At 43.5% G+C, this 72,089-nt stretch overlaps 3 protein-coding genes across 3 annotated transcripts; all 3 read left to right on the forward strand.

Annotated features, from left to right (window-relative positions):
• The first annotated feature begins 16,755 nt into the window (after positions 1-16,755).
• Positions 16,756-19,499, forward strand: LOC125516846 (proteasome subunit beta type-3). The gene is made up of 7 exons (XM_048682143.2): positions 16,756-16,920; positions 17,042-17,223; positions 17,344-17,451; positions 17,937-18,026; positions 18,630-18,714; positions 18,852-18,946; positions 19,288-19,499. The coding sequence occupies exons 1-7, from the start codon at positions 16,915-16,917 to the stop codon at positions 19,334-19,336; spliced, it is 615 nt and encodes a 204-aa protein (XP_048538100.1). The 5' UTR covers positions 16,756-16,914; the 3' UTR covers positions 19,337-19,499.
• Positions 19,500-19,678: 179 nt separating this feature from the next.
• On the forward strand, positions 19,679-20,874 carry LOC147964458 (zinc finger protein 2-like). Its single transcript, XM_087527006.1, has one exon. It carries the CDS (start codon positions 20,218-20,220, stop codon positions 20,773-20,775), a length of 558 nt encoding a protein of 185 aa, XP_087383132.1. The 5' UTR covers positions 19,679-20,217; the 3' UTR covers positions 20,776-20,874.
• Positions 20,875-26,281: 5,407 nt separating this feature from the next.
• LOC125515469 (chlorophyllase-1-like) lies at positions 26,282-28,192 on the forward strand. The gene is made up of 2 exons (XM_048680938.2): positions 26,282-26,866; positions 27,037-28,192. The coding sequence occupies exons 1-2, from the start codon at positions 26,591-26,593 to the stop codon at positions 27,706-27,708; spliced, it is 948 nt and encodes a 315-aa protein (XP_048536895.1). The 5' UTR covers positions 26,282-26,590; the 3' UTR covers positions 27,709-28,192.
• The last annotated feature ends 43,897 nt before the right edge of the window (positions 28,193-72,089 follow it).

A 72,089-nucleotide genomic window follows, 5' to 3' on the forward strand; every position in this document is an offset into this window, starting at 1 on the left:
TTGTGGGCGATATAAGTCATACTTCTTACCAGCATGTCATACTTTGGTTCGGCGGTATTGTTGGATGAAGTGGCCCAGACCGACATTACACGTACGCTTACGCGAGACTGGTTCTACCGCCGTGCTTTGCACACAAGTGGCTGGCGGGTGTCAGTTTCTCCAATTTTAGTTGAACCGAGTGTGGCTACGCCCGGTCCTTGCGAAGGTTAAAATAGCACCAACTTGACAAACTATCGTTGTGGTTTTGATGCGTAGGTAAGATTGGTTCTTGCTTAAGCCCGTAGCAGCCACGTAAAACTTGCAACAAACAAAGTAGAGGACGTCTAACTTGTTTTTGCAGGGCATGTTGTGATGTGATATGGTCAAGGCATGATGCTAAATTTTATTGTATGAGATGATCATGTTTTGTAACCAAGTTATCGGCAACTGGCAGGAGCCATATGGTTGTCGCTTTATTGTATGCAATGCAATCGCCCTGTAATGCTTTACTTTATCACTAAGCGGTAGCGATAGTCGTAGAAACATAAGATTGGCGAGACGACAACGATGCTACGATGGAGATCAAGGTGTCGCGCCGGTGACGATGGTGATCATGATGGTGCTTCGGAGATGGAGATCACAAGCACAAGATGATGATGGCCATATCATATCACTTATATTGATTGCATGTGATGTTTATCTTTTATGCATCTTATCTTGCTTTGATTGACGGTAGCATTATAAGATGATCTCTCACTAAATTTCAAGATAAAAAGTGTTCTCCCTGAGTATGCACCGTTGCCAAAGTTCGTCGTGCCCATACACCACGTGATGATCGGGTGTGATAAGCTCTACGTCCATCTACAACGGGTGCAAGCCAGTTTTGCACACGCAGAATACTCAGGTTAAACTTGACGAGCCTAGCATATGCAGATATGGCCTCAGAACACTGAGACCGAAAGGTCGAGCGTGAATCATATAGTAGATATGATCAACATAGCGATGTTCACCATTGAAAACTACTCCATTTCACGTGATGATCGGTTATGGTTTAGTTGATTTGGATCACGTGATCACTTAGATGATTGGAGGGATGTCTATCTAAGTGGGAGTTCTTAAGTAATATGATTAATTGAACTTAAATTTATCATGAACTTAGTCCTGGTAGTATTTTGCAAATTATGTTGTAGATCAATAGCTCGCGTTGTTGTTTCCCTGTGTTTATTTTGATATGTTCCTAGTGAAAATTGTGTTGAAAGATGTTAGTAGCAATGATGCGGATTGGATCCATGATCCGAGGTTTATCCTCATTGCTGCACAGAAGAATTATGTCCTTGATGCACCGCTAGGTGACAGACCTATTGCAGGAGCAGATGCAGACGTTATGAACGTTTGGCTAGCTCAATATGATGACTACTTGATAGTTTAGTGCACCATGCTTAATGGCTTAGAATCGGGACTTCAAAGATGTTTTGAACGTCATGGACCATATGAGATGTTCCAGGAGTTGAAGTTAATATTTCAAGCAAATACCCGAGTTGAGAGATATGAAGTCTCCAACAAGTTCTATAGCTAAAAGATGGAGGAGAATCGCTCAACTAGTGAGCATGTGCTCAGATTGTCTGGGTACTACAATCGCTTGAATCAAGTGGGAGTTAATCTTCCAGATAAGATAGTGATTGACAGAATTCTCTAGTCACCATCACAAAGTTAGTAGAACTTCGTGATGAACTATAATATGCAAGGGATAACGGAAACAACTCCCAAGCTCTTCGTGATGCTGAAATCAACGAAGGTAGAAATCAAGAAAATATCAAGTGTTGATGGTTGACAAGACCACTAGTTTCAAGAAAAGGGCAAAGGGAAGAAGGGGAACTTCAAGAAGAACGACAAGCAAGTTGCTGCTCAAGTGAAGAAGCCCAAGTCTGATCCTAAGCCTGAGACTAAGTGCTTCTACTACAAAGGGACTGGTCACTGGAAGTGGAACTGCCCCAAGTATTTGGCGGATAAGAAGGATGGCAAGGTAAACAAAGGTATATTGGATATACGTGTTATTGATGTGTACTCTACTAGTGTTTATAGCAACCCCTCGGCATTTGATACTGGTTCAGTTGCTAAAAGTAGTAACTCAAAATGGGAGTTGCAGAATAAACAGAAACTAGTAAAGGGTGAGATGACGATGTGTGTTGGAAGTAGTTCCAAGATTGATATGATCATCATCGCACACTCCCTATACTTTCGGGATTAGTGTTGAAACTAAATAAGTGTTATTTGGTGTTTGCATTGAGCATGAATATGATTTGATCATGTTTATTGCAATACGGTTATTCATTAAAATCAGAGAATAATTGTTGTTCTGTTTACATGAATAAAACCTTCGATGGTCATACACCCAATGAAAATAGTTCGTTGGATCTCGATCGTAGTGTTACACATATTCATAATATTGAAGCCAAAAGATGCAAAGTTAATAATGATAGTGCAACTTATTTGTGGCACTACCGTTTAGGTCATATCGGTGTAAAGCGCATGAAGAAACTCCATACTGATGGATTTTTGGAACCACTTGATTATGAATCACTTGGTACTTGCGAACCATGCCTCATGGGCGAGATGACTAAGACTCCGTTCTCCGGAACAATGGAGCGAGCAACAAACTTGATTGGAAATAATACATACTGATGTATGCAGTCCAATGAGTGTTGAGGCTCGCGGCGGGTATCGTTATTGTCTGACCTTCACAGATGATTTGAGCAGATATGAGTATATCTACTTGATGAAACATAAGTCTCAAACATTTGAAAAGTTCAAATAATTTCAGGGTGAAGTGGAAAATCATCGTGACAAGAAAATAAGGTTTCTACGATCTGATCGCGGAGACAAATATTTGAGTTACGAGTTTGGTCTTCAATTAAAACAATGTGGAATAGTTTCACAAACTCATGCCACCTGGAACACCACAGCATAATGGTGTGTCCGATCGTCATAACCGTACTTTATTGGATATAGTGCAATCTATGATGTCTCTTACCGATCTACCACTATCGTTTTGGGGTTATGCATTAGAGACAGCTGCATTCACGTTTAAAAGGCCACCATCTAAGTCCGTTGAGATGACACAATCTGAACTATAGTTTGGCAAGAAACCAAAGTTGTCGTTTCTTAAAGTTTGGGATTGTGATGCTTATATGAGAAAGTTTCATCCTGATAAGCTCAAACCCAAATCGGAGAAATATGTCTTCATAGGATACCCAAACGAAATTGTTGGGTACACCTTCTATCACAGATCCGAAGGCAAATTCGTTGCTAAGAATGGATCCTTTCTAGAGAAGGAGTTTCTCTCGAAAGAAGTGAGTGGGAGGAAAGTAGAACTTGATAAGGTAATTATACCTTCTCCCTTATTGGAAAGTAGTTCATCATAAAAATCTGTTCTTGTGATTACTACACCAATTAGTGAGGAAGCTAATGATGATGATCATGTAACTTAAGATCAAGTTACTACCGTATCTCGTAGGTAAACCAGAGTGAGATCCGCACCAGAGTAGTACGGTAATCCTGTTCGGGAAGTCATGTTACTAGACCATGACGAACTTGCGAACTATGAGGAAGCGATGATGAGCCCAGATTCCGCGAAATGGTTTGAGGCCATGAAATCTGAGATATGATCCATGTATGAGAACAAAGTAAAGGAAATATGCCCTAGAGGCAATAATAAAGTTATTATTTTATTTCCTTATATCATGATAAATGTTTATTATTCATGCTAGAATTGTATTAACCGGAAACATAATACTTGTGTGAATACATAGACAAACTAAACGTCACTAGTATTCCTCTACTTGACTAGCTCGTTAATCAAAGATGGTTATGTTTCCTAACCATAGACAAAGAGTTGTTATTTGATTAACGGGATCACATCATTAGGAGAATGATGTGATTGACTTGACCCATTCCGTTAGCTTAACACTCGATCGTTTAGTATGTTGCTATTGCTTTCTTCATGACTTATACATGTTCCTATGACTATGAGATTATGCAACTCCCGTTTACCGGAGGAACACTTTATGTGCTACCAAACGTCACAACGTAACTGGGTGATTATAAAGGAGCTCTACAGGTGTCTCCAAAGGTACATGTTGGGTTGGCGTATTTCGAGATTAGGATTTGTCACTCCGATTGTCGAAGAGGTATCTCTAGGCCCTCTCGGTAATGCACATCACATAAGCCTTGCAAGCATTGCAACTAATGAGTTAGTTACAAGATGATGTATTACGAAACGAGTAAAGAGACTTGCCGGTAATGAGATTGAACTAGGTATTGAGATACCGACGATCGAATCTCGGGCAAGTAACATACCGATGACAAAGGGAACAACGTATGTTGTTATGCGGTCTGACTGATAAAGATCTTTGTAGAATATGTGGGAACCAATATGAGCATCCAGGTTCCGCTATTGGTTATTGATCGGAGACGTGTCTCGGTCATGTCTACATTGTTCTCGAACCTATAGGGTCCGCACGCTTAAGGTTTTGATGACAGTTATATTATGAGTTTATGCATTTTGATGTACGAAGTTTGTTCGAAGTCCCGGATGTGATCATGGACATGACGAGGAGTCTCGAAATGGTCGAGACATAAAGATTGATATATTGGAAGCCTATATTTGGATATCGAAAGTGTTCCGAGTGAAATCGGGATTTTACCGGAGTACCGGGAGGTTACCGGATTCCCCCGGGAGGTATATGGGCCTTAGTGGGCTTTAGTGGAAGAGAGGAGAGGTGGCCAGGGCTGGGCCGTGCGTCCCTCCCCCCTAGTCCGAATAGGACAAGGAGAGGGGGGCGGCGCCCCCCCCCCTTCCTTCTCTCTCTCCTCTTTCCCCCTCCCGAATCCTATTCCAACTAGGAAAGGGGGGGGAATCCTACTCCCGGTGGGAGTAGGACTCCTCCTGGCGCGCCCTCCTCCTGGCCGGCCGCACCTCCCCCTGCTCCTTTATATACCGGGGCAGGGGGCACCCCTAGACACACAAGTAGATCCACGTGATCATATTCTTAGCCGTGTGCGGTGCCCCCTTCCACCATAATCCTCGATAATATTGTAGCGGTGCTTAGGCGAAGCCCTGCGACGGTAGTACATCAAGATCGTCACCACGCCGTCGTGCTGACAGAACTCTTCCCCGACACTTTGCTGGATCAGAGTCCGGGGATCGTCATCGAGCTGAACGTGTGCTAGAACTCGGAGGTGCCGTAGTTTCGGTGCTTGATCGGTCGGGCCGTGAAAACGTACGACTACATCAACCGCGTTGTGCTAACGCTTCCGCTGTCAATCTACAAGGGTACGTAGATCACACTCTCCCCTCTCGTTGCTATGCATCACCATGATCTTGCGTGTGCGTAGGAAAATTTTGAAATTACTACGTTCCCCAACAGTGGCATCCGAGCCTAGGTTTTATGCGTTGATGTTGTGCACGAGTAGAACACAAATGAGTTGTGGGCGATATAAGTCATACTGCTTACCAGCATGTCATACTTTGGTTCGGCGGTATTGTTGGACGAAGTGGCCCGGACCGACATTACGCGTACGCTTACGCGAGACCGGTTCTCCCGACGTGCTTTGCACAAAGGTGGCCAGCGGGTGACAGTTTCTTCAACTTTAGTTGAACCGAGTGTGGCTACGCCCGGTCCTTGCGAGGTTAAAACAGCACCAACTTGACAAACTATCATTGTGGTTTTGATGCGTAGGTAAGATTGGTTCTTGCTTAAGCCCGTAGCAGCCACATAAAACTTGCAACAACAAAGTAGAGGACGTCTAACTTGTTTTTGCAGGGCATGTTGTGATGTGATATGGTCAAGAAATGATGCTAAATTTTATTGTATGAGATGATCATGTTTTGTAACCGAGTTATCAGCAACTGGCAGGAGCCATATGGTTGTCGCTTTATTGTATGCAATGCAATTGCGCTGTAATGCTTTACTTTATCACTAAGCGGTAGCGATAGTCGTGGAAGCATAAAATTGGCGAGACGACAACGATGCTACCATGGAGATCAAGGTGTCGCACTGGTGACAATGGTGATCACGACGGTGCTTCGAAGATGGAGATCACAAGCACAAGATGATGATGGCCATATCATATCACTTATATTGATTGCATGTGATGTTTATCTTTTATGCATCTTATCTTGCTTTGATTGACGGTAGCATTATAAGATGATCTCTCACTAATTATCAAGAAGTGTTCTCCCTGAGTATGCACCGTTGCGAAAGTTCTTCGTGCTGAGACACCACGTGATGATCGGGTGTGATAGGCTCTACATTCAAATACAACGGGTGCAAAACAGTTGCACACGCGGAATACTCAGGTTATACTTGACGAGCCAAGCATATACAGATATGGCCTCGGAACACGGAGACCGAAAGGTCGAGCGTGAATCATATAGTAGATATGATCAACATAGTGATGTTCACCATTGAAACTACTCCATCTCACGTGATGATCGGACATGGTTTAGTTGATTTGGATCACGTGATCACTTAGAAGATTAGAGGGATGTCTTTCTAAGTGGGAGTTCTTAAGTAATATGATTAATTGAACTTTAAATTTATCATGAACTTAGTCCTAGTAGTATTTTGCAAATTATGTTGTAGATCAATAGCTCGCGTTGTTGCTTCTTTGTGTTTATTTTGATATGTTCCTAGAGAAAATTGTGTTGAAAGATGTTAGTAGCAATGATGCGGATTGGATCCGTGATCTGAGGTTTATCCTCATTGCTGCACAGAAGAATTATGTCCTTGATGCACCGCTAGGTGACAGACCTATTGCAGGAGCAGATGCAGACGTTATGAACGTTTGGCTAGCTCAATATGATGACTACTTGATAGTTTAGTGCACCATGCTTAATGGCTTAGAATCGGGAATTCAAAGACGTTTTGAACGTCATGGACCATATGAGATGTTCCAGGAGTTGAAGTTAATATTTCAAGCAAATACCCGAGTTGAGAGATATGAAGTCTCCAACAAGTTCTATAGCTAAAAGATGGAGGAGAATTGCTCAACTAGTGAGCATGTGCTCAGATTGTCTGGGTACTACAATCGCTTGAATCAAGTGGGAGTTAATCTTCCAGATAAGATAGTGATTGACAGAATTCTCTAGTCACCATCACCAAATTAGTAGAACTTCGTGATGAACTATAATATGCAAGGGATAACGGAAACGATTCCCAAGCTCTTCGTAATGCTGAAATTGACGAAGGTAGAAATCGAGAAAAACATCAAGTGTTGATGGTAGAAAAGACCACTAGTTTCAAGAAAAGGGCAGAGGGAAGAAGGGGAACTTCAAGAAGAACAACAAGCAAGTTGCTGCTCAAGTGAAGAAGCCCAAGTCTGGTCCTAAGCCTGAGACTAAGTGCTTCTACTGCAAAGGGACTGGTCACTGGAAGCGGAACTACCCCAAGTGATTGGCGGATAAGAAGGATGGCAAAGTGAACATAAGTATATTTGATATACATGTTATTGATGTGTACTTTACTAGTGTTTATAGCAACCCCTCAGTATGTGATACTAGTTCAGTTGCTAAGATTAGTAACTTGAAACGGGAGTTGCAGAATAAACAGAGACTAGTTAAGGGTGAAGTGACGATGTGTGTTGGAAGTGGTTCCAAGATTGATATGATCATCATCGCACACTCCCTATAATTTCGGGATTAGTGTTGAACCTAAATAAGTGTTATTTGGTGTTTGCGTTGAGCATGAATATGATTTGATCATGTTTATACGGTTATTCATTTAAGTAAGAGAATAAATTGTTGTTCTGTTTACATGAATAAAACCTTATATGGTTACACACCCAATGAAAATAGTTCGTTGGATCTCGATCGTAGTGATACACATAATCATAATATTGAAACCAAAAGATGCAAAATTAGTAATGATAGTGCAACTTATTTGTGGCACTGCCGTTTAGGTCATATTGGTGTAAAGCGCATGAAGAAACTCCATGCTGATGGGCTTTTGGAATCACTTGATTATGAATCAGTTGATGCTTGCGAACCATGCCTCATGGGCAAGATGACTAAGACTGTTCTCCGGAACAATGGGGCGAGCAACTGACTTATTGGAAATAATACATACTGATGTATGCGATCCGATGACTGTTAAGGCTCGCGGCGGGTATCGTTATTTTCTGACCTTCACAGATGATTTGAGCAGATATGGGTATATCAACTTAATGAAACACAAGTCTGAAACAGTTGAAAAGTTCAAAGAATTTCAGAGTGAAGTGGAGAATCATCGTAATAAAAATAAAAGTTTCTATGATATGATCGCAGAAGTAAAATATTTGAGTTACGAGTTTGGCCTTCAGTTAAAAACAATGTGAAATAGTTTCACTACTCACGCCACCTGGAACACCAAAGCATAATGATGTGTCCGAACGTCATAACCGTACTTTATTAGATATGATGCGACCTATGATATCTCTTACCGATCTACCACTATCGTTTTGGGGTTATGCATTAGAGACAGCTGCATTCACATTAAATTGGGCACCATCTAAATCCGTTGAGACGACACCGTATGAACTATGGTTTGGCAAGAAACCTAAGCTGTCGTTTCTTAAAGTTTGAGGTTGCAATGCTTATGTGAAAATGTTTCAACCTGATAAGCTCAAACCCAAATCGGAGAAGTGCGTCTTCATAGGATACCCAAAAGAAATTGTTGGGTACACCTTCTATCACAGATCCGAAGGCAAGATATTCTTTGCTGAGAATGGATCCTTTCTAGAGAAGAAGTTTCTCTCGAAAGAAGTGAGTGTGAGGAAAGTAGAACTTGATGAGGTAACTGTACCTGCTCCCTTATTGGAAAGCAGTTCATCACAAAAATCTGTTCCTGTGACTACTAGACCGATTAGTGAGGAAGCTAATGATGATGATTATGTAACTTCAGATCAAGTTACTACCGAACCTCGTAGGTAAACCAGAGTGAGATCCGCACCAGAGTGGTACGGTAATCCAGTTCTGGAGGTCATGTTACTTGACCATGACGAGCCTACGAATTACGAGGAAGTGATGATGAGCCCAGATTCCGCGAAATGGCTTGAGGCCATGAAATCTGAGATGAGATCCATGTATGAGAACAAAGTATGGATTTTGATTGACTTGCCCAATGATCGGCGAGCCATTGAGATTAAATGGATCTTCAAGAGGAAGACGGACGCTGATAGTAGTGTTACTATCTACAAAGCTAGAATTGTCGCAAAAAGGTTTTCGACAAGTTCAAGGTGTTGACTACGATGAGAGTTTCTCACTCGTATCTATGCTTAAGTCTGTCCGAATCATGTTAGCAATTGCCGCATTTTATGAAATCCAGCAAATGGATGTCAAAACTGCATTCCTGAATAGATTTCTGGAAGAAGAGTTGTATATAATGCAGTCGAAAGGTTTTGTCGATCCAAAAGGAGCTAACAAAGTGTGCAAGCTCCAGCGATCCATTTATGGACTGGTGCAAGCCTCTCGGAGTTGGAATAAACGCTTTGATAGTATGATCAAAGCATATAGTTTTATACAGACTTGCGGTGAAGCCTGTATTTACAAGAAAGTGAGTGGGAGCACTACAGCATTTCTGATAAGTATATGTGAATGACATATTGTTGATCGGAAATAATGTAGAATTATTCTGCAAAGCATAAAGGAGTATTTTGAAAGAAGTTTTTCAAAGAAAGACCTCGGTGAAGCTGCTTACATATTAAGCATCAAGATCTATAGAGATAGATCAAGACGCTTGATAAGTTTTTTCAATGAGTACATACCTTGACAATATTTTGAAGTAGTTCAAAAATGGAACAGTCAAAGAAAGAGTTCTTGGCTGTGTTACAAGGTGTGAAATTGAGTAAGACTCAAAGCCCAACCACGGCAGAAGATAGAAAGAGAATGAAAGTCATTCCCTATGCCTCAGCCATAGGTTCTATAAAGTATGCCATGCTGTGTACCAGATCTATTGTATACCCTACACTGTGTTAAGCAAGGGAGTACAATAGTGATCTAAGAGTAGATTACTGGACAGCGGTCAAAATTATCCTTAGTGGAATAAGGAAATATTTCTCAATTATGGAGGTGACAAAAGGTTCGTCGTAAAAAGTTACGTCGATGCAAGTTTTGACACAGATCTGGATGACTCTAAGTCTCGATCTAGATACATATTGAAAGTGGGAGCAATTAGCTAGAGTAGCTCCGTGCAGAGCATTGTTGACATAGAAAATTGCAAAATACTTACGAATCTGAATGTGGCAGACCCGTTGACTAAAATTCTCTCACAAGCAAAACATGATCACACCTCAGTACTCTTTGGGTGTTAATCACATAGCAATGTGAACTAGATTATTGACTCTAGTAAACCCTTTGGGTGTTGGTCACATGTCGATGTGAACTATGGGTGTTGATCGCACGGTGATGTGAACTATTGATGTTAAATCACATGGCGATGAGAACTAGATTATTGATTCTAGTGCAAGTGGGAGACTGAAGGAAATATGCCCTAGAGGCAATAATAAAGTTATTATTTTATTTCCTTATATCATGATAAATGTTTATTATTCATGCTAGAATTGTATTAATCGGAAACATAATACTTGTGTGAATACATAGACAAACTAAATGTCACTAGTATGCCTCTACTTGACTAGCTCGTTAATCAAAGATGGTTATGTTTCCTAACCATAGACAAAGAGTTGTTATTTGATTAACGGGATCACATCATTAGGAGAATGATGTGATTGACTTGACCCATTCCGTTAGCTTAGCACTCGATCGTTTAGTATGTTGCTATTGCTTTCTTCATGACTTATACATGTTCCTATGACTATGAGATTATGCAACTCCCGTTTACCGGAGGAACAGTTTGTGTGCTACCAAACGTCACAACGTAACTGGGTGATTATAAAGGAGCTCTATAGGTGTCTCCAAAGGTACATGTTGGGTTGGCATATTTCGAGATTAGGATTTGTCACTCCGATTGTCGGAGAGGTATCTCTGGGCCCTCTCGGTAATGCACATCACATAAGCCTTGCAAGCATTGCAACTAATGAGTTAGTTGCGAGATAATGTATTACGAAACGAGTAAAGAGACTTGCCGGTAACGAGATTGAACTAGGTATTGAGATACCGACGATCGAATCTCGGGCAAGTAACATACCGATGACAAAGGGAACAACGTATGTTGTTATGCGGTCTGACCGATAAAGATCTTCGTAGAATATGTGGGAACCAATATGAGCATCCAGGTTCCGCTATTGGTTATTGATCGGAGACGTGTCTCGGTCATGTCTACATTGTTCTCGAACCCGTAGGGTCCGCACGCTTAAGGTTTTGATGACAGTTATATTATGAGTTTATGCATTTTGATGTAACGAAGTTTGTTCGGAATCCCGGATGTGATCACGGACATGACGAGGAGTCTCGAAATGGTCGAGACATAAATATTGATATATTGGAAGCCTATATTTGGATATCGGAAGTGTTCCGAGTGAAATCGGGATTTTACCGGAGTACCGGGAGGTTACCGGAACCCCCCGGGAGGTATATGGGCCTTAGTGGGCTTTAGTGGAGGAGAGGAGAGGTGGCCAGGGCTGGGCCGCGCGCCCCTCCCCCTAGTCCGAATAGGACAAGGAGAGGGGGGCGCCGCCCCCCCTTCCTTCTCTCTCTCCTCTTTCCCCCTCCCGAATCCTATTCCAACTAGGAAAGGGGGGAATCCTACTCCCGGTGCGAGTAGGACTCCTCTTGGCGTGCCCTCCTCCTGTCCGGCCGCACCTCCCCCTGCTCCTTTATATACGGGGGCAGGGGGCACCCCTAGACACACAAGTTGATCCACGTGATCATATTCTTAGCCGTGTGCGGTGCCCCCTTCCACCATAATCCTCGATAATATTGTAGCGGTGCTTAGGCGAAGCCGTGCCACGGTAGTACATCAAGATCGTCACCACGCCGTCGTGCTTACGGAACTCTTCCCCGACACTTTGCTGGATCAGAGTCCGGGGATCGTCATCGAGCTGAACGTGTGCTAGAACTCGGAGGTGCCGTAGTTTCGGTGCTTGATCGGTCGGGCCGTGAAGACGTACGACTACATCAACCGCGTTGTGCTAACGCTTCCGCTGTTGATCTACAAGGGTACATAGATCACACTCTCCCCTCTCGTTGCTATGCATCACCATGATCTTGCGTGTGCGTAGGAAAATTTTGAAATTACTACGTTCCCTAACACAAAGTATGGACTTTGATGGATTTGCCCGATGATCGGTAAGCCATAGAAAATAAATGGATCTTCAAGAGGAAGACGGACGCTGATAGTAGTGTTACTATCTACAAAGCTAGACTTGTCGAAAAAGGTTTTTGACAAAGTTCAAGGTGTTGACTACGATGAAATTTTCTCACTCATAGCGATGCTTAAGTCTGTCCAAATCATGTTAGCAATTGCCGCATTTTATGAAATCTGGCAAATGGATAAACAAAACTACATTCCTTAATGGATTTAAAGAAGAGTTGTATATGATGCAACCAGAAGATTTTGTCAATCCTAAAGGTGCTAACAAAATATGCAAGCTCCAGCGATCCATCTATGGACTGGTGCAAGCATCTCGGAGTTGGAATATACACTTTGATAAGTTGATCAAAGCATATAGTTTTATACAGACTTGCGGTGAAGCCTGTATTTACAAGAAAGTAAGTGGGAGCATACAACATTTCTGATAAGTATATGTGTATGACATATTGTTGATCGGAAATAATGTAGAATTATTCTGCGAAGCATAAAGGAGTGTTTGAAAGGATTTTGTCAAAGAAAACCTCGGCGAAGCTGCTTACATATTGAGCATCAAGATCTATAGAGATAGATCAAGACGCTTGATAAGTTTTTTTTCAATGAGTACATACCTTGACAAGATTTTGAAGTAGTTCAAAATGGAACAGTCAAAGAAAGAATTCTTGCCTGTGTTACAAGGTGTGAAATTGAGTAAGACTCAAAGCCCGACCACGACAGAAAATAGAATGAGAATGAAAGTCATTCCCTATGCCTTGGCCATAGGTTCTATAAAGTATGCCATGCTGTGTACCAGACCTATTGTATACCCTACACTAACTTTGGCAAGGGAGTACAATAGTGATCTAGGAGTAGATCATTGGACAACGGGCAAAAATTATCGTTAGTGGAATAAGGATATGTTTCTCGATTATGGAGGTGACAAAAGGTTCGTCGTAAAAGGGTTACGTCGATACAAGTTTTGGCACTGATCCGGATGACTCTTAGTCTTCATCTGGATACATATTGAAAGTGGGAGCAATTAGCTAAAGTAGCTCCGTGCAAAGCATTGTAGACATAGAAAATTGCAAAATATTTACGGATCTGAATATGGCAGACCCGTTGACTAAACTTCTCTCACAGGCAAAACATGATCACACCTTAGTACTCTTTGGGTATTAATCACATAGCAACGTGAACTAGATTACTGACTCTAGTAAACCCTTTGGGTGTTGGTCACATATCGATGTGAACTATGGGTGTTAACCACATAAAGATGTGAACTATTGATGTTAGATCACATGGCGATGTGAACTAGATTATTGACTCTAGTGCAAGTGGGAGACTGAAGGAAATATGCCCTAGAGGCAATAATAAAGTTATTATTTATTTCCTTATATCATGATAAATGTTTATTATTCATGCTAGAATTGTATTAACCGGAAACATAATACATGTGTGAATACATAGACAAACAGAGTGTCACTAGTATGCCTCTACTTGACTAGCTCGTTAATCAAAGATGGTTATGTTTCCTAACCATGGACAAAGAGTTGTTATTTGATTAACGGGATCACATCATTAGGTGAATGATCTGATTGACATGACCCATTCCATTAGCTTAGCACCCGATCGTTTAGTATGTTGCTATTGCTTTCTTCATGACTTATACATGTTCCTATGACTATGAGATTATGCAACTCCCGTTTGCCGGAGGAACACTTTGTGTGCTACCAAACATCACAACGTAACTGGGTGATTATAAAGGTGCTCTACAGGTGTCTCCAAAGGTACATGTTGGGTTGGCGTATTTCGAGATTAGGATTTGTCACTCCGATTGTCGGAGAGGTATCTCTGGGCCCTCTCGGTAATGCACATCACATAAGCCTTGCAAGCATTGCAACTAATGAGTTAGTTGTGAGATGATGTATTACGGAACGAGTAAAGAGACTTGCCGGTAACGAGATTGAACTAGGTATTGAGATACCGACGATCGAATCTCGGGCAAGTAACATACCGATGACAAAGGGAACAACGTATGTTGTTATGCGGTCTGACCGATAAAGATCTTCGTAGAATATGTAGGAACCAATATGAGCATCCAGGTTCCGCTATTGGTTATTGACCGGAGACGTGTCTCGGTCATGTCTACATTGTTCTCGAACCGTAGGGTCCGCACGCTTAACGTTACGATGACAGTTTCATTATGAGTTTATGTATTTTGATGTACCGAAGGTTGTTCGGAGTCCCGGATATGATCATGGACATGACGAGAAGTCTCGAAATGGTCGAGACATAAATATCGATATATTGGAAGCCTATATTTGGATATCGGAATCGTTCCGGGTGAAATCGGGATTTTACCGGAGTACCGGGGGGTTACCGGAACCCCCCTGGGGGTTATTGGGCCTACATGGGCCCTAAGGGAGAATAGGAAAGGAGGCAAGAGGTGGCCGCGCGCCCCTCCCCTCCCTAGTCCGAATAGGACAAGGAGAGGGGGGCGGCGCCCCCCCCTTTCCTTTCCCTCTTCCTCCTCTTTCCCACTTCTCCTTCTCCAACTAGGAAAGAAGGGAGTCCTACTCCCGGTGGGAGTAGGACTCCCCCTTGGCGCGCCCTCCTTGGCCGGCCGCCCCCTCCCCTTGGCTCCTTTATATACGGGGGCAGGGGGCACCCTAGAACACACAAGTTGATCTGCGTGATCGTTCCTTAGCCGTGTGCGGTGCCCCCCTCCATCATATTCCACCTCGGTCATATTGTAGCGGTGCTTAGGCGAAGCCCTGCGACGGTTGAACATCAAGATCGTCACCACGCCGTCGTGCTGACGGAACTCCTCCCCGAAGCTTTGCTGGATCGGAGCCCGGGGAGCGTCATCGAGCTGAACGTGTGCCAAGAACTCGGAGGTGCCGGAGTAACGGTGCTTGGATCGGTTGGACCGGGAAGACGTACGACTACTTCCTCTACGTTGTGTCAACGCTTCCGCTTCGATCTACGAGGGTACGTAGACAACACTTTCCCCCCTCGTTGCTATGCATCACCATGATCTTGCGTGTGTGTAGGAATTTTTTTGAAATTACTACGTTTCCCAACACTTGTATAAGTGAATGGAGGGAGTATATGTCAAAAACATTTGTCTACTACACGTTTAACCTTTTTCCAATACAAATTTATCAAATTTTTTAATACATGGCAACATTTTTATACACATTTTCATCATTTTTCAAATGCTTAATAAACATTTTTCAAATACAAAATTATTTTTAATACATGTTCAACATTTTTCTATGAACACTTTTAAACATTTTCAAATTGTTGATTAATACTTTTCAAATACAAGATTAACATTTTTTAACACATATTCAACATTTTTTCTATACAGATTTAACATTTGTCAAGTACCTATTCAATATTTTTTCAAAGGGAAAACTTTGTTTTTGCCACTCTAGTTTTTGCCCACTTTGCTTATGCCATTCTAGAATTTGACACATCACTTTTGCCACTCTCAGCTTTTGACAATTATCACAATTGCCATTCTATGGCAAAAGCAATAATTTTTCATTTCACTTTTGCCACTCTTAGATTTTGACAATGTATCATAATTGCCACTCTGAAAATTTTGCTTTTGCCATGGAATGACAATTCTAATAATTGTCAGAAGCTGAGAGTGGCAAAGTGACATGTCAAATTCTAGAGTGGCATAAGCAAAGTAGGCAAAAGCTAGAGTGGCAAAAACAAATTTCCCCTTTTTCAAAAGCTTGATTAACATTTATATATATATATATATATGATAAAAAAATTCATCATTTTTACATACATGGTCAACATTGTTTCTATACACATTTGAAAATTTTAAAATGCTTGATTAAAATTTTGAAATACTCGTTCAACATTTTAAAAGATGCTTTATTAACATTTTTATACATTATCATACAATTCAACATTTTTTAATATGTGGTCAACATTTTTCTATACATATTTAACATTTTCTAAGTATTTGATTAACATTTTTCAAACACTTGTTAAACATTTTTTTAAAAATGCTTGATTAACATTTTGAAATACTTACTCAAATTGTTTCATACACATTTTTTTGTATTCATTTTTGATACATAATAAACATTTTCTCTATACACACTTAAAATTTTTCAAATGCTTGGTCAACATTTTAAAAATATTTTATCTAGATCGATATTTGTAATATATTTATTTAGAATATTTGGAATTGTAAATTTTTTTTAAAAAGGAAAGCAAAAAACAAAAATAAAATAGTAAAAAATAAACAAAACAAAAAACGAGGTTGAATGTTCCCGAGTGTCTGGCCGGCCCAACTCGTGCCACGCTTGAGCGAGACTTGTCCTGGTCTCGCATGAAGCGAGACATATCAGCGCCCTTTCTAAGCAAACCATCTAGGCCTCTATATATCCCCCTCAAAAAAATAAAAAATATAGGCCTCTATATACCAAGTCTGGGCCGTAAATTAACTGCCTCGGACTCGCTCCGAGACTCTTGACTGACTACTGGGCCACTGCGCGAGACCCAATTACAGAGGACTCGCCGCTTTTCTTTTCGTCGCCGGATACACAACCGAAGCCGCCGCGCTCCGCCGCCTCCTCTCGCTCCGCCTCCGCCTCCGCCGTCTGTTGCATCCCTGCCGGCCATGTCGGTGAGTGCCCTCCGCAACCGTACCCTCCGACCTCCCTGCTTCCATCCCCATCACGCAAAACCCTAGCTCCTTTACCCGCTTCCCCCGTCTGATCCGCGCTGCCTCGTCCCCACCTCCGCAGATCTTCGAGTACAACGGGAGCGCCGTGGTGGCGATGGTGGGGAAGAACTGCTTCGCGATCGCCAGCGACCGGCGCCTGGGCGTGCAGCTGCAGACCGTCGCCACCGACTTCCAGAGGGTGTTCAAGATCCACGGCAAGCTGTACATCGGCCTCTCCGGCCTCGCCACGGACGCCCAGACGCTGTGGGTCTCCAATCCCCGATTGGCGGTTTCTGGTTGCTTGGCTGATCGCCCCTGATTTGGTGGCTTTCGTCGGTTTAGGGTTTGGGTCTGATGTCTGTGTGTGCTGCGTCACGTGTGCAGGTACCAGCGGCTGGTGTTTAAGCACAAACTGTACCAGCTTCGGGAGGAGAGGGACATGAAGCCCGAGACCTTTGCCAGCCTCGTCTCCGCCCTCCTTTACGAGAAAAGGTGAGAAGCTTCAAGTATCGGAACTCCTGGTAGCTTGATTTGGAGCATCGTGCAATTTGTGGTCGTGTTAAGAGCAGAGCATATGAACCAGCGCTGAACATGGGAAGTAAATTTAGACTTGCTGAATTGCATTGTGGCGACTGGTTGACTATGTGAAGTAGGGTTGGCGTGCCTTCTATTGGGTTAGTCTCCACATAATTTGGGATAAAAAAAATTGATGATTGATGATATAGCTGGTGCTACAATTCCAAATGTTACCCTCTGATGCATAGGTTAATATTTTGCGTAGTTATGTTGATGTAATTGTGCAATTCCTCCTCTTGTCGCAGTCTGTGTCATGATCATATTTTTGATTAGCTAAAATGTGTAGGATGTTTGTGTAGATACAGTATAACTTTTTTTTTTCTTATCCTTCTGTCTTATTACCACCTCTTATATTTGCTGAACTATGAGGACAGCTAACAGAGTTATTTCATGATATTTAGGTTTGGGCCATACTTCTGCCAACCAATTATTGCCGGGCTAGGTGAAAAGGATCAGCCATTTATATGTACCATGGACTGCATTGGTGCTAAGTATGTATCATATATCTTTCTGTGATCTTTTCCGTTACATGTGTTACAATGCTACTTCCTTCTCAAAAGTACAATTGACTTGAATACGGCTGTAGGCTATGTTTTATTCACATACTTCCATTTATAGTACCTATCTCCCATGGGCATGCTTTGGCTCAGTCAGAATCCTCGGATGTATTTAATCTTTGGTTAAGATTGCTTATTGTCAACTGTCATCCAAGTATTGGCAATTCTAAGGTATGGGATTTATAGGGAGTGAATGTTGAACCACAAGGTTCAGAAAACACCAAACAAGGCTATAAAAGGCATGAAAAACAATTAAGTAACTAAATATTGACCTATATAATGTTAGTACGTATATGCTTTGGAAAGGTTATCTTGTTTTAGTGTTGCCCAGGAGCTGTACAAAGTTGTATTGTTAATGTAGACAGCATGTGCTATGCTAATATACCGTTCCCATCTGTACTTTCCTGGAACCACAGACCGCAGTGCTTCATGTCTCTTGATACACGATGATGGTGATTCTTGAACCGTATGCTGACTTCCTGTGCAGCTATTATATCTGTAGGAGTTAATCTGATCAAAAGTGGTTCCTTTATGCAGGGAACTGGCAAAAGATTTTGTGGTTTCTGGTACTGCTTCGGAATCACTATATGGTGCTTGTGAGTCCATGTACAAACCAGACATGGTTCGTTTCCTTACTCGAGACATGTGTACACGCTAATTTCTTTTATGTAGTTCCTCATGCAAAATGCTATGGTAATTTCCCTTATCTGGTTTTGTACTGTAAATATGACAATTCTTTTAATCATTTTTTTGGTAAAGGAACCCGAAGAACTATTTGAGACCATCTCACAAGCATTGCTGTCTTCTGTTGATCGTGATTGCTTGAGTGGTTGGGGAGGTTATGTTCTTATTGTGTAAGTTACACATATATTTCAAACTCTTACATAGTATACCAAGTATGCATGCGAGTGTGTGACCATCGCTGTGCTGACCGACTCACAATAATTTATTCATTATTAGGGCACTTTGTATGCATAAGGTCATCTCTAAATTTGCTAATCCCAGGAAGATGTGTTATAGTTTGATATTTGAACTGAGCATTAGATTTATTGAACCAACATGTGCTATTATACACCATAAGAGTAGTAATTTTGCAAAGTAGTACCATACTAGAGATCAGAGGAAGGTGCTTTGCCTTCTAGTATGCCTTTGAAGTCCTTCCTGATATTCTGATTCTCTGTTTACCTGGTTGCAGAACGCCCACTGAAGTTCAGGAGAGAGTGCTTAAGGGGAGAATGGACTGATTTCGCAACACCTGCAGTCCTAGTTCACACATGAGATTGTTCAACCTAAAACCCGTGTGATCTACTCTTTCTGTCTGTGCTCAAGCACTTCTTTGTTCGATGCTACAACTTGGAATTTAACATGCCACTGAAATCTGAAATCTGAAATCTGAAATTGAGATCATGTGTGCCTGTGCACTTTGTTCCAGAATTACAGCCTCCAGTCTGAGCAGGCTTTTGTTTTGCCTGTTGAAACTGGAGGCAACTATTGCACATGACATGTCTCTGATATAGTAGTTCGGCTTGTTTGGTTCGTGTACTATGCTTGTCACCCTCTGGGAGTTTGATAAATTTGATTGATCAGTGAGGATCGTATACTCGTATGCCTGTTACTTACAAAATTGTGGTAAGATTGCTTTTATATAGGCAAGCCAAAGCACTGTGCCTATTCTGACGACCTATATTATGCATTTTGACATGCATTCTCGCAACCCTTGTATAGGAATGAAACATGCTCGGACATCTTTTCCTTTTTGCATCACACCAGTGCACACTAATATAGTATTGCCATATCCTAATCCCATGTACCCATCACTTGCCTTATCTCCTCAAGATATACCAGTAGAAAATGAGATCTCCCACACGAACGGCGATCTTCGGTTGCGTCAGCCGACCAGTGTTTTCGCCGGCGCGGCGGAAGCAGAGCACGTAAAGAAACCACTGCCTGCATGCATGTCAACTTAAGTGACTTTTGTAAAGATGGCATGTAGCAGCACGTCGCGGTCGCCTGACATGTACGGCCATTCGCTCAAATCATACAATTGCCTGATCAATTCCTACAAGAATTTTTTACACGGCACACAGAAAACTCCTCCGTTTCCCGGTTGGTATCTTGCTTGCTCATGGGAGAGCGGGAGAAGAAGGGAGGAGGAGAAGTTCCCCGGGCTGCAGGGCTCGTGAGCGACAGCGGTGGTGACCGCCCGCGGCCACGCGTCGTCGGCAGCGGAGGGGAGGGATCTCTCCGGCCAGTTGAGCTCGACCTCATCGGCACAGTCGGTGCGGAGGCACCTCTGGGTTTGCCGGCCGCCGTGTCGGCGGAGGCCGAGCAGGAGCCGCGGCAGCTGTTCCGGTGCCACTACTGCCGGCGGGATTTCTACAGCTCGCAGGCGCTCGGCGGGCACCAGAACGCGCACAAGCGTGAGCGCACGCTCGCAAGGCGCCACGCCGGCGTACCAGCGCCGCTCGGACAGCACGGTTACTCCTTCGCCATCCACGGCGGGCTCGGTGCGCCGGGGCCTGGCGAGCTGCCGAGCTGGTTCGGCGCATTCAACGTCCGGAGGGCGGCGGTGGCGGCGTGCGGCGAGGAGGAAGGCTGGCGGCGGCGGAGTGACGGAAGTGTTGGCCACTGTGGTGATGGCGATCAGGAGCTGCGGAAGCTTGACTTGACGCTAAAGCTGTAATCGTAGTAGATCTTTGGTGCTACTACCCATGGATTAAGTACTTAAGAGTATGTGTGTAAATAGTTTTGTTGCAAAAAAGATGGCATGTGATGAGAATAAGCAACACATAGTACTACTCCCTTCGTTCCTAAATACTTATCTTTCTAGTCATTTCAACAAATGACTACATACAGAGCAAAATGAGTGAATCTACACGTTAAAATATGTCTACATACATCCGTATGTAGTAGTCATTTGAAATATCTAGAAAGACAAATATTTAGAACGGAGAGAGTAGATCATAATTTTAGAAACATTTGAGAGCTCTTGTGAATACATTGATATTTCCCCGCAAAAGAAAAGAATACACTGATTTTGTTTTTTAAGGGGAAGAATACACTGATATTGATGTGCGGAAAACTACAAATCGTAGCTTTGGAGTCGGTCCTCAAAGTCGGTTTCTGGTAAAAGAAATTTTAGCCAACTAATTGGTGCAAACATGGTGGTCTTAAAGCATGCCCAATGGATGACTTATTGCTGCTATGAAATCAGGAGCGGAGCCAGAAAATTTTACCATTGGGTTCAGTCATTGACTTGCTATAAGGATTTGGTACCGATAAATTAATTATAACTTCAAATCTATACCATCTCAAGAAGTGTTTGGCACTAAAACACAACATACATAATAGAGATACGACATCACTTATCACATATTGTATTGCATTAAAAACTGAAAGAGTGCGGCACATACCAGTTGGATGACATTGAATGAAATGGAGAGCTGTTGAGCAAAGTAATGCACATAATAAAGTGAATAATATTGCAAAATATTTGCTTTCAATTGAACACACCATACATGTTGCTTTCCCCATCACACTATTGTCCTCTGACACATATGTTGCTTGCCCCGTCATATTATTGTCCTCTGACCTGTTTTATGCTTAATCAAATATTAGTGAATAATTTTTTAAGAGTAGCCTTGCGACAAATTGTTGATGTTTTCTTAACATGTTAGACTCCAACTAACCGTTCAATGATAAATCCTAGATTGCTAAAGTATTTTGAAAGAATTGTCATCTGCTCTTTGCCAGACACATCGGTAACCTCATCGATCAACAAACTGAATATATTACCTCTGACTTATGCAGTAATATAATTCAAAATTTCTACATACTCATTTGGCAACATCTTTAACTCGTAAGAAAACATAAATAGTAGGCAATATAAAGTCATGATGAAGTCCCCTTTGTAAAATAATTGGGAATTACCTTCGTTAAACTATCCTAGATTAAGTCTCTATTCATACCTGCAATATCCATGTGTGGATAGACATAATTAAGTGGTGGCATGTAAGGTCACTTTGTTAAATATGTGCACCTAATCTCATCTTACTTCCTCGACTTCTTGTGTACTTCTAAATTATCTTCTGATCGCTGAATCATAAGGCAATTCACTCAAACTATTTTATCTTTAAATGGAAAGGCTTCAGAAGACTACTCATGGAGAAATTTGATGCACTTTGACAACGTCTAATGGGTGGCCTTGAAGTGCTAACATCATTATCTAAATCTGATGATGATTTTTTTTGAGGAAATAAAATTCGACATCCTAGATCAATCAAAGTACATGGAATCACTGAATAACTAACTGGAAAACTATGGGATACCAACTACGATATACTCTCTCCGTTTCTAAATATAAGTCTTTGTAGAGATTTCACTATGAACCACATACGGATGTATATAGATGCATTTCAAGTTTAGATTCATTCATTTTGCTTCGTATGTAGTCCATCTAGTGGAATCTCTATAAAAACTTATAGTTAGGAACGGAGGGAGTACACAATAGAGAGGAGATGTGATGAACTGCAACCTCAAATTTGGTCTAGGGAGCCTTCCTGCTGCCGACCTGTCCTTGTCGCCTCATCTCTGTTGCTGGAGTATCGATGCGAACGAGAGAATAGATCTGAGATTGGAGGGAGCGAAAAAAACGCAAAAGGTCGTGCGGCCGGCGGCTGCCCTATACACGTACATAAATAGAACAGCGACAGGAAGCCACGAACAGGCCTGTCAGGCTGGGAGTGAGAGAATTTACATTGTGGGCTTTTGGGCTTCTCACCGAGCGTTTCATTCCAAGTTGATGGGTTTAGCCCTAATTTTGTATTGGTTCATGCACATACTATACATGTATTATACCCCTCGCCAGGCAAAGTCGTTGGGTTTAGCTGAACCCAACGCTCATACGCTGGCTCCGCCACTGTCTGAAATGGTTTTAGGGTAGAAGAGAGAAGGATTTTAGGCCCCACAGAAGCAATGCTTTTCCACATGCCTAAGAATTGTTGCCCAAACTTTTTGGCCTTCTTCAATTATCAAACATTTTAAAGCATGTTCAACACAATTAATCCAAAGCAAACAATATCAAACTCATCTATAAACACAACATCTTCCATCACAATCCACTCCTATATCACAACAAAAACAGAATAAATAATACCTCAAAGGCTTTTTGTCGAACACCTAACATGCACGGAGGGAATTGAATGTACCAATGTAGTTCGGAGATTGTAAATAGTAGTTTTGTTACTAAAAGGATGACTCGCGAGAATATGTGACACACACTAATAATATTTTTAGAACATTTGAGGGCTATTGTGAAACACTCATATTTTCTTGCAAAAAAGGAAGAGGGATAGAATGATATTGATGTGCGAAAAAACTATAGATCTTAGTTTCGTAGTCGATCTTCAAAGTCAGTTTCTGGTGAAAGAAAGTTTTGCGAACTAATTAGTGCACACATGGTGGTCTTAGAGCATGTCCAACGGATGACTTATTGCAGCCTAAAATGATTTTAGGGCAGGAGAGAGAAGGTTTTTAGGCACCGCGACAACAAGGCTTTTACACATGCTTAAAAATTGTTGCCCAATTTTTTTTGGCCTTCTTCAGTTATCAAACAGTTTTAAGCATGTTCAACACAATTAATCCAGAACAGACAATATCAAACTCATCTACAAACACAATATCTTCCACCACAATCCACTCCTATATCACAACAAAAAACAGAAAAAATATTACCTCAAAGGCTTTCTATCGAACACCTAACATGCACATAGGGAATTGAATATCAACCAACGTAGCTCGAGGATTGTAAATAGTAGTTATGTTGCTAAAAGGATGGCTTGCGAGAATATGTGACACATACTAATACTATGTTTTAGAACATTTGAGAGCTCTTGAGAGTATATTGATATTGATTTGCACAAACTACTACAAATGTGAGCTTTGGAAGCAAAAAACTATTGAGGTACCACTAAACACAACTAAAAACAGCTTTCTCGCACCTTTTCTTCCACTCCACCAATGACAAGATTCTAGTGGCTACTACTCCCTCCGTCCGGGTTTATTAGGCCTAAAGACAACTTCTCTTAGACTAAGACACATAGTAATTTTCTCACATTAATTCTTTCATTCCACTCCCAATGCACTCTCTCACATGCATGCAGCCAATAAAAAAGCAGGCATGAAGTGTATTAATTTTCCAGCCATGACACCAACAACAATTGCTTTCAATGCAGCCAATGAAATGGTTGCATGCATGCACCTTTCCAAAGCGGGCCTTATAAAAGGGGACATGCTTGTGATGTTGAGAGGCCTAATAAACCCGGACGGAGGGAGTATTTGGCAATTTGACTTATTGACTAACCTAGGGATTCGTATTACTTCTGCTACTTCTGGCGAGTTGGCTACTGTTGTCTCTGATGTAGGAATTCCAGCCCACGGAGCAAGATGATGAGCGGTCTGTCACTCATGGGCCACCGTTCACGTCGAAGAACACATAAAACGCCATCACTCCTACATCGACCTCAATCATGACTACATCCGGTTTTCTAGGGTTCCCATTAAGGGCAAGATCTTTGGGTGGCTACTTTTCAGAGATAGGGTCAACTCGAAGGAAAACTTGCACCACAAGCATATTGTAGACCGATGCATGCCCCAGATGCGACGCCCCATGCGGGGATGCTGCCCTCATTGCTCTACACTGCCCAGCCGCCGCTCAGGTGTGGATTCATTTGGGCATTCGGCACCCACCTCCCTCGACAGAATTTGGGAGACGGCATCACCACTTGGCCTTGACCCCAACATTTCGCCCTTCGTTGCTCTCACCATCCTCTGGAAATTTTGGGACTCAAGCAAAGCGCTCATCGTCCACGACGAGCATCATCTCTCAAGGACTAGGACTAGGAACATTGTATTTGACTTCTCACTCTGCATCTTTAGATTCAAAGACACTGCATCACAGACACGGCGGGAAAGCTACCTTTCTTCTACGGAATAGATAAATCCCGAACGTTCGGGATTTAAGCATGTCACCCTGAACGTTTTTTGACGGCAATTTTAGTTGCTGCAAGGTGGCAACTTTAGTTGTTAACACATGGGATTTTTTGTCAGAAAATTGCCAAGTTTGTCAACATCGCCTTAACTAAAGTTGCCATGAAAAGAGTTCGGATTAGCATGCTTAAAAATCGAACGTTCGGGACTTATTGAGGTCCTTCTTCTATGCTTGATCCTCTCTTGTAAAGTAAACATTGATGGTTCGGTGGTAATATATTCATGTTGAGAGCTACATCAATCAGGCAGCGTCAAGTGCGGAATTGTGGAAATAAATGTGCACAATAAAACGGCCAGCCACACACATCACTGAGAGTACTATCGCACTGTTGATAAGAGAATCTTATTAACGGAATAAATCAGTGAAGTACACACAAGCTCCACAGCTAGCAGCTAGCCCTATGCTGTGCTAAAATGGAGGTACAGCCATGAGAAGGGTGGAAATAAATGTGCACAACAAACCAGCCTGCCACGGACATCGCCGACAAATCGATGAGAATTCGAAAGAGTCTTGTTGAAGGAGTGACCGGGACATGATATTCCAAACACATAAAAATCTCGAGCAATTGTAACTGGTTTAACTTCATTCTATACATCATTCGAAGCTCGGATGTACTATCATGTAAGTAGTATGGCCTATTCATTCACGGGCGAGGCTGAACGCACATACCTCGGTTGCTCTATTTTCAGGAAAAATGTCAGAAACAAAACAACGAGCAAAAAGGGAAAAGGAACAGATGATTACTGCACTTTGCATTCCTACATGTCCGTGATGCTAACAGGTTCGCTTATAGCCTTCTACAATGGTAACTGTGAGTTAACATCCTGGAGAAGCGAATCGGATACACAGCACTATGAAATTCTTGTACGCGTATATGATTTTGATCAAGGACTAAATCAATCATAACAGTTCTCCTGTTTCAGAGCGGAGCAGATCTGACCTAATAGTAGCATATATGTTCTCTGGACAGAATTACTGCTGAAAACAAAGTACCTACAAAATCTTGTTGCACAATCCTACTACTTCTTAGCTCTCTCGCAGAGTTCTCATGATATCGAACCAGAGAGAAGCGAAATTTACAGGAAAAATATGAATCATGTATACAGAAATTAACAAGTTGGAGTGAGCGGCCCAGCCCACTCCCATGAGACCATGATCCCATCTATACTGTGCATCATGAAGTGATGGGATGGGGGACAGTTCAATGAACAAATGCAGTTAGATGGAATCAGTCTTATTCATGCATGCGGACATGGTCTATGTGCATTCAAAGCCTACATTTCTCCAACACGTTCTTCTCATTTCCCAAGCGAAGTGCTTTTAGACTAATGCGTTAAGTAGCCACAATTAACATCCACCCTCCTATAAATTTGCCACCTTGGTTCTCTCTTCTCATCATCGCAACCTCAAAGCTCTCGTTAAGACAGAGACTTGGTGGCTTGAGTGAGAGATGGCAGCACCGGCAGAGACGATGAACAAGCCCGGCGCCGAGGTTCTCAAGGCACTCACCTCGGTGTTCCAGCCGGGGAAGCTTGCCGTCGAGGCGATTCAGGTGGATGAGAATGCGGCCCCGACACCGCCCATCCCGGTGCTGATCGTCGCACCCAAGGATGCGGGAACCTACCCCGTCGCTATGCTCTTGCACGGCTTCTTCCTCCATAACCACTTCTACGAACACCTTCTCCGGCACGTCGCGTCCCACGGCTTCATCATTGTCGCGCCCCAGGTCGATCGCTACCATCTTCACATGTACAGTATACAGAAATTACCTCAACAATGATGCAGAGACAGAGGGTTTAACCTCAAGTCTCTCTCAGAAGATGATCTGTTGTAACTCTGTATGTATGTTGGCTTGTGGTGATCAACTAACTAATTCTGCACCATTTTGTAGTGCAGTTCAGCATCAGTATCATACCTTCGGGTGACGCCGAGGACATCGCCGCGGCAGCCAAGGTGGCAGACTGGCTCCCCGACGGCCTCCCGTCCGTGCTGCCCAAAGGCGTCGAGCCGGAGCTCTCGAAGCTCGCCTTGGCCGGCCACAGCCGAGGAGGCCACACGGCTTTCTCCTTGGCCCTGGGGCATGCCAAGACCCAGCTAACCTTCTCCGCGCTCATCGGCCTCGACCCCGTCGCCGGCACGGGGAAGTCCTCCCAGCTCCAGCCCAAGATCCTCACCCACGAGCCCTCCTCCTTCGGCATGGCCATGCCGGTGCTGGTCGTCGGCACCGGGCTCGGCGAGGAGAAGAAGAACATATTCTTCCCTCCCTGCGCACCGAGGGACGTGAACCACGCGGAATTCTACCGCGAGTGCAGGCCGCCCTGCTACTACTTTGTGACCAAGGACTACGGGCATCTGGACATGCTGGACGACGGCGCCCCCAAGTTCATCACCTGCGTCTGCAAGGATGGGAACGGGTGCAAGGGCAAGATGAGGAGGTGCGTTGCTGGGATCATGGTGGCATTTCTGAATGCTGCCCTTGGTGGGAAAGATGGAGATCTTGAGGCCATACTGAGAGACCCGGCGGTTGCACCAACCACGCTTGATCCGGTTGAGCACCGCCTGGCGTGAAGCAGCAGCTGGCTCATGCCAAAGTTAGCCTGCCGCAGGTTGGCCCACTAAATAAAGTACAGACGTATTCCCTCCGTTCCAAAATACTTGATTTCCATTTGTTCAAAAATAGATGTATCTATATAGTAAAACATGTCTAGATACATCTATACTTTGACAAATGAAAGACATGTATTGTGAAACCGAGGGAGTACCTCTAAGCAATTTGCTTCACTTGTTCATGCAAGCTAAAACTGCTGCTGCTTTAGCTCTTGTGAGCCTGCAATGGTACTTCTGCTCTGTTTCCAGATGTATACTACTCTTGTGAGTATAAATCTTGGTTTTCGTGTCTTGGGCTGGAATATGCCGTCTGATCCCAAGCATACTAGGTGCAGTTCTGATCCTATGGAGAATTTGTAATCTAGTGTCAGACATGTATCTAGTTGACAATGAACAATAACGTACTAAAACAAACGTTGATGCAGAATCAGCATCAAGTAATCTATTAATACATGCTACATCATGTGGATGGATTTACTCCCTCCGTTCCGAATTACTCGTCATAGAAATAGATGTATCTAGATGTATTTTAGTTCTAGATACATCCACTTTTACGACGAGTAATTTGGAACGGAGGGAGTACATTCAAGGGAAAGGGGGATTGATACAAAATTAGGCTACCCTAGGCGTTTACTCGAGTGATACACAACACCATTTTCTGTAGCTGCGTTCTCCACGCCACGACGCACCACAGTTCGGTTTCATCAGTTGCTCAGGCCACTAGCGGGCCGCCCCTATTTTTGTCAGCCTAGTGAGCTTTCCATTCCTTGTGCAACTGGCAGTAATTGTAGTTATATCTTGTTGCAGTGTCATACTAGTTATTTGGCATAACGTTGCAGTAGTGATCATATGAAAAATTGCTTTGTTGGAGTTGACAAGACTGCTGAGCTATTTAATCCTCGTATCTTTGCGATTTATGTATCAGTTGTTCAACTGGTAACTGTCCTCTGATACATCAATATCAAGAAATGATCCTAGTACCTGAACCATCAAGCTACCGGCTGAAAAGAAAAACGAGAGTCAATATTCTCGCTGTGGGAACTACTCCCTCCTGTAGGAAATCTATAAGGTGTTAATTTATTATCCAAGTTTGAAGTACAATATTACAAATCACAATCACAAGAAAGTACTTTTGAAAAAAACATAACCTTATTGTGCCTCAACATAATCCACATATTCTCAGATTAGTTGTTGGTCAAATTTAAACTTGGATGGCCAAACTACGGCCTATATTTCCAAACAGTGAAGGACATTGATGGTTTATACTGCAACTAGTCATTAACTTTCATCATTGAAAATTTGTAATGCAGAATGTAGCTGAGAATGTGGTGACTGGTGAATAAGTACCTATGATGAAGATAGCTCCAATAAGTCAAGTAATGCCCCATCTGTCGTCTTGGAAGGGTCGTCTGGTGCACTTGATTTTCTTTGTGCCGGTCGTCAACTATGAAGCCAGTTTCTTTGCCAAAGGCATCTCGGTCGGATCAACAACGACTTTATATGCAGCGAAATCCACCTCTGCAATGCTTGCATCTGCCATGCTGGCATTTAGATTCGCAATTTCTTATGCGCGTTTCGGGCCGCCTGAGTTCGTAATCACACCCTTGGGGCTTGGCACTTTAAGCTTCAAGTACACTAGCATGGACGGGCCATACTTCGCGTACGCCGGCCGACCGAAGATGGCGTGATACTCACTCTTGAAGTTGACGACCACAAAGGACAGGGACTCTTTGCGGTAGTTCTTCTCATCGTCCAATACAACTGGCAAGGAAATTTGAACGGGTGGTTTGGCACGCATGCCAGGGACCACCCCATGGAAGGTCATCCCAGTCGGATTAAGCTTCGACTGGGGAATTCCTATTTTGTCCAATATACTTGTGTACAAAATGTTCAGTCCAGCTCCTCTATCCATCAGCATGTTCCGCAGTCGGACCCCATTGACGAGTGGGTCGACCACGAGAGCTTGGCGTCCGACATAAGATATATGTGCCGGGTGATCCAGACGGTCAAAGGTGATGGGCGTCTCTGACCAGTTCAGATAATTGGGGACAGCCGGGCCACCATATTGACCTCCTGAGTGCGTACTTTGCGCACTCGATTGATCTCCAGGCCCGTAAAGATCAGTAGGATTGCCTTCTCACCGGGGTATCCATCCGAGTTGCAGTCCTCTGGCCAGCCGTGTGACGAGGATGGTCCCTCATGGGATCCGACTGCGCGAAGCTAGCCGGTCAGAGACTATGAGATGAGCTCATTCTGTGCGACCCCCATCTTCAGGAAGGTGGATAGTTGTCGTATGCCGTCTGCGATGGCCCCGTTAGCAGGCTGTTGGATACCATCAGCCAGCTTGGTCGCCGCCCGGACATTGTCAGTCGGGGTGCCAAGGATTCGGAGATCACCGGGGCCTTCGACTACAAAATTGTTGTTTAAGTCCCACCCTCATGGGATTACCGAAGGGTCAGGGCGCCGCGGCCGACTCATGTCCAGCAGATCATGCTCCCGAACCGGGCACGCCCCACCAGAATCTCATGGCGTGGGCCTCAAGGGCCTTGTCAGTCGGCGAATCACCCGGAATGGGGGTGAGATGGACCCGCTCGGCCACCTCACGATGTTCTCTGGTGGCCGGGGTCCTCATCAGCTGCGCTTCCACCGATTGCTGTAGTTGGGTCCGCAGCAGCCTTCCCGCGACTCGGTTCAGGCGGTGGCGTGATGATAACCCACAAGTATAGGGGATCGCAACAGTTTTCGAGGGTAAAGTATTTAACCCAAATTTATTGATTCGACATAAGGGGAGCCAAAGAATACTCTCAAGTATTAGCAGCTGAGATGTCAATTCAACCACAGCTGAAAACTTAGTATCTGCAGCAAAGTATTTAGTAGCAAAATAATATGATAGTAGTGGAAACGGTAGCAAAAGGTAACAGCAGTAAAAGTAATATTTTTGGTATTTTGTAGTGAGGATAGCAATAGCAACGGAAAAGTAAATAAGCGAAGAACAATATATAAAAAGCTCGTAGGCAATGGATCAGTGATGGAGAATTATGCCGGATGCGGTTCATCATGTAACAGTCATAACCTAGGGTGACACAGAACTAGCTCCAGTTCATCAATGTAATGTAGGCATGTATTCCGAATATAGTCATACGTGCTTATGGAAAAGAACTTGCATGACATCTTTTGTCCTACCCTCCCGTGGCAGCGGGGTCCTTACGGAAACTAAGGGATATTAATGTCTCCTTTTAATAGAGCACCGGAACAAAGCATTAACACATAGTGAATACATGAACTCCTCAAACTACGGTCATCACCGGTAAGTATCCCGATTATTGTCACTTCGGGGTTAACGGATCATAACACATAATAGGTGACTATAGACTTACAAGATAGGATCAAGAACACTCATATATTGATGAAAACATAATAGGTTCAGATCTGAAATCATGGCACTCGGGCCCTAGTGACAAGCATTAAACATAGCAAAGTCATAGCAACATCAATCTCAGAACATAGTGGATACTAGGGATCAAACCCTAACAAAACTAACTCGATTACATGATAGATCCCATCCAACCCATCACCATCCAGCAAGCCTACGATGGAATTACTCACGCACAGCGGTGAGCATGATGAAATTGGTGATGGAGGATGGTTGATGATGACGATGGCGACGGATTCCCCTCACCGGAGCCCCGAACGGACTCCAGATCAGCCCTCCCGAGAGGTTAGGGCTTGGCGGCGGCTCCGTATCATAAAACGCGATGAATTCTTCTCTCTGACTTTTTTCTCCCCGAAACACAATATATCGAGTTGGAGTTGGAGTCGGAGAGGCACCAGGGGGCCCACGAGGTAGGGGGCACGCCCTAGGGGGTAGGCGCACCCCCACCCTCGTGGAGAGGTGGTGGGCCCCCTGGCCTTCATCTTTTGTAGGTATTTTTTATATTTTCCAAAAAGTTGCTCCGTGAAGTTTTAGGTCATTCCGAGAACATTTGTTTCGCACATAAATAACACCATGGTAATTCTGCTGAAAACAACATCAGTCCGGGTTAGTTCCATTCAAATCATGCAAGTTAGAGTCCAAAGTAAGGGCAAAAGTGTTTGGAAAAGTAGATACGTTGGAGACGTATCAACTCCCCCAAGCTTAAACCTTTGCTTGTCCTCAAGCAATTCAGTTGACAAACTGAAAGTGATAAAGAGAAACTTTTACAAACTCTATTTGCTCTTGTTGTTTTAAATATCTAAAGCCAGCATTCAAGTTTTCAGCAAAGATTATAACTAACCACATTCGCAATAACGCTTAGGTCTCAAGTTTACTCATATCAATGGCATATTCAACTAGCGAGCAATAATAATAAATCTCGGATGACAACACTTTCTCAAAACAATCATAATATGATATAACAAGATGGTATCTCGCTAGCCCTTTCTGAGACCGCAAAACATAAATGCAGAGCACCTTTAAAGACCAAGGACTGACTAGACATTGTAATACATGGTAAAAGAGATCCAGTCAAGTCATACTCAATGTAAATTAACAGTAATGAATGCAAATGATAGCGGTGCTATCCAACTGGTGCTTTTTAATAAGAGGATGATGACTTAGCATAAAAGTAAATAGATAGGCCCTTCGCAGAGGGAAGCAGGGATTTGTAGAGGTGCCAGAGCTCAGTTTTGAAACAGAGGTGAATAATATTTTGAGCGGTATACTTTCATTGTCAACATAACAACCAAGAGATGGCGATATCTTCCATTCTACACACATTATAGGCGGTTCCCAAACAGAATGGTAAAGTTTATACTCCCCCTTCCACCAACAAGTATCAATCCATGGCTTGCTCGAAACAACGAGTGCCTCCAACTAACAAGGGTCCCAGGGAGAGTTTTATTTGCAATTATTTTGATTTAGTTTGCATAAAGCATGGGACTGGGCATCCCGGTGACCATCCATTTATCTCATGAGTGAGGAGCGGAGTCCACTCCTCTTGAGAATAACCCGCCTAACATGGAAGATACAGACAGCCCTAGTTGATACATGAGCTATTCGAGCATACAAAACAGGATATTTATTCGAAGGCTTAGAGTTTGGCACATACAAATTTACTTGGAACGGCAGGTAGATACCGTATATAGGTAGGTATAGTGAACTCATGTGGAATAACTTTGGGGTTTAAGGGATTGGATGCACAAGCAGTATTCCCGCTTAGTACAAGTGAAGGCTAGCAAAAGACTGGGAAGCGACCAGCTAGAGAGCGACAACAGTCATGAACATGCATTAAAATTAATCAACACCGAATGCAAGCATGAGTAGGATATAATCCACCATGAACATAAATATCGTGAAGGCTATGTTGATTTTGTTTCAACTACATGCGTGAACATGCGCCAAGTCAAGTCATTTAAATCGTTCAGAGGAGGATACCACCCTATCATACCATATCACAACCATTTTAATAGCATGTTGGCACGCAAGGTAAACCATTATAACTCATAGCTAATCAAGCATGGCACAAGAAACTATGATCTCTAGTTGTCATTGCAAACTTGTTTATTCATAATAGGCTGAATCAGGAACGATGAACTAATCATATTTACAAAAACATAAGAGGTCGAGTTCATACCAGCTTTTCTCATCTCAGTCAGTCCATCATATATCGTCATAATTGCCTTTCACTTGCACGACCGAACGATGTGAATAATAATAATAGTGCGCGTGCATTGGACTAAGCTGTAATCTGCAAGTATTCAATAAACAGGAGAAGACAAGACAATATGGGCTCTTTTGTCATATCAACAATAATGCATATAAGAGCCACTTCAAAAATTTAATTATGGCCTTCTCCTATCGACCCCCAAAGAAAAGAAAAGAAATAAAACTATTTACACGGGAAAGCTCTCAACAAGCAAAAGAAGAACAGGAAATATTTTTGAGTTTTCTTTTTAATTACTACTACAAGCATGGAAAGTAAACTAATTAAAAGCTACAACTATTTTTTTTGGTTTTTCTTAAGGTTTATTAAACACACAAGAAGAAAGCATAAAAAGGAAATTAAACTAGCATGGATGATACAATGAAAAAGTATGAGCACCGACATCTAGCAATGAGTGTGTGAACATAAATGTAATGTCGGTGGGAAATACGTACTCCCCCAAGCTTAGGCTTTTGGCCTAAGTTGGTCTATGGCCACGGCTGGCCTGGCGGATATCCATAATAGTAGTTGGGGTCGTACTGCGATGCAGCGGCTATCGCCTGCTGAGCTGCAGCATGGCGACGAGCGGCCTCTGCTCTCCTCTCGTACTCATCTGCCTACTCTCTGGTAATAGTATATCTTATTTTTGCCTGATGATCAAAGAAGGCAGGAGCAGGGAGATTAATATGGACAGCACGGTGTCTGTCAAAGATTAGTCGATACTGTGAGGTGATTCATTCCTCTTGACAAACTGGTGGTGAACCATAGCATTAAAGTCTAGGTAAGCAGGAGGTAGTTCAATATCATCTTCGTGTATGGCTATACCAAGAAAATTAGCTATGCGGGTTGCATAAATTCCTCCAAAGAAATCTCCATTAAATCTATTAAGATGCAACCTACGTGCAATAATGGCTCCCAAATTATAAGATTTATCTCCTAACACAGCACTCCTAAGAATACTGAGGTCAGGAACACACATATGACATGCTTCATCTTTACCATTTATGCATCTACCTATAAAGAGAGCAAAATAATGTATAGCAGGAAAGTGAATGCTCCCTATGGTGGCTTGTGTTATATCTCTAGATTCTCCCACAGTTATGCTAGCAAGAAAATCTCTAAATTCAGATTTGCGAGGATCCCTTATACTACCCCATTGTGGAAGTTTGCAAGCAGTGGTAAAATCCTCTAAGTCCATAGTATAAGAATTTTCATAAAGATCAAACAGGACAGTTGAAGAATTACATGAAGATGAAAATTCAAACCTCCTCACAAAGGTACTAGTGAGATTGTGATACTGACTGCACTTCTCTTCCTCGAAGCTCACAAGATCGACGTTACGCAAATATGCGTTGAATTCTTCCTTAATTCCTGCTCGATCCATAAAATTTTCAGAAGGCCACTCACAAGGACGCACTGGAGCGTCTCTTGGTGGCTCTTCATCAGCATCACGCATTGCAAGCCTGGGTCCTTGCTTCCTTGAGGAACCACCTTGGAACATTTTCCTAAGCATTTTTATTCCTTTGAAAAATTCTGAAATTTTTTAGTAACTTCAAAAAAAAAGTAAACCAAACTCAATAATATTGATAGCAACTACTCCTACAAGTGCCTAGGGCCTATATCATGCATCAAAACTACTTTGGACCATATAAATTTGACATGCGAGCTCAAGAACAGGGTCACCTAAGCAGCAAAAATTTGCAATGAATAAAGCACTAGAACAAAAACTAATTGGACCAATGGAGGAGTCACATACCAAGGAACAATCTCCCCAAGCAGTTTTGTGAGAGGTGCTTTGAGCAAGGAGATCGAAAACGGCAGCAAAACGAGTTTGGACTCGGGTTTGAGCTGGTTGTTCGTGTTTGTGGGAGGAAGAAGAAGTGTGTGGGTGAAAGGATAAGTGGAGGAGGGCCACCGTGGGCCCACGAGGCAGGGGGCGCGCCCTCCACCCTCATGGGCAGGTGGTTGACCCCCCTGCTGTGTTCTCAGTGCCAAATATTCTCAAATATTCTAGAAAAAATCATATTTAAATTTCAAGGCATTTGGAGAACTTTTATTTTCGGGGTATTTTTATATTGCACAGATAATCAGATAACATACAGAAAATATTTATTTTTATTTTATGTAATATAAATAACAGAAAGTAAAAGCGGGGTACAGAAGGTTGTGCCTTCTAGTTTCATCCATCTCATAATCATCAAAAGGAATCCACTAACAAGGTTGATCAAGTCTTGTTAACGAACTCATTCCGAATAACATGGAACCGAAGAAATTTCGAATAACACTATGTTACCTCAACGGGGATATGCACATCCCCAATAATAAGAATATCATATTTCTTCTTGACAGTAGGAAGAGGAAATTCAAAACCTCCAAATATAATCGATGGAATTTTTCCAATAGAGTTGATACTATGAACTTGAGGTTGTTTCCTCGGAAAGTGTACCGTATGCTCATTACCATTAACATGAAAAGTGACATTGACTTTAGTGTAATCAATAACAACCCCTGCAGTATTTAAAAAGGGTCTTCCAAGAATAATAGACATACTATCGTCCTCGGGAATATCAAGAATAACAAAGTCCGTTAAAATAGTAACGTTTGCAACTACAACAGGCACATCCTCACAAATATCGACAGGTATAGCAGTTGATTTATCAACCATTTGCAAAGATATTTCAGTAGGTGTCAAACTTATTCAAATAAAGTCTACGATATAAAGAGAGAGGCATAACACTAACACCGGCTCCAAGATCACATAAAGCAGTTTTAACATAGTTTCTTTTAATAGAGCATGATACAGTGGGCACACCGGGATCTCCAAGTTTCTTAGGTATTCCACCCTTAAAAGTATAATTAGCAAGCATGGTGGAAATTTCAGCTTCCGGTATCTTTCTTTTATTTGTAACAATTTCTTTCATGTACTTAGCATAAGGATTCATTTTAAGCATATCAGTTAATCGCATACTCAAAAAGATAGGTCTAATCATTTCAGCAAAGCGCTCAAAATCCTCATCATCCTTTTTCTTGGATGGTTTGGGAGGAAAAGGCATGGGTTTCTGAACCCATAGTTCTCTTTCTTTACCATGTTTCCTAGCAACAAAATCTTTCTTATCATAACATTGATTCTTTGATTGTGGGTTATCAATATCAACAGCAGGTTCAATTTCTACATCATCATCATTACTAGGTTGAGCATCATCATGAACATTATCATTAACACTAGTTTCAGGTTCATTACCAGATTGAGTTTCAACATCAGAAATAGAAATATCATTTGGATTCTCAAGTGTTTCAATAACAGGTTCACTAGAAGCATGCAAAGTCCTATCATTTTTCTTTTTCTTCCTTTTAGAAGGACTAGGTGCATCTATATTATTTCTCCGATAATCTTGCTCAATTCTCTTATGATGGCCTTCAGGGTACAAAGGTTCCTGAGTCATTTTACCACCTCTAGTCATAACTCTAACAACATTATCATTATTCTTACTATTCAATTCATTGAGCAAATCATTTTGAGCTTTAAGTACTTGTTCTACTTGAGTGGTAACCATAGAAGCTTGTTTACTAACAAGTTTAAGTTCCCCTTTGACATTAGCCATATAATCACCCAAGTGTTCAAGCATATTTGAATTGTATTTCAATTGTCTACCAAAATAAGCATTAAAGTCTTCTTGCTTAGCCATAAATTTATCAAACTCATCTAAGCATGGGCTAGCAAACTTAGTAAATGGGATTTCAGCTTTATCATATCTATAGAGAGAATTTACCTTTACTACCTGTGCCGGGTTATCAAGACCATGAGTTTCTTCGATAGGCGGTAAATTAAGACCATGTATTTCTTCAATAGGAGGTAAATTCTTAACATCTTCAACTTTACTACCTTTTTCTTTCATAGATTTCTTTGCCTCTTGCATATCTTCAGGACTGAGAAATAGAATGCTCCTCTTTTTCGGAGTGGGTTTAGGAATAGGCTCAGGAATTGGCTCCGGAGGAGTCCAATTATTTTCATTTTCAACATATTATTCAATAGAATTTCAGCTTCATCCGGTGTTCTTTCCCTGAAAACAGAACCAACACAACTATCCAGGTAATCTCTGGAAGCATCGGTTAGTCCATTATAAAAGATATCAAGTATTTCATTTTTCTTTAGAGGATGGTGAGGCAAAGCATTAAGTAATTGGAGAAGCCTCCCCCAAGCTTGTGGGATACTCTCTTCTTCAACTTGCACAAACTTATATATATCCCTTAAAGCAGCTTGTTTCTTATGAGCAGGGAAATATTTAGCAGAGAAGTAATAAATCATATCCTGGGGACTACGCACACAACCAGGATCAAGAGAATTAAACCATATCTTAGCATCACCCTTTAATGAGAACGGAAATATTTTAAGGATATAAAAGTAGCGAGTTCTCTCATCTTTAGTAAACAGGGTAGATATATCATTTAATTTAGTAAGATGTGCCACAACAGTTTCATATTCATAACCATGAAAAGGATCAGATTCAACCAAAGTAATTATATCAGGATCAACAGAGAATTCATAATCCTTATCGGTAACACAGATAGGTGAAGTAGCAAAAGCAGGGTCAGGTTTCATTCTAGCATTTAGAGATTGCTTGTTCCATTTAGCTAATAGCCTCTTAAGTTCGTATCTATCTTTGCAAGCTAAAATAGCTAAAGAGGCTTCTTGATCAAAAACATAACCCTCAGGAATAACAAGTGATTCTTCATCATCACATTATCAGCATTATCAGATTCAATATTTTCAATCTCTCTAGCCCTAGCAAGTTGTTCATCTAGAAATTCACCAAGTGGCACAGTAGTATCAAGCATAGAAGTAGTTTCATCATAAGTATTATGTATAGCAGAAGTAGCATCATCAATAACATGTGACATATCAGAACGAATAGCAGAAGCAGTTTTAGGTGTCGCAAGCTTACTCAAAACAGAAGGTGAATCAAGTGCAGAGCTAGATGGCAGTTCCTTACCTTCCCTCGTAGTTGAGGGATAAATCTTGGTTCTTCGATCTTTGAAGTTCTTCATAATGATAAGAAGATATAAATCCCAAGTGACTCAAAGAATAGAGCTATGTTCCCCGGCAACGGTGCCAGAAAATAGTCTTGATAACCCACAAGTATAGGGGATTGCAACAGTTTTCGAGGGTAAAGTATTTAACCAAAATTTATTGATTCGACACAAGGGGAGCCAAAGAATACTCCCAAGTATTAGCAGCTGAGTTGTCAATTCAACCACACTTGGAAACTTAGTATCTGTAGCAAAGTATTTAGTAGCAAAGTAATATGATAGTAGTGGAAACAGTAGCAAAAGATAACAGTAGTAAAAGTAATATTTTTGGTATTTTGTAGTGAGGATAGCAATAGCAACGGGAAAGTAAATAAGTGAAGAACAATATATGGAAAGCTCATAGGCAATGGATCAGTGATGGAGAATTATGCCGGATGTGGTTCATCATGTAACAGTCATAACCTAGGGTGACATAGAACTAGCTCCAATTCATCAATGTAATGTAGGCATGTATTCCGAATATAGTCATACGTGCTTATGGAAAAGAACTTGCATGACATCTTTTGTCCTACCCTCCCGTGGCAGCGGGGTCCTTATGGAAACCAAGGGATATCAAGGCCTCCTTTTAATAGAGTACCGGAACAAAGCATTAACACATAGTGAATACATGAACTCCTCAAACTACGATCATCACCGCTAAGTATCCCGATTATTGTCACTTCGGGGTTAACGGATCATAACACATAATAGGTGACTATAGACTTGCAAGATAGGTGTAACGCCCTCGATGCGGCTATATCTCCTACGTGTCGAAGCACGACTTAGAGGCATAACCGCATTGAAAGCAATGTCGCAAGTAAGGTAATCTTCACAACAACCCATGTATATATATATAAAGGGGAAATGATACATAGTTGGATTACAATCGCCACTTCACACAATTACATGAATAAAGCATTACATCATCCAGATACAATCAAGGTCCGACTACGGAACCAAAATAAAGAAGACTACCCAAATGCTACACAGATCCCCGATCGACCCCAACTGGGCTCCACTACTGATCAACTAGAACGAAACAACATAACGGACAAGATCTTCATCGAGCTCCTCCTTGAGCTTGGTTGAGACACCTGCACGGTATCATCGGCACCTGCAAACTGGTTTTGGAAGTATCCGTGAGTCACAGGGACTCAGCAATCTCACACCCTCGCGATCAAGACTATTTAAGCTTATAGGTAGGGTAAAAGGTATGAGGTGGAGCTGCAGCAAGCGACTAGCATATATGGTGGCTAACCTATTCGCAAAAGAGAGCGAGAAGAGAAGGCAAAGCGCGATCGAGAAACTATGATCAAGAAGTGATCCTAGAACAACCTACGTCAAGCATAACTCCAACACCGTGTTCACTTCCCGGACTCCGCCGGAAAGAGACCATCACGGCTACACACGCGGTTGATGTATTTTAATTAAGGTCAACTTCAGGTTTTGTACAACCGGACATTAACAAATTCCCATCTGCCCATAACCACGGGCACGACTTTCGAAAGTTCAAATCCCTGCAGGGGTGTCCCAACTTAGCCCATCACAAGCTCTCACGGTCAACGAAGGATATTCCTTCTCCCAAGACAATCCGATCAGGCTCGGCATCCAGGTTACAAGACATCCTCGACAATGGTAAAACAAGTCCAGCAACACTGCTCGAATGTGCCGACAAATCCTGATAGGAGTTGCACATATCTCGTTCTCAGGGCACACTCAGATGAGCAATCCATACAACTAAAACCAGCCCTCGAGTGTCCCCGAGGTGGCGCTGCAAGGGGCTCTAGTTTGGACCAACACTCAGAGGAGCACTGGCCCGCGGGGGTTAAAATAAAGATGACCCTTGAGTCTGCAGAACCCAAGGGAAAGAAAAGGCTAGGTGGCGAATGGTAAAACCAAGGTTGGGCATTGCTGGAGGAGTTTTATTCAAGGCGAACTGTCAAGGGGTTCCCATTATAACCCAACCGCGTAAGGAACGCAAAATCCGGGAACATAACACCGATATGACGGAAACTAGGGCGGCAAGAGTGGAACAAAACACCAGGCATAAGGCCGAGCCTTCCATCCTTTACCAAGTATATAGATGCATTAATTAGATAAGAGGTATTGTGATATCCCAACAAAATATCCATGTTCCAACATGGAACAAGCTCCAAACTTCACCTGCAACTAACAATGCTATAAGAGGGGCTGAGCAAAGCGGTAACATAGCCAAACAACGGTTTGCTAGGACATGGTGGGTTAGAGGCTTGGCTCAACAATATAGGAGGCATGATAAGAAAGTGGTAGGTATCGCGACATAGGCATAGCAAAAGAGTGAGCAACTAGCAAGCAAAGATAAAAGTGATTTTGAGGTATGGTCATCTTGCCCGAGATCCCGCAAGGAATAAGAACGAGTCCATGAAGAAGACAAACGGACATAGCCAACGGATCCTCACAAACACGACGTTACCGGATTACCGAGAAGAAGTACACCGGAAAGAAAAACAAACAACATAGTAAACAACCACCACATAATCATGGCATGATGCACAATCAAGTATGATGCATGTCCGGTTTAAATATGCATGGCATGGCAAAGTGCACAAACAATCCTACAAATTAAGTGGAGCTCAATATGCAACTCTGTTGCATATTGACGAAACACCACATTCAAGTTATTTAGTTCGATCTCGTTTATGTACCCAACAATATTAAATGTTGTTAAAACATGTCAAGAGGTGAAGCATAATGCAACTATCTATCTAGGCAAGTTTAAATGAGGCCGGAAGCAACGAGCAACAATTCTGGTAAATCCCCATATGCATATATTAGGTTTGGTGCTGTTCTGCCCTAAACCAAATTTTATAGTTGTTAAACATGCAAAGTGATGCCACCATGTTAAACTAGGAAAAATTCTACCCCATTTACATATAAAGTTTATTAGAAACCGAGCTACGGTTATTTAGTTATGAATTAAGTCATTTTAGCATGGCATAGGAGCAAATTTAATCAAACATCATTTTAAACATAGATGAAAGTTGCATATTATTAAACTAGATGAAAAACTAAGCAAGTTTCACATACAAAGTTTTTACATGTGATGCTTAGTTTGTGAGATATTAAATGCATGAAGGCTAAGGGGTTTTCTGTAAATCTGCAAATCCCTAGAAATTAGCTAAATTCGCAGAACAAAAAAAAACGTCCACTGGGCCAAAACTGAACTGACCCAACAGTAAGAAAAAAAAGAGGGGGCGCTTGGGGTGGCCTCACCCATGGGCTTTGGCCCGTTTGAGGAGGAGGGGTAGACCGGCACGACGCACATCTGGCATCGGGCGCTGGCAGGCCGGCCCACTCAGGCGCTGGATGGATCGCACGATGGACGAGCGGGCGAGGGAGTGGTTTGCGGGCACGACTCCCTGTTCGACAGGAAGCAGAAGCAGAAAACAGAGCAGAGGCGGCGCAAACTCTGGCAGCTCACGGTGAAGGTGCCCGGCGACGCCCGGAAACAGCGGAAGATGGCGAGGGCGTGGGGAAATAGGTCCAGGGACAGAGGAGGCGGGTTCGGGCGGCGAGACGCGGGCGACTTCCATCTCTGCTCAAAGCAGACGCCGGACCCGGCGTTGACGACGGTCAGGAAGAAAACAACGACGGCGAGGATCAGCGGGGATGGGGCTCCGGCGACAGGATCTGAAAGGGAACGCCAGCGAAAGGAAAGGGGGCCTCGGACCCGGTCGGGCCTAGCGGCGGCCTGTGGTGTTCTCTGGGGGCGAGGGAGAGCTGCTGTTGGTCATGGCCGTCGGCGGGGACGAGGTCAAGCTCGTGGACGAGCTGCTTCGGTGATGAGGAAGTTAGTAGGAGGAGGCGGGCGCGCACATGGCGAGCCAGGGACGCGGACGACGTGGAGAAAGCCGGATCCGGGCGGCGTTGCTCCTGACAGGAACTTGGCGGTGGACATGGTGGCTCGGTTCCGTGATGCATCAGAGAGAGCAATGAGAAAGAGAGAAACGAGCAGGAAGGTAAGGTAGGGGAGGCGAGGTGATGAGCACGAGGAGCGCGATGCCTCGGGTGCCTGGCCGCCGATGCAAACGAGCGGGACGACGACGGGGCCGAGCAGAGGAGCTCGACGGGGATGGATCGATGGGTGTATCGGGGAAGGTGGTTGGCTGCGGGGCTTCCATGATTGATGGGTTGGATCGATGAAATTGGCTGGTTGTGGTTGGCCTGATCTGGAAAACGAGGAGGAAAGTGACGGCCTCGGTTGGTGGTTGGATCGGGAGGGGATCCCAAGGAGGAGGAGATAGTGGGCTGGCGGCGGCGGAGGATGGGACAAGATCCCTAATTTCTAGGGTTGCCCACTATTTATATTGCAAAGGGATCAGGGTAGAGGCTATCTTGTCCCTCCGATCGCAATCAGACGAACGCGAATAAAATAGCTAGGGAGTCCAAATAAGAAAATGGAGACTTTTTGTAGATGTTTGGGGATGATCCGGATCCAACGGTGACGAAAGTCCGGTTCGGATCCGGGACAACTTTCGGACGCGCGCGCGAGGAGGGCCGCGGGCTGACGAGAGAGGTTAGGTTGGGTCTGGCGGATTGTGAAGAGCGGGTTGGTCTGAGAGAAGAGGGGAGAGATGCAGCCCGGCACGGTTTCTGGAGACCGAAAACGTCCGACGTTAGACCGGCTATACTGCCGCTATAGTTATCCGTTGGGGCATCAAACGATCTCCGAATGTGATGAAACTTGACAGGCGGTCTATCTACACTATAATAAGGCCACACGTCAACTCTCATCCCATTCCGAGAACATTTTCCGGCCACTTATAAAAAACTATTTCAGACATGCCGCGGGCGCGTGCAAGTGTGTCTGGGCTCAGAACGGACAACGGACGGAACGAGGAGACCGGGACGGATGCAAGTTTTGAAACACATGATGATGCAATGCACATGATGGCATGGCAAGATGCAACATACAAGCGAATGACATGACAACAACAGCGAATAACTGGTAGACACCTGGCGTAACGGCCTCGGGGCGTTACAACACTCCACCACTACGAGAGGATCTCGTCCCGAGATCTAGAATGGCACCGGAGGGAAAACGGAAGAGAAAGTGGAGAGGTAAAACTAAGTTGCTTCTTTGACAAACGAGTGAGACCAAAGAACCTTGAGAGGTTGAAAAAATTGAAAGAAAGAATACAATGAAGATGAACAAAGTTGAAAAACCTCCGTTAGAAAAGAGGAACAAGGAAGAACCAATTCGAGCAGCACTCCGGTTGAAAAGTGATATGAAACTTGATAACATGACAAGAACTTGAGGAGAGGGCACAACACTCCGGATATATAAGATAGAGAAGGAATAAGACTAATATAATTTGGACAGCACTCCGACTGAAAATGGAAGGAATTAACAAGAACTTGACAAGATGAGAGGATACTTGATGAAATCAACAACACACTACCTCCGGAATTATTGAAAGAATGGCACAAAGGGTAAGAACGATTTCAAACGACACTCCGGTTGAGAAGGGAGCCAAAACTTGACAGAATGGGAAGAACTTGAAAGAGGGCATGGCACTCCGGTTAAATGGGATAAGCAAGGAAAGAACATGATCTTCACAATCCGAGACGATGAGTGAAGAGAGCAACATCACAAAGCTTCTGGAACAAAAGAATAGAAGCTAGATTGTTGGGATAAAGGGATGGAGAAGAAAATGGCAATTTCTGCCACAAATGAGCTTGAAGAAACATCTTTAGGAGAAGGGTCGAACGGAGTTGTTGGAAAACCCACAACAAAAGATATGATTTCCAATGGTCTTAAGGAAAACGTCCCCAAATTATGAGGTGAAGACCAGCCACTAACGAAATCAATCAATTGGATTGAGAAGAACAAGGAGATGAAAACTCCTTCTTCGAGATGAGAAGTGTAAATTGGATCATAGATAAGCACCGTAATGGCAACATTCCCAATGGAAGGCTTTAGGTGAAATCTATTGAAGATAACTCTAATGAAGAGATTGATGGATTTAAGATACCTCATCCTTAACAACATGTGAATCATGAAACATGAACTCAAGTTATGAAGAATGACATAGCACCACCTCAAATGATACGGTAGAAAGAAATTGCACTCCGGATTGCAAGATGAAGAATGCTTGAACTCCTCTGAAAAGAATCTCGATGAACACTTCGAGAAGGAATTAAATCCTTGATGAACCATCATGTAGAACCTTCATGAAGAACTCCGGTAACAAAAGGATGATCAAACAAAAGGAAAAAGAAGTTGAAAACACAAGGTGAAACCTTGTAATGATTTAGATGGATCTCCGTGGTGATATAATTGCGAGAGCTTGGAACTCCGGAAAAGAAAAGATGAAATAATTGAAAACGAGAATTTGATGAGCCTCCGGAATAAGGAAAGAATTGAATTTACTCGATGACAAGAATAAGAATTGCATTATGCTTATCCTTCACCAATTTAGATTGATGAAAAGCAACGGATTTGGCAAACTACTTATTCTCGTAGAAAAGATTAAGAGGGATATTGCGCAAACTTGGGAAGGTCTTCAATGAACCGCCGGGAGGATTGAAACAACGAATGAATTAATATGATAAGGAAGGAAGAGAAATCTTAGACGAACCACCGTAAGGATTGAAAATGAACGACTAAAAGATAACAAAACACCGGGAAGGATTAATGACTGAACGAACAAACTTGAGACAAACTAGATACAAGAGAATGAAGAGATCATGAACTGATTAGAGGATATTTGACGATGCACCGGTAAGATTGGAGAATGATAACTGAAAGCTGAGAATGAATAAACCTGAATTGATGGACTCCGGATAATCAAACCGAGAAGACTCTTGAATTGCTCTGGATAGATGAAAAGAATTCTCACAACCAAAGACAATTATGAGATGATGGCAACAAGCCAGAATCACGAATCTTTGAAGAGAATGGAGCAAGATTAAAGAGAAACTCTTCTTCGGTCTGCAATCATTGATAAATGATGATGAGAAGCACCACCAAGGAATTATTTAGACGCTCCGGAAGAATCAAAGCGAAGAGATTGAGCCAACGACGAAAAGAATTAAACCGATCTTGGAGACAGGCATTTGACTGATGATAATTCATTCTTACGTCAAACTTTGAAAAAGAATTTGAGGATAGCTCCGGGAAAATAAGAAGAGTCAGGTAAGATCCTGGGAAAAGACCTGTGGGTTAGGGCCCACTCAAAAGAATCACCGTTGAAATGATTGCTTGAAAAGAGAGATTCCACCGGTTGAATTAAATGGCTTGAATAAGATAAGACCTCAAAATAGGTTGAATTGATCTTGAATGAAAAGACGAGCCTTCTGAGATAACTTGAGCACTCCGGGACAATAGAATAACGAGAGGTGAATGATTATGAGGTGCACCAGCATGGAAAAACATTTGAAACGAGGAAAGGATATGGTCAACACCAAAAGCTTGAATTGAATCCACCAGAGAAGAAAGAAAACCGAGAATGATGAGCTTGAAGCTCCATTAGAATCTTCATGAGAATCACCGGATAGAACATTGACGGAAAAGGAATGGAGAGACTGCACAAGAACAAAAGGATACTTGATTAAGACATCGGATTCCTTGAAGAAACAAGGGTGGGAGGGAGGGAAAACAAAGGCAACTTGGAGACGGATGAAAACAAACACCGTTGAGAAGAACTGATAAATGATCTTACTGATGTTGACATGATCGAAACCACTTGAAGAGAAAACACGCCGGTTGAAAAGGATTTACATGACAATCTCGATTATCATGAGGGATTAGTATTCACATAGGAGTATGAGAACACCGTTTGGAAAAGGTATGGAATCAACATTTGACTTCGAAGCAACTCGAATACCACAACTCAAAACAAAACAAGGATTGGCTTGCAGAATAAGCCGAAACAAACATATGATAGAGATTTCATCCGAAGTTTTCATGGTGGGGCCTACACGGGCTCGATTGTACAGCACCATCATGTACAAGGCAGTGCACATGACATACGAAGCGTCCCCGAGTCGGCATAGCCAAGGACTCTTTAAGACACAACGAGACCACTGTAAAACCAACCGTGGATAGGCGGACCACTAGACGTCGAACCCCAATTTCATATCATACATCTGTCGGAAAGATATCCTAAGAGCTACTTGAATTCCCACCTATGAAACTCCCGAACCTTTCCGGTTATGCAATCAGGTGTTGGGGATACAGGGGAAGCATAAAATCTCACCCAAAACTAACAAATCCTACATCCAGTTGTATCCATCCTTCAACACATAACCAAGAAACCTTCGGAAATCGTTTACCTCAACCTTCGAAAAGCATCCGTTATACGAGTTATGGCAATACTCCCGAACTCCCGCCCCAGTACTGGGTGGCGTCGAGGTTATCTCACCAACAACTGCATAAAAGAGATTTTCGATGTCGGCGAAACTAAACTCAGGTATTCCAGAACTGCAACAATAAAATTGTGACGACAACACCTCGGAGCTCAACTCCCTGGGACACTGCCACAACCCCTAAATGACAGGAGGCACCAAGAACAATGTTCTCGTCACAAATCGATCGGAACGATTCCAAGATACCCGCGTGATCTTAAATTTTTTTAGTGAAATTTGAGAAGAGAAGAGTCGAAACTCTACGTCAGGATGCCTTACCAGAGCGATGAAGGGACTGGGGAGTAAAAAGAATTCCTAAACTCTCCGATATATATAATCCTAAATGACTCAAAAAATTTTCTAGACTCAACAACGCCAGATATTCGATCAAGCAGGGGGGCTCCTAAGGTCGGGGAAGGCTCTGATTACCAACTTGTAATGCCCTCGATGCGGCTATATCTCCTACGTGTCGAAGCATGACTTAGAGGCATAACCGCATTGAAAGCAATGTCGCAAGTAAGGTAATCTTCACAACAACCCATGTATATATATAAAGGGGAAATGATACATAGTTGGCTTACAATCACCACTTCACACAATTACATGAATAAGGCATTACATCATCCAGATACAATCAAGGTCCGACTACGGAACCAAAATAAAGAAGACTACCCAAATGCTACACAGATCCCTGATCGACCCCAACTGGGCTCCACTACTAATCAACTAGAACGAAACAACATAACGGACAAGATCTTCATCGAGCTCCTCCTTGAGCTTGGTTGAGACACCTGCACGGTATCATCGGCACCTGCAAACTGGTTTTGGAAGTATCCGTGAGTCACAGGGACTCAGCAATCTCACACCCTCGCGATCAAGACTATTTGAGCTTATAGGTAGGGTAAAAGGTATGAGGTGGAGCTGCAGCAAGCGACTAGCATATATGGTGGCTAACCTATTCGCAAAAGAGAGCGAGAAGAGAAGGCAAAGCACGATCGAGAAACTATGATCAAGAAGTGATCCTAGAACAACCTACGTCAAGCATAACTCCAACACTGTGTTCACTTCCTGGACTCCGCCGGAAAGAGACCATCACGGCTACACACGCGGTTGATGTATTTTAATTAAGGTCAACTTCAGGTTTTGTACAACCGGACATTAACAAATTCCCATGTACCCATAACCGTGGGCACGGCTTTCAAAAGTTCAAATCCCTGCAGGGGTGTCCCAACTTAGCCCATCACAAGCTCTCACGGTCAACGAAGGATATTCCTTCTCCCAAGACAATCCGATCAGGCTCGGCATCCAGGTTACAAGACATCCTCGACAATGGTAAAACAAGTCCAGCAACACCGCCTAAATGTGCCGACAAATCCCGATAGGAGCTGCACATATCTCGTTCTCAGGGCACACTCAGATGAGCAATCCGTACAACTAAAACCAGCCCTCGCCCGAGGTGGAACTCCAAGGGGCTCTAGTTCGGACCAACACTCAGAGGAGCACTGGCCCGGGGGGGGGGGGGGTTAAAATAAAGATGACCCTTGAGTCTGCAGAACCCAAGGGAAAGAAAAGGCTAGGTGGCGAATGGTAAAACCAAGGTTGGGCATTGCTGGAGGAGTTTTATTCAAGGTGAACTTTCAAGGGGTTCCCATTATAACCCAACCGCGTAAGGAACGCAAAATCTGGGAACATAACACCAATATGACAGAAACTAGGGCAGCAAGAGTGGAACAAAACACCAGGCATAAGGCCGAGCCTTCCACCCTTTACCAAGTATATAGATGCATTAATTAGATAAGAGGTATTGTGATATCCTAACAAAATATCCATGTTCCAACATGGAACAAGCTCCAAACTTCACCTGCAACTAACAACGCTATAAGAGGGGCTGAGCAAAGTGGTAACATAGCCAAACAACAGTTTGCTAGGACATGGTGGGTTAGAGGCTTGGCTCAACAATATAGGAGGCATGACAAGCAAGTGGTAGGTATCGTGGCATAGGCATAGCAAAAGAGCGAGCAACTAGCAAGCAAAGATAGAAGTGATTTCGAGGGTATGCTCATCTTTCCTGAGATCCCGCAAGGAAGAAGAACGAGTCCATGAAGAAGACAAACGGACATAGCCAACGGATCCTCACAAACACAACGTTACCGGATTACCGAGAAGAAGTACACCGGAAAGAAAAACAAACAACATAGTAAACAACCACCACATAATCATGGCATGATGCACAATCAAGTATGATGCATGTCCGGTTTAAATATGCATGGCATGGCAAAGTGCACAAACAATCCTACAAATTAAGTGGAGCTCAATATGCAACTCTGTTGCATATTGACGAAACACCACATTCAAGTTATTTAGTTCGATCTCGTTTATGTACCCAACAATATTAAATGTTGTTAAAACATGTCAAGAGGTGAAGCATAATGCAACTATCTATCTAGGCAAGTTTAAATGAGGCCGGAAGCAACGAACAACAATTCCGGTAAATCCCCATATGCATATATTAGGTTTGGTGCTGTTCTGCCCTAAACCAAATTTTATAGTTGTTAAACATGCAAAGTGATGCCACCATGTTAAACTAGGCAAAATTCTACCCAATTTACATATAAAGTTTATTAGAAACCGAGCTACGGTTATTTAGTTATGAATTAAGTCATTTTAGCATGGCATAGGAGCAAATTTAATCAAACATCATTTTAAACATTTTAAACATAGATGAAAGTTGCATATTATTAAACTAGATGAAAAACTAAGCAAGTTTCACATACAAAGTTTTTACATGTGATGCTTAGTTTGTGAGATATTAAATGCATGAAGGCTAAGGGGTTTTCTGTAAATCTGCAAATCCCTGGAAATTAGCTAAATTCGCAGAACAAAAAAAAACGTCCACTGGGCCAAAACTGAACTGACCCAACAGTAAGAAAAAAAAGAGGGGGCGCTTGGGGTGGCCTCACCCATGGGCTTTGGCCCGTTTGAGGAGGAGGGGTAGACCGGCACGACGCACATCTGGCATCGGGCGCTGGCAGGCCGGCCCACTCAGGCGCTGGATGGATCGCACGATGGACGAGCGGGCGAGGGAGTGGTTTGCGGGCACGACTCCCTGTTCGACAGGAAGCAGAAGCAGAAAACAGAGCAGAGGCGGCGCAAACTCTGGCAGCTCACGGTGAAGGTGCCCGGCGACGCCTGGAAACAGCGGAAGATGGCGAGGGCGTGGGGAAATAGGTCCAGGGACAGAGGAGGCGGGTTCGGGCGGCGAGACGCGGGCGACTTCCATCTCTGCTCAAAGCAGACGCCGGACCCGGTGTTGACGGTGGTCAGGAAGAAAACTATGATGGCGAGGATCAGCGGGGATGGGGCTTCGGCGACAGGATCCGAAAGGGAACGCCGGCGAAAGGAAAGGGGGCCTCGGACCCGGTCGGGCCTAGCGGCGGCCTGTGGTGTTCTCTGGGGGCGAGGGAGAGCTGCTGTTGGTCATGGCCGTCGGCGGGGACGAGGTCAAGCTCGTGGACGAGCTCGTGGACGAGCTGTTTCGGTGATGAGGAAGTTAGCAGGAGGAGGCGGGCACGCTCATGGCGAGGCAGGGATGCGGACGACGCAGAGAAAGTCGGATCCGGGCGGCGTTGCTCCCGACAGGAACTTGGCAGCGGAAATGGTGGCTCGGTTCCGTGATGCATCAGAGAGAGCAATGAGAAAGAGAGAAACAAGCAGGAAGGTAAGGTAGGGGAGGCGAGTTGATGAGCAGGAGGAGCGCGATGCCTCGGGTGCCTGGCCGTCGATGCAGACGAGCGGGACGACGACAGGGCCGAGCAGAGGAGCTCGACAGGGATGGATCGATGGGTGTATCGGGGAAGGTGGTTGGCTGCGGGGCTTCCATGATTTATTGGTTGGATCGATGAAATTGGCTGGTTGTGGTTGGCCCGATCTAGAAAACGAGGAGGAAAGTGACGGCCTCGGTTGGTGGTTGGATCGGGAGGGGATCCCAAGGAGGAGGAGATAGTGGGCTGGCGGCGGCGGAGGATGGGACAAGATCCCTAATTTCTAGGGTTGCCCACTATTTATGTTGCAAAGGGATTAGGGTAGAGGCTATCTCGTCCCTCCGATCGCAATCAGACGAACGCGAATAAAATAGCTAGGGAGTCCAAATAAGAAAACAGAGACTTTTTGTAGATGTTTGGGGATGATCCGGATCCAACGGTGACGAAAGTCCGGTTCGGATCCGGGACAACTTTCGGACGCGCGCGCGAGGAGGGCCGCTGGCTGACGAGAGAGGTTAGGTTGGGTCTGGCGGATTGTGAAGAGCGGGTTGGTCTGAGAGAAGAGGGGAGAGATGCAGCCCGGCACGTTTCTGGAGACCGAAAACGTCCGACGTTAGACCAGCTATACTGCCGCTATAGTTATCCGTTGGGGCATCAAACGATCTCCGAATGTGATGAAACTTGACAGGTGGTCTATCTACACTATAATAAGGCCACACGTCAACTCTCATCCCATTCCGAGAACATTTTCCGGCCACTTATAAAAAACTATTTCAGACAGGCCGCGCGCGCGTGCAAGTGTGTCTGGGCTCAGAACGGACAACGGACGGAACGAGGAGACCGGGACGGATGCAAGTTTTGAAACACATGATGATGCAATGCACATGATGACATGGCAAGATGCAACATACACGCGAATGACATGACAACAACAGCGAATAACTGGCAGACACCTGGCGCAACGGCCTCGGGGCGTTACAACACTCCACCACTACGAGAGGATCTCGTCCCGAGATCTAGAATGGCACCGGAGGGAAAACGGAAGAGAAAGTGGAGAGGTAAAACTAAGTTGCTTCTTTGACAAACGAGTGAGACCAAAGAACCTTGAGAGGTTGAACAAATTGAAAGAAAGAATACAATGAAGATGAACAAAGTTGAAAAACCTCCGTTAGAAAAGAGGAACAAGGAAGAACCAATTCGAGCAGCACTCCGGTTGAAAAGTGATATGAAACTTGATAACATGACAAGAACTTGAGCAGAGGGCACAACACTCCGGATATATAAGATAGAGAAGGAATAAGACTGATATAATTTGGACAGCACTCCGACTGAAAATGGAAGGAATTAACAAGAACTTGACAAGATGAGAGGATACTTGATGAAATCATCAACACACTACCTCCGGAATTATTGAAAGAATGGCACAAAGGGTAAGAAATATCAAACGACACTCCGGTTGAGAAGGGAGCCAAAACTTGACAGAATGGGAAGAACTTGAAAAGAGGGCATGGCACTGCGGTTAAATGGGATAAGCAAGGAAAGAACATGATCTTCACAATCCGAGACGATGAGTGAAGAGAGCAACATCACAAAGCTTCTGGAACAAAAGAATAGAAGCTAGATTGTTGGGATAAAGGGATGGAGAAGAAAATGGCAATTTCTGCCACAAATGAGCTTGAAGAAACATCTTTAGGAGAAGGGTCGAACGGAGTTGTTGGAAAACCCACAACAAAAGATATGATTTCCAATGGTCTTAAGGAAAACGTCCCCAAATTATGAGGTGAAGACCAGCCACTAACGAAATCAATCAGTTGGATTGAGAAGAACAAGGAGATGAAAACTCCTTCTTCGAGATGAGAAGTGTAAATTGGATCATAGATAAGCACCGTAATGGCAACATTCCCAATGGAAGGCTTTAGGTGAAATCTATTGAAGATAACTCTAATGAAGAGATTGATGGATTTAAGATACCTCATCCTTAACAACATGTGAATCATGAAACGTGAACTCAAGTTATGAAGAATGACATAGCACCACCTCAAATGATACGGTAGAAAGAAATTGCACTCCGGATTGCAAGATGAAGAATGCTTGAACTCCTCTGAAAAGAATCTCGATGAACACCTCGAGAAGGAATTAAATCCTTGATGAACCATCATGTAGAACCTTCATGAAGAACTCCGGTAACAAAAGGATGATCAAACAAAAGGAAAAAGAAGTTGAAAACACAAGGTGAAACCTTGTAATGATTTAGATGGATCTCCGTGGTGATATAATTGCGAGAGCTTGGAACTCCGGAAAAGAAAAGATGAAATAATTGAAAACGAGAATTTGATGAGCCTCTGGAATAAGGAAAGAATTGAATTTACTCGATGACAAGAATAAGAATTGCATTATGCTTATCCTTCACCAATTTAGATTGATGAAAAGCAACGGATTTGGCAAACTACTTATTCTCGTAGAAAAGATTAAGAGGGATATTGCGCAAACTTGGGAAGGTCTTCAATGAACCGCCGGGAGGATTGAAACAACGAATGAATTAATATGATAAGGAAGGAAGAGAAATCTTAGACGAACCACCGTAACGATTGAAAATGAATGAATAAAAGATAACGAAACACCGGGAAGGATTAATGACTGAACGAACAAACTTGAGACAAACTAGATACAAGAGAATGAAGAGATCATGAACTGATTAGAGGATATTTGACGATGCACCGGTAAGATTGGAGAATGATAACTGAAAGCTGAGAATGAATAAACCTGAATTGATGGACTCCGGATAATCAAACCGAGAAGACTCTTGAATTGCTCCGGATAGATGAAAAGAATTCTCACAACCAAAGACAATTATGAGATGATGGCAACAAGCCATAATCATGAATCTTTGAAGAGAATGGAGCAAGATTAAAGAGAAACTCTTCTTCGGTCTTCAATCGTTGATAAATGATGATGAGAAGCACCACCAAGGAATTATTTAGACGCTCCGGAAGAATCAAAGCGAAGAGATTGAGCCAACGATGAAAAGAATTAAACCGATCTTGGAGACAGGCATTTGACTGATGATAATTCATTCTTACGTCAAACTTTGAAAAAGAATTTGAGGATAGCTCCGGGAAAATAAGAAGAGTCAGGTAAGATCCTGGGAAAAGACCTGTGGGTTAGGGCCCACTCAAAAGAAACACCGTTGAAATGATTGCTTGAAAAGAGAGATTCCACCGGTTGAATTAAATGGCTTGAATAAGATAAGACCTCAAAATAGGTTGAATTGATCTTGAATGAAAAGACGAGCCTTCTGAGATAACTTGAGCACTCCGGGACAATAGAATAACGAGAGGTGAATGATTATGAGGTGCACCGGCATGGAAAAACATTTGAAATGAGGAAAGGATATGGTCAACACCAAAAGCTTGAATTGAATCCACTAGAGAAGAAAGAAAACCGAGAATGATGAGCTTGAAGCTCCATTAGAATCTTCATGAGAATCACCGGATAGAACATTGACGGAAAAGGAATGGAGAGACTGCACAAGAACAAAAGGATACTTGATTAAGACATCGGATTCCTTGAAGAAACAAGGGTGGGAGGGAGGGAAAACAAAGGCAACTTGGAGACGGATGAAAACAAACACCGTTGAGAAGAACTGATAAATGATCTTACTGATGTTGACATGATCGGAACCACTTGAAGAGAAAACACGCAGGTTGAAAAGGATTTACATGACAATCTCGATTATCATGAGGGATTAGTATTCACATAGGAGTATGAGAACACCGTTTGGAAAAGGTATGGAATCAACATTTGACTTCGAAGCAACTCGAATACCACAACTCAAAACAAAACAAGGATTGGCTTGCAGAATAAGCCGAAACAAACATATGATAGAGATTTCATCCGAAGTTTTCATGGTGGGGCCTACACGGGCTCGATTGTACAGCACCATCATGTACAAGGCAGTGCACATGACATATGAAGCATCCCCGAGTCGGCATAGCCAAGGACTCTTTAAGACACAACGAGACCACTGTAAAACCAACCGTGGATAGGCGGACCACTAGACGTCGAACCCCAATTTCATATCATACATCTGTCGGAAAGATATCCTAAGAGCTACTTGAATTCCCACCTATGAAACTCCCGAACCTTTCCGGTTATGCAATCAGGTGTTGGGGATACAGGGGAAGCATAAAATCTCACCCAAAACTAACAAATCCTACATCCAGTTGTATCCATCCTTCAACTCATAACCAAGAAACCTTCGGAAATCGTTTACCTCAACCTTCGAAAAGCATCCGTTATACGAGTTATGGCAATACTCCCGAACTCCCGCCCCAGTACTGGGTGGCGTCGAGGTTATCTCACCAACAACTGCATAAAAGAGATTTTCGATGTCGGCGAAACTAAACTCAGGTATTCCAGAACTGCAACAATAAAATTGTGACGACAACACCTCGGAGCTCAACTCCCTGGGACACTGCCACAACCCCTAAATGACAGGAGGCACCAAGAACAATGTTCTCGTCACAAATCGATCGGAACGATTCCAAGATACCCGCGTGATCCTAAATTTTTTTAGTGAAATTTGAGAAGAGAAGAGTCGAAACTCTATGTCAGGATGCCTTACCAGAGCGATGAAGGGACTGGGGAGTAAAAAGAATTCCTAAACTCTCCGATATATATAATCCTAAATGACTCAAAACATTTTCTAGACTCAACAACGCCAGATATTCGATCAAGCAGGGGGGCTCCTAAGGTCGGGGAAGGCTCTGATTACCAACTTGTAACGCCCTCGATGCGGCTATATCTCCTACGTGTCGAAGCACGACTTAGAGGCATAACCGCATTGAAAGCAATGTCGCAAGTAAGGTAATCTTCACAACAACCCATGTATATATATAAAGGGGAAATGATACATAGTTGGCTTACAATCACCACTTCACACAATTACATGAATAAGGCATTACATCATCCAGATACAATCAAGGTCCGACTACGGAACCAAAATAAAGAAGACTACCCAAATGCTACACAGATCCCTGATCGACCCCAACTGGGCTCCACTACTAATCAACTAGAACGAAACAACATAACGGACAAGATCTTCATCGAGCTCCTCCTTGAGCTTGGTTGAGACACCTGCACGGTATCATCGGCACCTGCAAACTGGTTTTGGAAGTATCCGTGAGTCACAGGGACTCAGCAATCTCACACCCTCGCGATCAAGACTATTTGAGCTTATAGGTAGGGTAAAAGGTATGAGGTGGAGCTGCAGCAAGCGACTAGCATATATGGTGGCTAACCTATTCGCAAAAGAGAGCGAGAAGAGAAGGCAAAGCACGATCGAGAAACTATGATCAAGAAGTGATCCTAGAACAACCTACGTCAAGCATAACTCCAACACTGTGTTCACTTCCTGGACTCCGCCGGAAAGAGACCATCACGGCTACACACGCGGTTGATGTATTTTAATTAAGGTCAACTTCAGGTTTTGTACAACCGGACATTAACAAATTCCCATGTACCCATAACCGCGGGCACGGCTTTCAAAAGTTCAAATCCCTGCAGGGGTGTCCCAACTTAGCCCATCACAAGCTCTCACGGTCAACGAAGGATATTCCTTCTCCCAAGACAATCCGATCAGGCTCGGCATCCAGGTTACAAGACATCCTTGACAATGGTAAAACAAGTCCAGCAACACCGCCTAAATGTGCCGACAAATCCCGATAGGAGCTGCACATATCTCGTTCTCAGGGCACACTCAGATGAGCAATCCGTACAACTAAAACCAGCCCTCGAGTTTCCCCGAGGTGGAACTGCAAGGGGCTCTAGTTCGGACCAACACTCAGAGGAGCACTGGCCCGGGGGGGGGGGGGGGGTTAAAATAAAGATGACCCTTGAGTCTGCAGAACCCAAGGGAAAGAAAAGGCTAGGTGGCGAATGGTAAAACCAAGGTTGGGCATTGCTGGAGGAGTTTTATTCAAGGTGAACTGTCAAGGGGTTCCCATTATAACCCAACCGCGTAAGGAACGCAAAATCGGGTGCCTGGCCGTCGATGCAGACGAGCGGGACGACGACGGGGCCGAGCAGAGGAGCTCGACAGGGATGGATCGATGGGTGTATCGGGGAAGGTGGTTGGCTGCGGGGCTTCCATGATTTATTGGTTGGATCGATGAAATTGGCTGGTTGTGGTTGGCCCGATCTAGAAAACGAGGAGGAAAGTGACGGCCTCGGTTGGTGGTTGGATCGGGAGGGGATCCCAAGGAGGAGGAGATAGTGGGCTGGCGGCGGCGGAGGATGGGACAAGATCCCTAATTTCTAGGGTTGCCCACTATTTATATTGCAAAGGGATTAGGGTAGAGGCTATCTCATCCCTCCGATCGCAATCGGACGAACGCGAATAAAATAGCTAGGGAGTCCAAATAAGAAAACGGAGACTTTTTGTAGATGTTTGGGGATGATCCGGATCCAACAGTGACGAAAGTCCGGTTCGGGTCCGGGACAACTTTCGAACGCGCGCACGAGGAGGGCTGCGGGCTGACGAGAGAGGTTAGGTTGGGTCTGGCGGATTGTGAAGAGTGGGTTGGTCTGAGAGAAGAGGGCAGAGATGCAGCCCGGCATGGTTTCCGGAGACCGAAAACGTCCGACGTTAGACCGGCTATACTGCCGCTATAGTTATCCGTTGGGGCATCAAACGATCTCCGATTGCGATGAAACTTGACAGGCGGTCTATCTACACTATAATAAGGCCACACGTCAACTCTCATCCCATTCCGAGAACATTTTCCGGCCACTTATAAAAAACTATTTCAGACATGCCGCGGGCGCGTGCAAGTGTGTCTGGGCTCAGAACGGACAACGGACGGTATGAGGAGACCGGGACGGATGCAAGTTTTGAAACACATGATGATGCAATGCACATGATGACATGGCAAGATGCAACATGCAAGCGAATGACATGACAACGACAACGAATAACTGGTAGACACCTGGCGCAACGGCCTCGGGGCGTTACAATAGGATCAAGAACACTCATATATTGATGAAAACATAATAGGTTCAGATCTGAAATCATGGCACTCGGGCCCTAGTGACAAGCATTAAGCATAGAAAAGTCATAGCAACATCAATCTCAGAACATAGTGGATACTAGGGATCAAACCCTAACAAAACTAACTTGATTACATGATAGATCCCATCCAACCCATCACCGTCCAGCAAGCCTACGATTGAATTAATCACGCACGGCGGTGAGCATCATGAAATTGGTGATGGAGGATGGTTGATGATGACGATGGTGACGGATTCCCCTCTCCGGAGCCCCGAATAGACTCCAGATCAGTCCTCCCGAGAGGTTTAAGGGCTTGGCGGCGGCTCCGTATCGTAAAATGTGATGAATTCTTCTCGCTGATTTTTTTCTCCTCGAAACACAATATATAGAGTTGGAGTTGGAGTCAGAGAGGCACCAGGGGCCCACGAGGTAGGGGGCGCGCCCTAGGAGGGTAGGCGCGCCCCCACCCTCGCGGAGAGGTGGTGGGCCCCCTGGCCTTCATCTTTTGCAGGTATTTTTTATATTTTCCAAAAAGTTGCTCCATGAAGTTTCAGGTCATTCCGAGAACGTTTGTTTCTGCACATAAATAACACCATGGTAATTCTGCTGAAAACAACGTCAGTCCGGGTTAGTTCCATTCAAATCATGCAAGTTAGAGTCCAAAACAAGGGCAAAAGTGTTTGGAAAAGTAGATACGTTGGAGACGTATCACGTGACAACCATGAAGGCTTCTGCCACGGATGTCTATGATCCGTAGATCTCTTCTCCCTGAGAGATGGACTCCAAGAGAGGATAAATAGACTCAGAGTCCATCATCCCCACGAGCCGACTCGCGGTATGACCAAACTAAGGACGAGGTTTGCCGAATTGCTTCTAGCGATGACGCGACGCCAACTGCCGACCGGTATGATGATGGGAGCTGTAAGCCCAACACCCCCGAGTCATTGGCTCGGTAGTGGGTGCTCCCCCGAGCCGGCATGTCAATGCTATTCCACCGGGCATCAAGATGCCATGCCGACATGTCGATGGGGAACTCGAGAAATCTGGAGCGGATGCTACCAGTGGGAACCGATGATGAAGGCAAACACAACATAACATCGTTAGACACTTGCCCCACGGTGGGAGCCAATTGCGTGGATATAATCTTGACAATACTAGGGGGTTATGAATGTAGAGGTAATCGTATCTAGTGAACGATGCGGTTGGGAGCATGCTCAAGGAATTATACAGGTTCGGGCCCTCTACGATGGAGGTAATACCCTACTCCTGTGGTCTCTTTGTTGGGGAACGCAGTAATTTCAAAAAAAATCCTATGCACACGCAGGATCATGGTGATGCATAGCAACGAGAGGGGAGAGTGTCGTCCATGTACCCTCGTAGACCGTTAAGCAGAAGCATTATGACAACGCGGTTGATGTAGTCGTACGTCTTCACGATCAACCGATCCTCAGTACCGAACGTACGGCACCTCCACATTCAGCACACGTTCAGCTCGGTGACGTCCCGCGAACTCACGATCCAGTAGAGCTCGGGGAAGAGTTTCGTCAGCACAACGGCGTGGTGACGATGTTGATGAAGCTACCATAGCAGGGCTTCGCCTAAACACCGCTACAGTATGATCAAGGTGGATTATGGTGGAGGGGGCATCGCACACGGTAGGGAGAGATCTTTGCGATCAACTTGTGTGTCTAGAGGTGCCCCCTGCCCCCGTATATAAAGGATCAAGGGGGAGAGGCGGCCGGTGAAAGGACATGCGGTGCCCCCATGTGTGGTTTTGGTAATTGATGACATTCTCTATGGACTAATGGTTGCATTGAGTTATATTTGAAGGATTTTTCCATAGGCATTTCTTGAAGTCCATGTGTTGGTTTCAAGGAGTTTATGGGTTGACGAAGGTGCTATTAAGGAATTATCCAAAGATTGGTCGTGTGAGTGTTGAGCTTATTGCAAGCATGTCTTGAAGAAGAAGATTGTGTGATCATTCATGTTTACCTTCAAGACATCATCCAAACGAAGAGAGTTGGAAAGATTCAAGGTTGATCAAGACTAAGTCAAGAGTGAATCAAGTTGATCAACTCACAAAGAGTAGAAGATGTACCGAGAGGGATCAAGTGATCACATGGTATGGTAAGCATTGTCCATTGCACTTTATGTACTAACCCATGGTCTATGTGAGAGTCTATGTGGGGTTAGGTACGTGTCCATGGGCTTGCGTCAAGAGGATGATATCATACAACCCATGGGAAGGACGACATCAAGTGGTGATCGTCATCAAGATTGCTGTGTGCAAGTTCAAGTGGAGAATCACGAAGAGATCAAGTGCTTGAAGCTTGCCATCCATTGTGGTGTCAATGGACTTGTGAAGATGTGCCGAAGAGTGGCTCACCCATAGTGGAGAATGGGGGAGCAATCATCTAGTCTCCATCAACCCAACGCAATCAAGAAAGGTGGTCCATCTTGAGGAGGACAAGATCATCATCATCTAGCTCAAGTGGATCATGTGCAAGGCAAAGGTTTTCCCTTGATAGGTTTTCTATTTTACCGGTCTCATGGTGGTAGTTGGAAGACCGGGTTATAGGATCGATAGCCGTACTATCAAGGGGGGGCTCTCAAGTGAGTAGCTTGATCATATCGTTCGTCAAGAGCTCAAAGCATTGCATCATTGCATTATGTTTCTTGGTTATTGTTTGGTTCTCTTTGTGAGTCTTAGAGCTTATGGTCATCTTGATGACAAGCTTGAGTTCATCGAAAACGGAGTTTGCATGCGTCTTCTATGATGTTTTCGGTGTTGGAGGTTTTACCAGTCTTATCCGAGGAAGGGTTCTCACCATTTTCTTTTGGGCCATTTCTCATTTGCTTATTATTGGTATTTCTATCAATATTGTGTTAGCCCTTGTCGCTAGCTTTCCAACAAACTTGGTTTCGTCGAATTCGGAGTCCGTTTGCAGAAGTTGTGTCAGTTTTGGTGTTCTGAAAAGGCTACAGCGGTACTACCGCGGATAGGAGCGGATGTAATTTTTTTACTACCGCTCTTGGGAGCGGTACTACCGCTCTTGGGAGCAGTACTACCACTTGGAGCAGTACTACCGCGGCTACTTCCGCTCGGGACCAAAAACTCGTCACAAGTCCAATGATGGTAGGCACGGATGTAATTTTTTAGTACCGCTTGCAAGCAGTAGTACCGCTACCCTTAGCAGTAGTACCGCTACCCCTAGCGGTAGTACCGTGAGGTCAAGCGGTACTACCGCTCCGACGGTTCTTCTGGCTTTTATGCCTCCTCGTTGTTGTGTTTCAAAGGGCTTCTACCGCCCTAGCGGTAGTACCGCTCGGTGCGGGCTATGAGCATAACGGTTGGATTTTCCCCCACCTATAAAAGGGGGTCTTCTTCCCCAATGAACCTTATCCTTTGAGCTCGTGTTCTTCCCCCATTGTTGACCTTCTTAGAGCTTGCTAACTCTCAATCCCTCCATGGATTCTTGCTAGTTTTTGAGGGAAAAGAGAGAGGGGATCTAGATCCACGTTTCCACCAATCGCTTTCTCCTCTAGGTGAGGGGAACCCCTTGGATCTAGATCTTGGAGTTCTTGGTGTTCTCCTTCTTGTTCTTCCTCCCTAGCATTAGTTGCTTCGGTGGGATTTGAGAGAGAATGACTTGGGCACTCCGTGTGCCCTTGCCATTGCATTTGGTGCATCGGTTTGAGTTCTCCACGTGATACGTGGAAGTTACAAGTTGAGAAGCTTATTACTCTTTGGTGCTTGCTACCTTTGAGATTGTTCCTCTTGGGTGCTTGGGCGCCCTAGATGGTTGGTGGTGTTCGGAGCTCAATCATTGTGGTGTAAAGCTCCGGGCAAGCATCGGGGTCTCCAATTAGGTTGTGGAGATCGCCCCGAGCAATTTGACGGGTACCGGTGACCGCCCCCAAGGGTTACCAAAGTGTATGGGTTCGGTGACCGCCCCCAAGGGTTGCCATTTGTACGGGTTCGGTGACCGCCCTCAAGGGTCCCTTAGTGGAATCACGGCATCTTGCATTGTGCAAGGGCGTGAGGAGATTACGGTGGCCCTAGTGGCTTCTTGGGGAGCATTGTGCCTCCACACCGCTCCAAACAGAGATTAGCATCTGCAATGGTGTGAACTTTGGGATACATCGCCGTCTCTGCGTGCCTTGGTTATCTCTTACCCGAGCCCTTTACTTATGCACTTTACTTTGTGATAGCCATATTGTTTCTTGTCATATATCTTGCTATCACATAGTTGTTTATCTTGCTTAGTATAAGTTGTTGGTGCACATAGGTGAGCCTAGTTGTTGTAGGTTTTGTGTTTGACAAATTAACCGCTAGGTTTATTCCGCATTTGTTCAAGCCTTAACCGTAATTATTTTAAAGCGCCTATTCACCCCCCTCTAGGCGACATCCTCGATCTTTCAATTGGTATCAGAGCCTCGTCTCTCTTTATATGGCTTAACCGCCTAGAGAGTAAGGATGTCGACTAGGGGTTTAGGATTCTCTGACACTCTTAGTTTCGATGGCACAAATTTTGATGTTTGGGTAATTCGCATGCTTAATCTCTTTAGGGTCATGGACCCAAATTTAGAGTGAATTGTAGATATGGGTTTTTCTCCTCCAAAGGATCCCCAAAGATTATCTTTAGAGGATGAGAAAAACTCTTATCTCAATGCTCAAGCTTCTAATGTGCTTTTCGATGCTTTGAGCAATGTAGTTATATTTCAACTCATGCCGTTCCGGGATGCTCATGAGTTGTGGATAAAGCTTCAAGATAAATATGGCGTGTCCAAGTTTTGTGGGGATGATTGTTCTCCCTCCACATCCGGCCATATAGTCTTCTCAACTTCTTCTACTTCACCTACATGTGGTTTGCCACAAGGTAATGATATGGTGAGTAGTGTTGGTCATTGCAATGATGATAGTATGTTTATTGTGGATGATCCTTCATCACTATCTTATTGCAATGCTCCTTCTTTGGGCTTTAACACTTCGAGCACTCCAAATGTTTCACATGCTTGTGTTGATAGTTCTTGCATATCATGTAGAAATTGCTTGACTAAATCTCATGATGATATGTTTACAATGTCTTGTTGCCATGATAAAAATGCATATATGTCCTCGAATTGTTGTGCTAACAATGTAGAGGAAACCCAACACCCCATGGAACAAGATGTGGTCTTGAATGGTGCTTCAACGGATCCTACATCATCATCTATTGCATTTTGCCTTATGGCCAAGGCTTCAAAGGTATCTCCCACTTTGAATCCCAATATATCTTGTGATGATGGCAAGAGTGATGATGATGTTGATTATGATGAAGAGAATGATAATGTTGCCTCCTTAAAAACTAAGGGGGAAATGATTTTTAAAGCTCTTCACAAAAATAAACTTGCTTGTTCCAACTTCATGGAAATCATGTCTATTGCCATTGAAGGCAAGAAATACATTGAGGAGTTGGAATCTCATCTAGAGGAACATGAGGTCACCATTGAGAAAATGGAAGCTCATGAGCGTGATCACGGAAATGAGATCGCGGAGCTATCTCAAGCTCTTGAACATGAACAAACCACATCCGAATCTCTTGAGGATACCTTTGCTCTAGAATTATCTAGAATAAAGGAATCTCATGATAGAGCACTCGAGGTGGCCAATGATTTCAAAACTAAAAATGCTAAGCTTGAATTTGCTCATGCTAGACTCCTTGAGGATTTTGAGCACCTCGAAAATGGCTCAAGGGTTATCAAGGGTGAGCTCATCAAACTCACCGAGTCTCATGCTCAACTTGAAGCTTCTTACTTGAAAGAGCTTGCCAAGGTGTCCTCTCCTATTGTTGTTAATGATGATGCTTGTGCTACTAACTCTATTACTTGTGAAGCATCCATTTTGAAGGAGAATGTTGAGCTACAGGCTCAACTTGAGTTGCTATCTAGCAATTATGGGAAATTGGAAGAAAGTCATGAAAAGCTCTCAAGCTCTCATGATGATCTTCTAGTATCCCATAATGTGCTAAAGATAGCTCATGAGGCCATGATTGCTAAGGTAACATCTAGTGAGCCTCATGTGGATACTAGCACTAATTCTAGTCAAAATTCTATGTTGCCATGTGCTAGTCCTTGTAATTCATCTACTCACAATGTTGGTACATCTTGTGATGAATTGATTTCCTTGCCTTGTTTCTATAACAATGAAGCTTATACTTCCTCTAGTACTTGTGTTGAGACTAACCATGTAGAGGAAATCAAAGAGCTCAAGGCCCAAGTCACTTCTTTGAAGAAAGACTTGGAAAAGAGTCATGAAGGGAAATTCACACTCAACAATATCTTGAGTGTGCAAAAATCCCCCAATGACAAAGGTGGACTTGGATTCAACTCCAAGAAGAAGAAGAAGTCCAAGATGAACAAAAAGAAGGGCCAAGAACAAGTCAAGAATTCGGCCAAGATTGTTTGCTTCAAGTGCAAAGTAGAAGGGAATCATGTTAGATCTTTCCCATTGAAGAAGAAGGCCATTAGTGACAAGCAACAAGGGAAGCGACCACAAGTTCGATCTCATGCTCAACCACAAGTTGAAGAAAGTCCTCTTCCCAAGAATCCTCAAGCTAATGCTTCTCAAGTTGAGAAATCAAGTGAGAAGAAAGTGAAGAGTAGACATTGCTACTTATGTCGTGAGAAAGGTCACCTCGCCTCTTCATGCACTAGTGGTAACTTATCCAACCCAATTATTATTGATAATATCTATTCTCTTGGGAAGGATAAGGTTGGCAATGTGTTTGCCAAAGTTGTTGGTACTCAAAGTGGTGTCAAGAAGAGAACCATTTGGGTAGCCAAGCCTATTGTGACTAACCTCTTAGGACCCAACTTGGTCGGGGACCAACAAGCTCAAACTTTATCAATAGGTGTTGTTGGAGGGCATTGGAGACTTGGCTACTTTATGAAGAATTAAGGGGACTTCATCATTCTAATTGTCTCAAGCCAAGTTATTGGAACTATCAAGTTTCTATCTTATATCCAATGTTTCTCCATGCGGTAACTCGTGCTTAAAGTGTTTACATTGATAGTTACTTACCTCTTTGCATGTTTGGTTTTGTTCCTTACATGCGTGTATATGTTGTGCTTCCAACTTGATTATCTTGAGCAATCAAGTATGTGTGTGTTGGTTTGCACATCATGTACGTGTGTGTCATGCATTGAGCCTTTTGCATCTTGTTCTTTTCTTAGTTGGCTCTTGTGAGAGATTAATGGAATATCCCATTATGGGGGAGTGATGTGCTTTGTGCACCTCACAATCCTATATATGTGTGTACATGAGTAATACCATCTAGTATTGATATTTCAAGATTATCTAGTCGCTACGTGGTATGTCTTCTCATGAGAAATTCAAATTCTATATTGTCCATTAATTATCTCATGTTGGATCGTTATTTTGCCTCTTGTTTATCTTTAATTGGTATCACATTATGGGGGAGTAATATGCTATGTGTATATTACTAGCCTAGAAAATGTGTACATTTGAGATATTGTCACCTAGAATTGATATTGTAAATTATCTTGTTCCTAGGTGGCATGTTAGCTCTACAAGTTGCAATTTGCTTTTTGTTTGGTGTGAAAATGATGTCGGATATCCTTGTTATCTACCACCGGGAATTATTTCCAAATACTTCTTGTCTTTTGACAATTGGTACTCACTTATGTGTGGTAGAAATTATTGATCATCTTTACTTTGGCCTTTGATTTTATTTGCTTTATCTCTTGCCTAGGATTGTGTCAACTCCCATTGTATTCCATACCACTTGTGGATCTTGTTAATTTCTTGACCTTGTCTAGTGTTCTCTAGATATAGTGAAAGTGGTGATCCCACCTCGTGCATTTTGTATTCAAATGCAAATTCTCTATAATGCACTAGTCTTGGGGAAGCTATCCTATTCTCTATAAAACACTCATCTTGTGATCCTTATCAAGTGTGTGTTTGTGGAAGGCAAGCCGTTTCTTTTTGGTGCTTTGTGCCATCATGAAACTTTGTAGAGGGCTTGGTTTGTTTGGAACCATTCTCTCTTTTGGGAGTTTGACATCTTTATTTTTGAGTGTATCAATGGATATCTCATTCCTTGATGTATCTTTTATGGATATCCTCCAAGTGATGATTTATTCATTTGGTATCTTTTCTTCGCTTGGTATTTCTTTGTCTTTTGGTATCCGTTCTTGAAAGTCTTGAGCATGCATATTTACTTCTTGTAGTTTCTTTGGCATGTTTTCTTTCTTTGACCCAATATATAGGGGGAACTCCACCAAGTCTCAAATTGGATGAGATGTGCATGAAATTCATTTTCATATCTACATGCACATATTTATGTGGAGTTTGTCCTATGTGTTGTTGGTTCTCTAACTCTTTGGTCCCAATGAGTTTGGGTACCATTTTGTTTGTGTTGTTGTTCTAGGAACAAGCGGAGATGCATTGGATGCTCGGCTCACTCACAAGGAAGGTGTTGTCACCATGTGCTTATTGGTGTCAAGCTAGGATGATCAATAAACTACTTTGTACCTTCAATTGGTATCTACTACACCCTTCCAATGTTATCTCGGTAACAAGTATCTTCATATACTTCATGCACACATTTCTTGCATCAACCTTGTGTAGGTTGTATCATGGCATGTTATCCATTCTTTCTTGTGATACTTGTTTCCTTTCTCAAAGCATCCCAACAATGATGTCTTGTTGCTAGTTGTGATGTCTTTGATGTTCGTGTGGTTGGAATTCATTTATATACAACAAGACCATATCTAGCCATGTGCTATGCTCTCAAGCAAATATCTTATTGGTATATGTATGACTTCCTTTTGGATATCTTGTTCCTTCGTGTTGTAACTATTTCGGGTGTACATCCTTCTTTGTAGATATATATATATCATCATGATTTCGTCTACCTAGAATCTTATACACTTGAGAGAAGTTGCATATCTAGATGATATCCTTTCTTTCACGTCCACCTTGTCTTTCTTATGTTATTTCTTTGGTGGCTCCGTGAAAGCTTATGCCTTGAGTGCGTGTCTTCTATCGTTGCATCTTGATGCGCTCTTGTGTGGTGAAGATTATTTTCCTCATGCTTATCTTTACGAGATTTTTGCCATCTTAATTGGCATCCCTCGTCTTGATGCGCCTTTCATCTTCTATCTTCACCGCGGTTTGTCACAAGCATAGGTTCTCTATATGCTTATTAGTAAGCTTGTGAACCCATTTGCTAGTTGTGTGTGGGAATGATAGGCCTTGCACCGTGTGCCTCATTCTTTGAAGACTTTATTGATGCTTAATGCTCTTCTGTATATTAGTCTTCTCAAGTGCATTGCCTTGACTCACACACATCTTTTTGGTTGAGCCCACTCTTAAGTTGCCTCTCTTACTTGTTGCTCAACCATGTGTTTGTTGCAAGTACTAGGCTTAGTTTCCTATATGCTCTCTTGCACTTGTTGTAAGTTTCTATTGATTTTGGGGGAGCTATGATCCAATTTTGTGCACTTTGTATCCAAATACAAAAATTCTTGATGTGCACAAATCATGGGGAGCTTCTCTAGTTTCTTTAGAACACTGCTCCGCTCTTATCATAATATCCTTTATTCATGTGGCTCGTAGGATCATTGGCCTAGTTGGTTCAATTGGTATCTTTTGATAGCTTGCTTCAATTGGTATCTTTTGATTGCTTGATTGCTTGTTTCTCTCTTTGATTATGTCTTTGTGGCATATCTTCCTTTTGCAATCTTTGGGCCTCAATATAGTTTGTCTTCCTCCAAGTATTTACCGTTGGATATGTGTATTGCATCCCACTCTCTTGTTGAGAAATACACAATTTATGGAGGAACACATTTTATATTGACCTTCTAAGCTTTTAGCCCATTTTGGCAATCGATGCCAATGGGGGAGAAGTTTCAGAGAGTTTTGTGGAGAAGTTTAGAGAGTTGAGAGTTGTCTCTTCTGGCTTTGGTTTGTTCCTAAGCATACGCATCTCCTATGCATGCATTATTGGTTGTTGCATTGCATGGTGATGCATAATTCCTTATATAAACTCTCTTGAAAGTGATTGTCATCAATTACCAAAATGGGGGAGATTGAAAGGACATGCGGTGCCCCCATGTGTGGTTTTGGTAATTGATGACATTCTCTATGGACTAATGGTTGCATTGAGTTATATTTGAAGGATTTTTCCATAGGCATTTCTTGAAGTCCATGTGTTGGTTTCAAGGAGTTTATGGGTTGACGAAGGTGCTATTAAGGAATTATCCAAAGATTGGTCGTGTGAGTGTTGAGCTTATTGCAAGCATGTCTTGAAGAAGAAGATTGTGTGATCATTCATGTTTACCTTCAAGACATCATCCAAACGAAGAGAGTTGGAAAGATTCAAGGTTGATCAAGACTAAGTCAAGAGTGAATCAAGTTGATCAACTCACAAAGAGTAGAAGATGTACCGAGAGGGATCAAGTGATCACATGGTATGGTAAGCATTGTCCATTGCACTTTATGTACTAACCCATGGTCTATGTGAGAGTCTATGTGGGGTTAGGTACGTGTCCATGGGCTTGCGTCAAGAGGATGATATCATACAACCCATGGGAAGGATGACATCAAGTGGTGATCGTCATCAAGATTGCCGTGTGCAAGTTCAAGTGGAGAATCACGAAGAGATCAAGTGCTTGAAGCTTGCCATCCATTGTGGTGTCAATGGACTTGTGAAGATGTGCCGAAGAGTGGCTCACCCATAGTTGAGTATGGGGGAGCAATCATCTAGTCTCCATCGACCCAACGCAATCAAGAAAGCTGGTCCATCTTTGTAACACCCTGGATGTAATTTACCTTGTCTGTACTCCAACTCTTGCCGTATCCGGCACTAAGTTATTTTATTTCCTCGTTGTTGGGTTTTTGCCTTCGTGTGTTTTGTCTTTGTCATGCATCTCATATCATGTCATCATGTGCATTGCATTTGCATACGTGTTCGTCTCATGCATCCGAGCATTTTCCCCGTTGTCCGTTTTGCATTCCGGCGCTCCTATGTCCTCCGGTGGTCCTTTCTACCTCTTTTCATGTGTGGGGGTTAAATGTTTTCGTATTGGACCGAGACTTGTCATGCGGCCTTGGTTTACTACTGGTAGACCGCCTATCAAGTTTCGTGCCATTTGGACTTCGTTTGATACTCTAACGGTTAACCGAGGGACCAAATAGGCCTCGTGTGTGTTGCAGCCCAACATCCTTCCAAACTGGTCCAAAACCCACCAAAACCTCTCCTATCATCTAGAGCGTTCGATCACGATCGCGTGGCCGCAAACCACACCTCATTTGGAGCTTCCTAGCTCCCTCTACCTCTATAAATAGACCTCCTCCCGAAATTCCCAGATCTCCTCTCCCCCTAACCATAAAATCTGCTCATGCCACCGCCGGACAATGTCCGCTCCAGCCGGACACTTCGTCGCAGCCAATCGGGCGCCGCCAAGTATCGCCGCCGCCTCGCTCCCACTCCGGCCCGCTCGGCCCGCCTCCAGCCCCCGAGGGCCCGCGCGCGGCATCGCCTGCCTCCGCCGTGCCCGCGGGAGAGGAGCCGCGCCCCGCGCCCGCGCCGGCCTGCCTCACCTCCGGCGCCGCCGCCCTGGTCCGCCTCGCCGCCAGCAAGCCACGCCGCCACCGGGCCACCCCGCGCCCGCACTGACCTCGCCGCCCCGGACCGCCACCTCCTCCGGCGCCGACCTCGCCGCCCGCAGACGCCGGCAAGCTCTAGCCCGACGACCTCTCCTCCCTCCTCTTCGATCTCCGGTGAACCTCAGCGTCCGTGCCACCGATCTGGATCTCAGATCCAAAAATCCCCTCGGTTGACTTTCCCTCCCGAAACCCTAATTTTTTTGCAATCTATGCCATGCCATAACTCTGCTTCCGTAGCTTCGATTCGTGCGTGTAGCATATCAAAATGTTCGTCTCGACGAGTACATCATTTCATCTCATTGCATCATTTTCATTTGAGCTCATCTTGATGCCCGAAATGCTGTTGGAAGAGGGCTATGTGATGAATATTTCGAATCTGTTTCAGCAAATGGCATTTTGTCATTTTTGCCATGATTAATGTGTGCATGCTATGATCCTGAGCTCTACATGTGTTTTGTAGAATGCCATGTTATCTTTACAAAGGTGCTTGTCTTGTATTTTTGTGATCTATGTGTTGACTAGCACAAGCATGCAAAGTAGCTCACCCAATGATGCTGATTTCAGGGACTTAGAATTTCACTAAGTCCTTGTCCTGGTTTTACTTTTATGCCATATGTTCATGTTATTTCCTAGTGACCTGTGCCTCTTTTGAGGATGATCAGTAAGGATGTTTTGTTAATATTGTTGTGCTCTATCCATCCATATCTTTGTTTGCAATTATGAAGCAACCTAGCTTGAGTCAATCGAGCTCTACTTTTGCTATAAAATGATCCTGGCAGATTGTTGACATGTTTAGCGATTTTGCCGAGGATGTTGCTATTGATCCATGCATGCTATGTTGTTGTTCTTGCCATGTCTAGCTTCTACGCCATGTCTTCTTGATGGGTGTATACTTAGTTTGTCATGCCATGCTCTGTAGTGAGTGCATCGAGCTCGTAAACATGCCTACTCGTTAACTATTTTGCATGCTCCAGTTTTTCACTAAGTCTGAATTTGTTTATGTTTTTGCTATGTTCACATGCTTACAATTGTATTTTCTGATCCCTTTTGGCTCATGGTCACTAAGGGACTTTTGTTAAGTGCTTTGAGTAGCTTCATGCGATGCCTTGCTTTGCCATGTTAAGTTCCTGTAGCATGTAGTTTTCATGCTCTAAAGATTGCTTCCTGATGATAAATTCCAGACTTGTGTTAATTTCACTAAGTCTGAAACCAGTAATCTTTTGCTCTTTTGCCATGCTTGTTTGAACCTGTTAATGAGTGAATTAGCCATAGCTCAGTGTTCATCTTTTGTCAAGCATCATGAGTGGATCCCTGACATGTATTTTTTTGTCATGTTTGAGTGTGGTATTATATTTATCTTGATGCATTTAGATGGCTACTTGCTGATTATCGCAGACCGGTGCCATATTTGTTTTGCTTGCCATTTCCAAACCGTGCATCCGATTCCGGTGATCTTTATATCGATTTCAACCGAAATCACCTCACCTTTCCAGTGGCACTCCTTAATTTCCTAGTTGATTCCAGGTTCAATCATTCTTTTCCAAATCTTGCATATGCATCACATATCGCATCCCGCATATCATACCATGTTTGCATCATATTGCTTGAGCATTGCACATGGTTGATTGTGCTCCTTTTGCTTGTTGTTCTTGTTTGGGTAGATCTGAGAGACGAGTTCGTGAACGAGGAGCCCGTTGAGTTCGTTTACGAGGATCAAGGCAACTCTGAGTACTTTGCAGGCAAGATGACCATACCCTCGAAATCACTTCTATCTTTGCTTGCTAGATGCTCGCTCTTTTGCTATGCCTATGCTACGATACCTATCACTTCCTTATCATGCCTCCCAATTGCCATGTCAAACCTCTAACCCATCATGTCCTAGCAAACCGTTGTTTGGCTATGTTACCGCTTTGCTCAGCCCCTCTTATAGCGTTGCTAGTTGCAGGTGAAGTTTGGAGATCGTTCCTTGTTGGAACATGTTTATTGTGGGGATATCACCATATTATCTTGTTTATCTGAATGCTCCTATATATTTGGTAAAGGGTGGAAGGCTCGGCCTTATGCCTGGTGTTTTGTTCCACTCTTGCTACCCTAGTTTCCGTCATATCGGTGTTATGTTCCCGGATTTTGCGTTCCTTACACGGTTGGGTTATAATGGGAACCCCTTGACAGTTCGCCTTGAATAAAACTCTTCCAGCAATGCCCAACATTGGTTTTACCATTTTCCACCTAGCCTTTTTCCCTTGGGTTTCGCGGACTCAAGGGTCATCTTTATTTTAACCCCCCCGGGCCAGTGCTTCTCTAAGTGTTGGTCCAACTGAGCGATGTCCGGGGCTATCAGGGGCAACTCTGGGCTGGCCTACCCGATGTCTTGCTCATCCGGTGTGCCCTAAGAACGAGCTATGTGCAGCTCCTATCGGGATTTGTCGGCACATCTGGGTGGTGTTGCTGGTTTAGTTTTACCATTGTCGAGGATGTCTTGTAACCGGGATGCCGAGTCTGATCGGATTGTCTTGGGAGAAGGAATATCCTTCGTTGACCATGAGAGCTTGTGATGGGCTAAGTTGGGACTCCCCTGCAGGGATTTGATCTTTTGAAAGTTGTGCCCTCGGTTATGGGCAGATGGGAATTTGTTAATGTCCGGTTGTAGATAACATGAAACTTAACCTAATTAAAATGCACCAACCGCGTGTGTAACCGTGATGGTCTCTTCTCAGCGGAGT

The sequence above is a fragment of the Triticum urartu genome, chromosome 6A (genome assembly GCF_056163025.1).
Source record: "Triticum urartu cultivar PI428250 chromosome 6A, HENAU_Tu73, whole genome shotgun sequence".
Taxonomy (NCBI): Eukaryota; Viridiplantae; Streptophyta; class Magnoliopsida; order Poales; family Poaceae; genus Triticum; species Triticum urartu.

Bases quoted from the DNA above. Each gene is read 5' to 3' on its own strand.
- LOC125515469 (XM_048680938.2), top strand. From the start codon at position 26,591: ATGGCAGCACCGGCAGAGACGATGAACAAGCCCGGCGCCGAGGTTCTC. The intron at 26,867-27,036 runs GTCGATCGCTAC...TTTGTAGTGCAG, and splicing joins TCATCATTGTCGCGCCCCAG to TTCAGCATCAGTATCATACC.
- LOC125516846 (XM_048682143.2), top strand. The intron at 18,027-18,629 runs GTATGTATCATA...TCCTTTATGCAG, and splicing joins ATGGACTGCATTGGTGCTAA to GGAACTGGCAAAAGATTTTG. The intron at 18,947-19,287 runs GTAAGTTACACA...ACCTGGTTGCAG, and splicing joins GGAGGTTATGTTCTTATTGT to AACGCCCACTGAAGTTCAGG.
- LOC147964458 (XM_087527006.1), top strand. From the start codon at position 20,218: ATGGGAGAGCGGGAGAAGAAGGGAGGAGGAGAAGTTCCCCGGGCTGCA.